The sequence below is a fragment of the Osmia lignaria genome, chromosome 12 (genome assembly GCF_051020975.1).
Source record: "Osmia lignaria lignaria isolate PbOS001 chromosome 12, iyOsmLign1, whole genome shotgun sequence".
Classification (NCBI taxonomy): domain Eukaryota; kingdom Metazoa; phylum Arthropoda; class Insecta; order Hymenoptera; family Megachilidae; genus Osmia; species Osmia lignaria.
The window spans coordinates 2,349,512-2,421,600 of record NC_135043.1 but is presented as its reverse complement, the minus strand read 5'-3'; the positions used below and the strand labels follow the sequence as shown (position 1 = coordinate 2,421,600).

Genomic DNA, 72,089 nt, shown 5'->3' with positions numbered 1-72,089 from the left:
AAATTACGTAATAAATAATATGCATGAGTATAATTTATACGAATTCGAAGCATACCTGTTGACATTAAATCGTTCTCGTAGTGTTCTTGTTTATGATCTTCGCTAAAGAAACGTAAAACTTGACCTAATGGCAGTGTCCCAGACATTAAATTTTCTTGTGATGTTATTATTTTCTTATCCTTTGCTTTATTCGTGCGTGTTCGTATACTCCTTATGTTTTCATTTTTTAATAATCTTTTATAATTTGTTTCCTGATCCGCAATTGGATTTGTTAAGTTATCTATATTTAAGAATGAAAAAAAAACACATTAAGTTTATGTAATTAAAATAATTAGAAAAATGAACATATTTGATTACAATCTAAAACTGTGGTTCGCACCGGTACATCGCGGCGCACCGGTACACTGCGAAATAATTAAAATTACATAAAAAATCAGTAAAATATGAAATACTATCCTCAATATAAATCATTAAATTAAAAACAATATATACATATACAGGGTGTCCCAGGTAAGTTTCCATCCCGTGGAGGGGTGATAGCTGGGGTGATTCTGAACAACATTTCCCTTTGCGAAAATGTTGTTTGAAGCTTCGTTTTTGAGTTATTAAAGAAAACCACTGGCCAATCAGAGCGCGCCTTTAGCGCGGGCCGAACCACGAGAGTGTTGGGTATGCTCTGCGTTCGAGCCGAGGTCGTGAACAAGTGTATCGGCACCACGCATCAAGTGCTCAAGTGCTCGAACGTAGAGCATACCCAACACTCTCGTGATTCGGCCCGCGCTAAAGGCGCGCTCTGATTGACCAGTGTTTTTCGTTAATAACTCAAAAACGAAGCTTCAAACAACATTTTCGCAAAGGAAAATGTTGTTCAGAATCACCCCAGGTATCACCCCTTCACGGGATGGAAATTCTTGTGGGACACCCTGTATATATATATATCTTAAGTTTTTATTTATGAGAGCGGGCGCCGCGACGGGGATGCTAGTAACAGATAGGCGAATTGGATTTAGACCGCCATTTTCCCTAGAGGACTCCGAGCGTAATCGAGGGTGTGCTGCTTTGTGTATTACAGATAATACCAGTGGATGTATACCTCTCTAAAATGTAATTATTCGTTACTGTTTAATAGATTGTTACATTGTTTAATCAATGCGTTTTATACCTAATTTTTAAAAAGAAAATATTACGGAATTGTACCAAAATTCGTAATTTAAAAAATAGATGCTTTTTCACCATAATGTTACGATTATGTCGGGCAACGACATCTGCTTAAATGGTGCTGTGATAACTATATAGCAATCAGTTAAATTTACATACATATACAGGGTGTCCCAGAACTGGGGTAGGAACGGAAGAGGGATGATTGGTGAGGTCATTCTAAACAACTTTTTCCTTTGCCACAATGTTGGTTAAGGCTTCGTTTTCGAGTTATTAACGAAGAACACTGGCCAATCAGAGCGCGCCGTTAGCGCGGGCCGAACCACGAGAGTGTTGGGTATGTTCCGCGCGGTCGTGATCAAGTGCCTCGGCACTACGTCGGTATGATGGGATTCGTTGAATAGAAGTTGCATCGGATAATGAATAAAAAAAAGAATAGAATAATTGTATCGAATTATTGATTACTCATGAACAACGAATCCTATTACACCGGCGTGGTGCTGATGCACTTGATCACGACCGCGCGGAACATACCCAACACTCTCGTGGTTCGGCCCGCGCTAACGGCGCGCTCTGATTGGCCAGTGTTTTTCGATAATAACTCGAAAACGAAGCCTTAACCAACATTTTGGCAAAGGAAAAAGTTGTTTAGAATGACCTCACCAATCATCCCTCTTCCGTTCCTACCCCAGTTCTGGGACACCCTGTATACCATTACCACGTATGGGAAGATGCTACGCACAACAGCGTTTATCGATGTACGTATTTGAAGCACCCGAAAATATTCATTTAAAGCCTACTCTTAGAATATTAACGATATAACCAACATACATAAGGATAATGATCGTAACATTAAATTATGAATCTGCTTATGGAATACATTTTTCATTAATCATGTTGAAAAAAAAAATTGTAATTGGAGTAAGAATGTCAGTCACCTATCAATAAACACAACAAAAAACGTAAGTTCTCCATTATAAATAATATACTTCTCTGTGATATTATATTAGAAAAGATATGAAAAACAAAATACAGAGCTCACTTATTGTAGTATAATACCTTTTGAAACATTTTATTCCTACAATATAACTTATGTTTCCACACAATTCATCTGTATTTTTTTCAACTTTGTCCTTACATTGTGTACTCATTCTATTACTTATGGTAAACATAAACTAACTACATAAATGATAATCATACTCATACCTATGAAAAACCAAAAATTTGGATGGACAGCCTTGAATTTTCTGATTATAGCACTGTGAAAGGATTCAACAATGTTGTTAGTCCTGACTGCTGAGCCATACACGCTGACCTTCGAAGAAATAGGTAGCCATAATTTAGATACGCCATAAACATAAGAACATTTGGATATGTGTCGGATAAACAATCAGCGACTAACTGAATTTGATGTAATGCTTCTGGAAACATATCGGATGGAGCTAAAGGCATTGTCATAGCCATTGACAGAATCTCTTTTGGTGCTCCTTGCAACCCCAAATTCTTCCACTTCCTTAATACAGCCTGAATAGTAAGAAAAGGATTATTCAATTCTGTATTGAGCACGTCAAGGAGGTAAGTTATGCAAAAAATACATGAATAATGCAAACAGTTATATTCTACCTGAGTAAAATGAAACCAGCATTCATGTATGGTAACCCTGGGGAATTGTGCTTGTACACTTTCCATAGCAGCTCTCTCGTAATCACACATGACAGTTTCTAAGTTGTCTTGCAATCGTGGAACAAGAGAAACTATTTCTCTCCATATTGCTGTGTACATTGCTTTAGTACGACATTCACATAAAACAAAAATGGTAGCGATTCCCTGTAAATTGGTATTATTTTTTAATCTGATAACGTGAGATAAGTGTAACAAGAATTATTAATAGTGATATACCGTGTCATTGTACCGTATGTGTACTGTGTACAGTTGATGAAAAGGAGGAATTCGTGGTACCACCTAATAAGAGATAAAAAATCATCAAAATGTAAAGACTTTCATTACTTGAAGAATATTAATCACATGAACGGTTTCTCTTAAATACTTACCGAAAAAGTACCATCCATATATATTTCTTTTGCATTGTCTAATGCACTTAGCAATATAGTATTAGAGAAAATTAATGCGCATTTGTTATCATTTGAGATTGCACATCCCTTGTAAATTTCATTCAGGACATCATAATTTTTTAATATTTCATGTGCACTCTGCACAGTTTTTGGCAAACATGGTCGAGATTTTCTCTTCTCTCTTGACATTATCGATTTCATACTGTTGTATGAAATATATGTTGCTGCATCAAGATTTGTACGACAAATATTGTCAAAGATGTCTTTATTATTTACTGAAGGATTTGTACTACATTCCTCCAGCATCGCTGATTTTAATTTTAATATTTCTGTACATTGCGGCTTGTTAGGATGGGTGTGTGGTTTTTGCACAAAATAACGTTCATTTTTTTGAATTAATGTTCCTGTACATTTGTTGGTTTGACGACTGGAACAACGGTAGATCTTCGGATTCTTAGAATCTTTATTATAAGAATACCCTTCATAAACGTATACAAAGGTATTATTTCTTTTACCTCTTAAAATCTCCATCTTTTGTGTTGCATTTCATATCTGTGAGAGATATATCACAATAATTTATAATATAAAATATTCAAAAAGATAAACAAAAATATATGGAAGAAATATTATACAAGGATATATTGTAAATACGTGTAAAACAATTGTTGAGTTTCATAATTTTAGAAATTGTAAAGTAGCTGTATACTGAGGATTAGAATGACAGTGAAATCTTAAGTTCGTGTCAACTATAAGTACTTACATAGGTATCACTTATGCAGATAACCTATTCTGTTAAACATAATTTCATACTACCGACGAACCATGCATGAGCAACGTAGAATGAACGCACCGTCGACGTCGACACACGTATCGTTGGCGTTTTGTTATTTTTTCCGACCTATTGTTTGTAGTATCCGGTTCCTGTTTGTCACGTCGATAGTATACATTGACCTTAATATGTTACAATTTTTTTTTTTTTTTCAGAAAAAATAGTATTTTCAAATATAAAATATTTGTCAGTCTCAAACAGATTCCAGAAACATAATCCGACTATCCAATGGTACGTTCTTTGATTAAGAAACAAAATACATGTATGTATGGTAATTGTTATTTGGCCGTTAAGACAATGGTTTTCTCTGGTTACCCTGGTTACCCCGGTCCAGATTAATCTAGATCTAAGAGATGCGATTATAATCTCAACGAAAAACGTGAGTATTATTTTAAATTAACGTTTTATACATACTTTTCTTCTATACTGGCTATTATTACTTATAATCTACAAAATATGCTAGAAGCATTTTATACCACTATTGATAATTTTTGTTATGCTAATCTCACATTATTAGATTAAAAAATGATTTCAATTTACAGGGAATTTCAGTTTACTGTTTTATGTGAATGTCGTACTAAGACCATGTACAAAGCAATATGGAGAAAACAGTTTTTCTTATTCCACGATTGCAAAACAACTCAGAAAGTGTCATGAGGTACGTTTTCATACCTTAACTATGTTACGTTCAACTTATGCTTCAAGTAAAATGAAGCTAAAATTTTTTTAATTCGTTTCTAGACTGCCATGAACATTATGTATATAATGAAACTCGAATGAATGTAACATTTGGTACATGTTCCTAATTACTCCAGTCTTCATTGTTTCATTATTTAACATGTCAATTATTATAGTATATAATCTTTTACAGATGACGTTACATCAACCTCAACGGATAACATTAATGTATGTATAGAAAGTCGAGGAGATAACAGAAAACAAGTGTTGTGTACATTTAGGAAACAGGAACAAGGAAGAAGCAATAGAGGGTAAATATCTAACCACCAACTCTACCTTATTAATGTTTAGATTATGTCTAAAAAATATAGTAAATTTTATTGATTTCATGTTTAATGTGTTCTTGTTTGTTTTAGGTGATATTTCATCACCATCTAATGACACTCCCAGTGATATTTGCACAAAGTCTTTACTGGAATTTCAATTAAGCGTCGATGATATGACAGATGGTATGTTTTAAACTTGAGTGACATTTTCAGACGATGTTCAAGTTTTTAAATACTATTTTATTAATTAAGTCCGTTTTTCAGATACTGACGTTTGTATAAGTGGTAGTCAATTAATTAGAAGAATGGCCTGGACGAAGGAGTTGCTGCTGCAAGTGAGACGTCTCCAGCATAGTACTACCACGTAATTCCATTTATTGCTACAAAACTATTTATTTGAAAATAGAAGAAAACCATGTGAAATGTAATTTAAATTCTATATTATGGAAATTAGAATAGAAAATTAAAGTTCAAGAGCTTCATCTACCCTTATTAAACTATTTACTTCTAATATGTTGGCGTTACATTGTTTTTAAGTAAACTTATGTAATATAATACCCGTCTTGCTTGAATAATTTCTTCAGTGTATCTATTTAATACTTTTACTCCATAATATTTTTGTTGCCATTTCTCCTTCTATGTCTGATCAAGCACTGAAAATAAAGAGAAAGACATGACATGTAATCATATATGTATAATCAACAACTGCATTTTGACATAGACAATATATTAGAGACAATAAGATTGAATGCTTTTTTACCTTAATCATATTTCCAGATATATCTTGCAAGAACGCAATTGCATTTCTGTTTTGAGAACATATTTCTGTTATTCGTCCTGGTATTTTATTGCATACTCAATATCTAAAGCAAGTACGTACATTGTTAGATTTTACAAAACTTTTTCGACAAATAGACAGAATTGTGGTCAAAACTATGATTTGAATTGAAGAAGCATAAAATAACTTTAAAAATTCACTAAATGCATGCTATAAACATGGATTAATGTACGAATTTGTTTCTTTTTAACTGACTTCGAAAAAGGAGGAGGTTACTCAATTCGTTCAGTATATTTATTTTTTTTTTTTCCTATGTCTGTTCACCGATTACTTCGAAATGGATGGACAGATCGGAACGAAACCTTTTGCATCTTGTAGAGTATGTCTCCCGATTGATACCGCTAAAAAAATATTTTGTATTTTTTCATTGCTAAGGATTATTATTGCAAAAAACAGAAAGTTTCTAATCTCAACATAGGATGATTTCAATATATATATATACAGTTAATACTGTTACTAAAATCTCATGAATTTTCTATTCCTTTTGCTACACTGTGAGATAATCACAATCAATCAAATTAACACTTTCTTTTTATTAAAAGTAGCACACTTTTTACTTTTGATTTTCTAATAGTATGCACTAATAAGAAAACACTGATTCAAATGAACATTTCTGCTAACAGATGTGCACATTAACCGCATTACTTATAAATTTGGCATATCACTCCAAGCTTAAAAAAGTGGTGTACATTTATTATTAATTTATAATATCAGATTGAACTAATTAATAAATATAGGATAGGTTAGGTACAGTATCCAACAGATTTAAGCATTATTTCTACTTAGTGTTATGTATCTCCTAATTTACTAAGCAACGTGTTATCTTTATTTTCATTTTTTAAACATGCATAAAGAATTTGAACTATCCGTAGTATGCTTTTATTAACATACTGCAACAAATGCATACATTGTCCAACAAGAGAACGCATTTACTAGGTATTGTAAACGTTTCAATACATAATGAATATTTTTATTAAAGTCTTAAGTAAATACATAAATTGATACTTATTATTGGTACATGTATACATGTACGATTTTTTACTTATTTTCATTATGACATATATACATTTACTTAACTTTACACATTTACTATGACATACAATATAAATTTTAAATTGTTTAAAGATTTAAAAGTTCAAATCTGTACCAAGGAAATATTTTTTTAACTGCTGTTTACATCTTTAAACCATTATTTATTGAATTTTGTTTTAAAATTAAATAAATATTTAATAATTGTTCATAACTAAATGCTCCTTCGTTCATATTTTTATAAAAACCATTTTTTTAGGTATTATTTGGTACCTAAATTTTTAAATAAAGGTAGCAACGTTGTTTTCGAAACAAAATATTAAATGTGCAGTAAGAAATAATTAAGGAACATTTCAAGAGATGCATCTCTAATTCAAAATGCAATTTTTCAATTCAATAGTTCTTAAGACATTATAGACTGAACAAAGAAATAGCTAATACAAAAATATGAAATAGAACTGCATATTTTTTACTAATGCAAATCAATTCCTTGGGATACTCCGCGTAGAAAACGCATCGCAATTCAGTCACCACTTTTTAGGTTATGAATTTGAATAAAACGTATTTCTAAAATTGGATCATATATATTTACTTATATGCACTTTATCATATGCTTGACACTATTTTAGAGTTATATATATAGATATATGTCATATATATGCTATATTTTTTATGCAGAAGCATTTATACAAATCAATGACTATTTGTTTATATGCAATGGCAGATTTCAGGACGTCCACCTTCTTCAACCAAGCACTTCATATATTACATAACTAAATGAAATAATAATAATAATTTTATATTAAAAAACAGATACATATTTGCTGATTGAAAATCCAAGAACAAATATGTCAATTTCCAGTTCTGAAAACATTATACATAAATACAATACTTTTATCTTTTGACAACTTTCAAAATTCCTAATCCAGAATAGAAAGCATTTATAAGGTACTTTATTAACGAGGACATGATTAATTACGAATAGTCTGACAATATATTACGATAATGACATTTCTTTTTATTGGCAATCTTTCGTACTTATCAATTTTTTGGCAACATACGGTGTATATGACGAAAGAAAACGCGTTATGCAGTAGACGCAATAAAACTGTATAAAATCGAAAAAATCGATAATTCGGTTATTATTGCATGAATTTTTGTAATCGACCTTTCTTTGTGCTGGAAATCGCAAAAACTTTTCAATTTTTGAACAAGGAAAAGTGCTTATCGTGGAAAATAAATTTTTCTAAAGATGACGCCGTAAAATATTAAAAGATTGAAAAAATCAATAATTTCGCTACTTCTCCACGTATTTTCATGATTCATGTCTTTTTTTCCAGAAATCGCAAATACTTTTCAGTTTTTGAACGAAGAAAGGTGCTTATCATGAAAAATAAGTTTTTAAATAGACGACGTAATAAAATTTGGAAAACCGGAAAAATCGACAATTCCTCTATTCCTCCATGCATTTCCACGATCGACTACTCTTTTTACTGGAAATCACTGTTATTTTTTATGATAAGCACCTTCCGTCGATCAAAAATTGTCGATACGTCAAAAATACAGTTTTATCGCATCAGCTGCATAACGCGTTACATTTTGTCATATGCTACGTGTTTCGCGAAAAGATTGTGAAGTATCGGAAATTACCAAAAAACAGAAATATAGTTGGCATAATATATTGTCAGACTACATGTAATTAATATCATGTACAACAATTGTTCAAGAAATTTAGTAAATTCCGTTGTAACGCTATCGCGAAATTTCATCGACACGCCACCTCGCAAAATAGCCCCGAATTATCCACGGCTCGCGATTCGAATATGTTAATGTTACGCGAACAAACATCGCGTAAACCTTATCCCGTTAGACTCTAATAAAACAATCCTAAACTATGTTAATTTCAAAGGAACTTTACCACCGTAAACGTTTATAACCTCCGTTTTTCGAACTCCAGGCCATCCGCGACGAGCGATAATTTAAATTCACGAACTTCCTTTCAAATCGCAGTTGTCCCCGTGTTTATTACGGATAATAGGTTGCTTTATTCACCGTCGCCCTAAGGTACGGTCGTTGCCGTCAACTTTATTGCTTTGCCGCGGCTAACGGTCCCGAACGGGAAACATCGACGCCGACCAGCCGAAGGTAGAAGACCCTTGGAAAACCCTCGGGGTTTTCCCCAAAAATCGCTACGTCACAAGCGGGCAGCCACCTCGAACTCCCCGCTACAAATTCAGCCAACCAAAACAACCACTCTTGTTACCGCCCTCCACCAATCATGTAAAACAACCCCCACGCTACGTCTCCGCGAAACTTACCTTGTAACGCGTTTTTGAAATATAGAGCAGAACAACTCTTGACTCCGTTCAATCTTGACGTTTTATTAAAACCTATCATTCGAAGTAAGAAGTTTTAGTTTTGGCGCGCACCAAGCAGAGTGTTTCTACACTCCAAACTAATTCACAATAACTTAATATCCTTTTTTATCTTTTCTCCATAAATCTTCTTTGAAAAAGACTGTTTCTAAGTGTTTCAATATTTTTTCTGATTGTTCCGAATAGTAAAATATTTCAGTTGGATTGTTTTAGTCGAATGACTTAAATTTGAGTTTTTGTAAACACAATACTGGCGATACAAAATAGATGAAAGTGAATAGAGTAGTAACTACCCTGATATTACAACTTTTTTCTTTTATTTATAAATTCTTATCCAACAAAGGTATTTATTTGCAATTAGAAGAAGAAAATGTGAATCGTAAATTAAACCCTATATTAAGGAAATTAAAACAGGAAATTACAATTTAAAAGACTCGTTTTCTCCTATTAATTTATTTACTTAAAATATGCTGGTGTTACATTGTTTTTGTAGTCCATGATTTGCAAGACAAACTTATTAAATAATTTTTACAATCTTCTTAAATATTAAAATAAATAAACGCCAATGAATAACCTAACTGAAAAATAGTAAAAAATAACGGAGCATAATTGGATGAAATAAAATAATTTGTTTATCTAATTTAATAATCCTCTTCTTTGGATAATTTGATCATTGTATCTATCAAATGTTTCTACTCCATCATTTCTTTGGTGTAATTTCCCCATCAATGTCTGAACAAATACTGAAAATAAAGAAAAGGAAATCATATTGTTATATATTGATACTTATACATGTGACGCATGCTAACCTATACCTGTCAAAATTTATAAATATTTCTCTGACTGTATCTGGGTCTTGAAATAAGCGACTCATCCTTCAGTTTGCTGTTACCAGGATGTGTATAGCTTTTTATATCCATTGGAGGTTGTTGAAACATGAAACACACTACAATTCAAAGCGATAATATCTACACTTATAATGCACCAAACTAATTACCATTAAATCAGATAATTTGTATAGTATTCACCGTATTACACATATTAGACATATACTTACATCATCAACATGGTAAACGAGTCTGATAATTTCCACAAAACAGTTTTTTCACTCTATAACCGTAAAGTAGGTAACTGTTCGACTCTGGTTAAGCCACTCCTGACAAATTCATTAAAGTTTCAAAGTAAAATGCTGATGTCTATTACACATATTCTTTTAATAGGTAGAAAATACTAACGTCAACTTCGTTTTTGGTTCTTATTTTCCAACAGATACAAGAACTATTATAAACACAGAATCACTTAAAAACTGTCACAAGAAACATTATTCTTCAGCACATAATATTTAAGGACATTTTTAGATTTTAAGTGTCGAATCTTTCACAGATACCTGCACAAATATTATATATAGATTCTACAGAATTCGGAAATAATGAACTATATTTCATTGTAATCATTCAATGACATAGTTCGATAAGACTTCCCGAACTTCATGACAAAATTTAAAAACAATCAACTTCACCACGTTACAATTATAATTTTAAACAATCATAATTAATGTAAACGCACCGAACACCATCTTTATGTATAGACATGGTTAATATGTGACGGCGCGGCGTCCAAACGGCACGACGTCCAAAAGGAATGCGTCCAATCGGCCCGGCGTCCAAACGGAACGCGTCCAATCGGCCCAGCGTCCAAACGGAACGCGTCCAATCGGCACGGCGTCCAAACGGAACGCGTCCAATCGGGACGCGTCCAATCGGTCGGCGTCCAAGTGGGCATCACTCCCGCGGTCGACCTCCCTCCGGTGCTGTGCACCGCCCCGGCCCGTGAACTGGATCCACCTGCCATCCAGGAAGGCCCCGACGATCCTCCGTAGATACGGGGAGACGTTGTGATGAACCAACGCCCCACGTATAGTCCCGTGGGGCAGGGTGTTGAACGCATTTGTGACGTCCAATGAGACGCCCAGTACCACCCCACCCCGGGACGTGGCCGACTCGTCGAAGGTGCGCACCCGCTGGATAGCGTCTATGGTGCTGCGACCCTCGCGAAACCCGAACTGTGTGTCGGCCAGATCAGGGCCCACGCTCGACAGGTGGTAGACGAGGCGGTTGGCGATGACACGCTCGAAGAGTTTGCCCACCTCGTCCAACAGCACGACGGGCCGGTACGCGGAGGGAGAATCTGCGGGTCGTCCGTCCTCAGGCAGGAGGACCAGCCGCCTCTCCCTCCATATCGCAGGGAATACGTCCTGCTCCAACGCCGCGCTGAAGAGGCGGCGCAGCCTCGGACCCAGGACGCCGGACGTGATCACCCAGGCGCGGCCGGGTATGGCGTTCGGGCCCGGGGCGGTGTTCTTGGCCCCGAGCCTTCTGACGACGTTGTCGAGCTCCTCCACCGTGTCCCCCAGGGCGGCGGACCAGACGACAGGCTCCGCCGGCCCTTGCTGGCCGCGCGGGTACGACGTTCCCCCGGAGGGGGGAAGAGAGTGTCTATTATCCGCGTCAGCAGTGGGGGTCCAGGCTCTCCGAGACCGGAGGCGCCGATGCACGGAGCTTACCCATGACCATCCGGTAAGGGCGCCCCCAAGGGTCCTCGTCCAGGGAGCCCTGGAGCTCCTGCCACGCCCGGGATTTCGCGTCCCTGATGGCCTGCTTCAGGGCTGTCACGAAGACCTGGTATGCGCCCCTCAGCAAATCCTCCCTCGCCGGATCGCGGACCCGAACCCTGCGGGCGCGTTGCCACTGGCGCCGGGCGCGCTGACACTCGGATCGAAGATCCGCAATGTCGCCCGACCACCAGTACACCGCCCTCCGGGGGGCGAGTGCCGGGCCCGGGGCATGGCAGTGTCGCATATAGCGGTCATCGCCTCCCGGAACTACTTTGCCTCTCCCTCAACGTCCGCGACCGGCCCGGCCCGCCGGTGGCCAGGCCACGGCGAGGGCTGCGGCCATTAGCATGTCCCTGTCCAGCCTGCTCAGCACCCAGCGACGCGGTGGCGGGCCGCGCGCCGGACGGCGGGGGGCGAAGGTGAGGTCATCGAACCTAATGTAGCGATGGTTGCACAGCGTCTCTTTTGCCATCACCCTCCAGTCCCGCACCCAGCGCTTAGCCACAGGGGATGCCCAGCTTAGATCCACGATGGACTCTCCCTGAGCCGGAACGCAGGTGTTGGCGGAGCCTCGGTTCAGAAGCCGGAGCCCCGTGTCCGCCGCCCAGAGCAGCGCCGCCCTGCCCCTCGCGTCGGTCCTCCGGGACCCCCAGGCTTCGGCCTTGGAGTTGAAATCCCCGAGGACCAACGCCGGCCGGGTGTGGGAGTTAACGACGACGCTCGCCACTCGGTCTAGGAACGCCTTGAACCGCTCCAGGGACCAGCTGGGCGGCGCGTACACGCCCACCACCGCGACGCCTCCCCAATCTACGGCCGCGAAGCCCTGCCCCCGTGCAAAGACATCGGCGGCCGTGGGGGGGGGGCGTGCAGGCGCTGGCTGGATGGTCGAGATCGTCGCAGTTAAAGCAGCGATCGACCCCACGGAGACACCGCTGCCTGACATGACCAGCCTCCAGGCAGCGGTAACACTGCAGGGTGCGAGCCGCCAGGGCCCCGACCCGTGGTGAGGACCAGCCGACCCTCAGTCTCCCACCGCCGACCAACTTGTTGGCCGCGGGGAGGGGTGCGAATCTTACCCACTTTTGTGTTCGCCGCGGTGCAACCGAGGCTACTCCACCTAATCTAACCAGTCCTAACTTCATCATTCCTTCCTTGAGCCTTGGTGGGTTAGCAACTCGCTTTTGCGTTAAAGGCCGCAATTGCTCTAAATAAATTCACTCCCGACTAGCCGGCCACCCTCCAAGTGGCAACTGACCCGTTGTCGGCGTAAGGAATGTTGAGTTAGTGACGAAACAGCTACCCTGAGTGGGTTAGTGACTACACCCACCAGGCGCCTTACGCCTAACCTATACCTAACCTAACCTAACCTAACCCTAACGCTCTTTTTTTTCGTGGGGGAAATCTTCCAAAGACGTCCCCAGTCCCCCTGGGGAGAGGCCGGATGTAGTGCCGGGTTTTCCGGCTAAAACCCCCACGGTGACCCGCACAGGGGGTAAGGAAGGGCTGCGGGACCACTAAGGAACAACACCGGGACCCAACCACCCTTGGCGCATAGCGCCCCGTCACGGGGGAGGGTCTAACCTTTGACACTCCCCGTTAGTGTCAACTCCGCAGACGCCGGGGGCCACACCTGACGCCGGCTACTCCTCGGGCCGCGTGGAATGGTGACCGGGGTCCCAGCACTGGCCACTTGCGGCCCAGCGACTCCGAAAAGGAGCCGCTAGATCTACGATGGGGGGAGGGTCAGGCCCCTCCCCCCTGTCCGATCCCACTACATCTGCCTTGGGTAGGAGCCAAAGCTCTTCCCCATCCTATCACCCGGGGGAGGCCGAAGCCTTCCCCTACTACATCTACCTTGGTGGGGAAGCCGAAGCTCCCCCCCCTCATTCTGTTGGGGGCGGTGGGCAGAATTATCAAGGCCCACCGCCCCGTCCTCCCCAGCTAACTGTGCCTTCGGGGAGCCTACCCTTCATCTTCCAGTACCCCCAGTATCGTCCCGTGGGGCAGGGTGTTAAAGGCGTTCACTATCTCTAACGAAACGCCGATTGCCACCCCGCCCCGGGACGTGGCCGAGTCGCATTGGGAGCGCAGCGAATCGCTCGCATCAATGGTGCTGCGCCCCCGTCTAAAGCCGTACTGCGACTCAGCTAGATCAAGGCCTACCCGGGATAGGTGCTCGGCGAGGCAGTCAGCTATAACGCTTTCTAAAAGCTCCACGACCGTGTCGAGCAAAACTATGGGCCGGTACGCGGAGGGCCTCTCTCCGGGCCGTCCTTCCTTTCTAAGCAGGACCAGTCGTCCAAGCTTCCACACCGAGAGGTATACCCCCTCCTTGACACAGGCGCTGAAGAGGCGTCTCAATCGCGGTCCAAGGACGCGCAGGGCCAATACCCAGGCTCGACCGGGGACGCCGTCGGGGCCCGGAGCGATGTTCCGAGCCCCCATGCGTTTAATTGCCCCGGCCAGCTCCCCCTCTGTGACCCCCATGTCGTCGGTCCATTCGACAGGCCCAAGAACTGGAGGTCGAGACTCTCCGTCACAGGGGGCGGCGGGGCCTTAGTTTGCCCATCGCTCACATATAAGGGCGCCCTCACGGATCGGCATCCAGAGAGCCGAGGAGCTCCTGCCATGTCCGGGACTTAGCCTCCCTGATGGCCAGCTGCAGGGCTACCACCAATACAAGGTAGCACCCGTTCAACTCTTCCTCCCTCGCTGGGTTGCGGTTCCTTCCCCGACGGGCCCTTTGCCACTGGCGTCGGGCGACGTTGCACTTCTGCCGAATGTCGGCAATTTCGCCCGACCACCAGTAGGTCTGAGGAGGCATTTGGTCCGGGGCATGGCGACGTCACAGATCGCCTTCATCGTACCCCGGAACCATATAACCTCCTCCCCTATATCCGCGACCGGACCGACCGGTTGCTCCGGCCAGGTTACAGCGAGGGCTGCGGCCATCAGCGCGTCCCTGTCAAGCCTCTTCAGCGCCCATCTCCGCGGCGGTGGGCCGCTCGGTGGGCGACGGTCGGGGGTGGAAAATCCGAGGCGGATGTGGCGATGATCGCTAAGCATCTCCGCCTCCTCCACCACCCTCCAACTCTGCAACATGCGTGCGGTCGAGAGAGTCGCGAACGATAGATCTGCTATCGACCCCCCACGAACGCGCACGCAGGTGCTGACCGAGCCCCGGTTCAACAGCCGGAGCTGGAATTCCGCCGCCCACTCGAGTACCGCCTCACCCCTCGCGTCAGTCCTCGGGGATCCCCACGATTGGGCATGGGAGTTGAAATCCCCGAGGACGAGTGCCGGCCGGGGGTGGCAACGGGAAACCACGTCTCCCACCCGGTCTAAACACTCTTCGAACGCCGCGAGGGGCCAACTGGGTGGGCAATAGACGCCCACCGCCGCGGTATCGCACCACAGCACCGCCATAAATCCCCGCCCCCGTTCTATAAGCGTAGGGGGCGGGGCAAGGGCGGTGACAATCACTGTCACGGAGCCGTCGGCGTCCCCGAACCAGTCGTGTCTGTCGGGGACCCTGTACGGCTCCGCGGCCACAGCCAACCCAATTTTCCACTCGGCCAGGTGATGCAGAAGAAGATCTTGCGCCCTGGCAGAGTGGTTCAGGTTGCCCTGAATTATGGGCCCAATGGACTGCATTACTGCTTGGAGGTAGCCGCCTCCGCAGCTTTTCCTCCGTTCCTCTTTTCCTCTTTTCCGCTTTTCCTCTTCTTATAGGGCGCAGCAGCCTTGGCTGGCTGCTGCTGCGCCTGTTGGGGGCTGCTACAACCCCCTGGACGGCGCCCTTTTTGCTATTCGGCCTCCGGGACTAGGGGGCGCACGACTTCGCCCCCAACTGGTGCCCCGCAGGTCGCCCCAAGTCGGTGCACAAGGGGCACGCGGGGAGGCGCTGCATGTGGCGGCCTTATGGCCCGACTCGCCGCAAACGTAGCAGCGGTCGGACCAGTCCACCTCGCAGATGCACCGCTGCCTCACATGGCCTTTTTCGAGGCAGTGGAAACACTGCAAAGGCCGCGCCGGCAGCGCCTCGACCCTGGCGTACGACCAGCCCACCAGGATCCTTTCGGAGGTGGCTATCTTACTCAGCGCCGTGAGGGGGCATTTGGCCCAAACAGTGCCCAACCTAGCCGGGGAGATTCTGATCCCCGCCTCATCCCTTGTCGCCGCGAGGAGCTTTTCCCTGGCCTTCCGCGACCCCCCCCCCCCCCCCCCCTCCTTGACGAGCGGTCCAGTGAGGCAGCGGATACAAAGGACTCATCTGAGTCCTCCCCACTGTCAACCGGACTCGGAGCTCTCTTCCCCGAAACAGAGGAGCTCCTGCCTCCGCAGGGTCGCAAGGCCCCTCTTCTAGCCCTCTGGGGGCGGGGAGCAGCGAACAAGTTCGCGTTCCCCTCGGTGCTGGTCAGTACCGCCATATCCTGTTGCATGTCCCAGTCCGTCGCTGTTGCCGTCGTCGAATTATCCCGTTCTGTGTTTTTTAGAGTGTTCAAGTCAGCCATAGTGTTCCGACGAGTGGGTCGGTCCGTGGGTCCACCCGGGCGGAGCCGCCTTACCCGGGTAAGGCTACACCCGGGGGGTCGCCAGGTACCCCGGGGTTGGCCACTAGAGACTGATGCACCCAGCAGCCATGTCCGGCGCTTACTCCGAGCACGCCCTCCTCACCGCGCACCGTAGCTTGGGGCTAGGGATTTTGATAGAGGTTGTCATCCTCGCGGGCGAGCCGATGAAGGCAAGCCCCCCGTTCCAGCGAGACGTGACCACTGGGTTACGGTATAATTGCTAGGGCATTCCGGGTTCGCTACCCGCACCAGACCGCCACGCAGCCTGGCCTCTGGAGAACTCAACGACGCCGTAGCCACCTTTTCGCCTCTCCGAGCCAGGCCTTACCGGCAAGGGAGGCCCTGCCAGGATCCGTAGATCCCACCGGCATCGCCCCGGGTCATCTGCGAGGCTACTTCGACAGCAGCAAGCGCCCCCCTTTTAGTCGCCTTGTACGACAGGCAGGGGTTACCGTGTCTGTATTCTATCCCCCAGTCACAGGGGAGGTTTTGATGGCTTTTCCTTTCCTTGGTGTTTGGTCCGCGGGAGCTATTTTATTTCACTCCTACCCTCCATCGACTCCGAAAAGTGCATGGCGAGCCATCCCCTATCCGCCACCTGGGGACGCGCCACGTTGGGGTATCACCTACCCGCCCAACCAGTACACTTGGCCAGGTCCGTGGAACCCTAACGCTAACCTAACCTAACCCTAACCTGCAAGGTTAAGTTCAAGGTCACTACAAGATAATACTTTACGACCCCTACAACTTTTGTTTTAGAAATTTTCCGTGGAAATGCATTCTTATTGAGATAACAAGGGGATCGCACACTTTTAGAATACCCTGTATATCTCGAGAACGGTTTATTTGTCAGTTCTGAAAATGGTCTCATTCGATTTCTCGTCCCTCAGTTACTATAAATCCGAAGGTTGGTTGTCCTGGGGTATGGGGGGGGGGGGGCCTTTCGGAAGTTTCCCCTCAAAATTTTATGGCGAAACACGGAAATAGGTTTTGTCATGCTCCTGTCAAAACAGAGAGTGTTTACTCGGGCCAACGACCCGATGATGTCGTCTCTGTCAGTCATAGACTGGCGACGTCATCAGGGCAACAATCGGATCACCTCGCCAGGTGATCGACAACTTAGTAACGACAATTTTCGAAAGAGTCGACTTTCGAGAACTTTAAAACATCTAGTAACTGGAATCTGTAAATATTGCAGAGATGTCACATTACAAAATACTAGTTGTGTTTTATAGTTTGATACATGTTAGGTTTGTAACGTGAAATGTTATCACGTGAATATGTTTAGAGTGGTGTGACGACACTGCCATGGGAATATTTATCGATAGTCTATCGTATCGATATGTCTTGAATGTTCTTCGAGGACCTTTGTATCGATGGTCATAAATTAAGAGCGAAATTCGAACATCGTCTGTGCGTACGTTTATATAAATAGACAAAGAGTAAATTGTAAACCCCTCGACGTGGGTGATCGAGCTGAGAGAAGGCCGGAAATCCAGAGAATGGAATAGTTTCACTTCGAAAGTTCTTAAAAGACTAATTTATGATAGACCATAGCCAATTCGTTGTTTTCGACCAAGTCACGAACGGTCCTTAAAAGCTACGAAGTCTTTTCCGATATCCTGTCTATTCATGCACTCTGAGAGGATCGTAAATTTCCTCGAGAGTTGCTTTGATAAGTACAAGGTCTTGTCGTTTCCTAATTTCTTTGGGTCCCACGCTTTCTCGTAGCACATGTGCGCTGCAACGTTCTAGCGTCTTGGCGGAGCGCCTCCACTTCCACGCGCCTGAGGATGGACCACAGCCAGGAGAAGGGGCCCACACGAGACGGGGTGGACTCCTCCACCATTGGACGAGGGGTGATCCTGATGGAGGATCTAGGATCCACCAAGGAAGGGGCATCGACCGACAACGCGCGAAGATCTCCTCCGCCAAGCGTAGAACGTTCAGAATGATTTTGTCGCTTGATCGTTCTCGCACAGCAAATTCTTAAAGCTCATAAGATCTGTTTAAAGTTGAACTTTGAAATATTAAAGACCAGATAAACTGAATTATTAATAGTTTTATTAATTTGCACATCCGCGCTTTGAGAGCGAAGCGCTTCCGCGCTCCACGGGTTGTTACACCTGCTCCTAATCCTAAAATATCCCTATCTTTTTTTTTTTTTTTTTTTTTATAACGAGGGGGAAAAATGCTTTACGCAGACCGTATTAGGTGTCATGATACCGGTACTATGGGACTCCCATATGATTTACCCATTAAAAAACCCACCTCGATTTCCCTTGCCTGGTAGCCCGTACAAACCCCCCGGCACCGCTATCAAGCATTTCATCAGGGAGCTCTCCGGATTGGCTCTCCTCTTTCCCGGGAAACATTTGCTTCTTTTTTTTCCCAAAAGCGATTTACAGCCCTAAAATCTTGTAGATCATTACTCACCCGAAGAAGGTACTAGAAACTGGGACTGTACACTAAAATTTTTTGGCTACTTTCGTCAGTATTTATAACAAATAACAGAAATCAAATAAAACTAAATCCAAAGTAAAGAAATAAAACTTCAGAAACGGAAATTAAGTTCCATATAGTCAGAGAAGAAAGTAAAACTGAAATAAGGAGCTACTTTTAACCAGAGCAATATTTTCTCATATATTTTCCTCAGACGTCGCTACGCCAGGTTACTTACATTTACAGGTCCTCTCAAGGTGTGTTACTCGATTTTACTTAATATTAAGTATTTTTAAACCATTGACATCCAGATTCCGCTCTGTGTTTTGTTCCTTGGCAACAGTATCCATATTTTCAAAAATTTTCTAGATGCGACATTAGAGTAGTAAATAATCCACTTCTTGTATAGTAGCTGAAAACACTTATTTTCCATTCTCAGATTTGTTCCAAGTCAATTAGGTTGTGGGAATATGGAGAAAACACACCGGTATGACCACTTAACCGATATTATTTAGAGATACACTTATAAGCCTATCTATGTTGTGTTCTACTACGGGTTCTTTCATAATTTTCTTTCTCTTTCAGGCATTTTGTCACAAAATCTACTACTAGGGTTTGCTTTGCGGGATTTTTTAATAATAACATAAAGTTGTCTGTGCTAAAGGGGCTCTCAATCTGAGCCCTAAGTGCCTCTCTATTCGCTGCCCAGCGTTCGCAGTAAAAGAGGAAATGCCTGGGGTCATCCACTTCTTCAGGGCAAAACCAGCATATACTGTTATTTTGTTTCTTGAATCGCTCCAGATAGGAGCCAAAACATCCGTGTCCAGTCAATACTTGCGTCATATGGTAACTCAGTATCTTTGGGCCCCATGAGAGCCATTCTTTAATATCCGGTATAAGGGTATACGTCCACCTACCCTTTGTTGCCGTGTTCCATTCATTTTGCCACTGAGTTAAAGATTTTTCTCTCTCATCGGTCGCTCCTGGTACATCTATATTTTCCATCTGATCTACTTGTTTACGTTTTTTATATATGCTTTCCCTTTCCAGGGCCAGGTAGTCAAGTGGCAGCTGTCCGGCTAATACGCATAGGGCTTCAAACGAAGCTGTCCTATAAGATCTTGTCAGGCGTATTAAGGCAGTCCTCTGTGTACTGCACAACAATCTTACATTTAGCTTGAAATTTAGGGTTTTAGCCCAGGTAGGGGCAGCATACATAATTACCGATTCAATCACTCTATAATAAAGTGTTCTTGTCACGGTACCAGCGCCCGCGATATTTGGCATTAATTGCGATAACGAGTTTATGTACTTGTATGCCTTATCAGTAACATTTCTCAGATGGGCCTTAAAAGTAGAGTTCGATTCAAAAGTTACTCCTAGGTATTTTACCTCCTTTTTAGTCTGGATCTGTGTTTGTTCGCATACAATCGTCAACCCACCCTGGACCTTTCTACCAGTTAATAAGATCGCTTCTGTTTTATGGTGAACGAGCAATAGGCTCTGCTTAGTGTACCACTCTGTCAAATCCCGGATAGTGACTCTAGCCAGCTCCGTCATTTTGTTTAAGTCCTTTTCTATTATAACAATAGCTACGTCATCTGCATAGGCAATCAGATAGACGTCTCTTCTGAGTCTGATACGTAACAAACCATCATATACCATATTCCATAAAAGAGGACCAATAACTGATCCTTGTGGGACCCCTCCGAATACTTGGAATTTAATCATACCTTCCGCAGCATCGTACAAAATCCACCGATCATCGAGGTAGCTATTTAGAAAGGCCATAAGTTTTGGCGGGAAATTTCTTCGTTTCATGTCCTGTGATATGCTCTCCCAGGTAACAGAATTGAATGCATTTTGCACATCCAAAAGGACCAATAGGCAGTGCCTTCTCTTTCTTCGGGCTCTGTCCCATAAGGTTTGCAGCTGTGAAAGGGCATCTAAGGTGGAAAGGCCTTTACGAAAATCAAATTGGTTTTTCTCGAAATTGCATTTCTGCAGAGCGCATAGTAACTTATTCTTGATGATATACTCAAGCATTTTCGCCACACAGGAGATGACGGAGAGCGGTCTATAGGCTTTTTCAGATGTGCTAGCATCCCCTTTAACTTTCGGTATCAATACCAATCTTCCGGTCTTCCATCTGGTCGGCCAGTAGCCAGTTTTAAAACATGTATTGAAAACCATAGCAAGGTATCTAGATGCACAAATTCCTATCTTTTTAGTGGCCTCTGATGGAATACCATCCGGTCCCGCAGCCTTTTTAGGTTTAAGGCGCCTAGCAGCTAGGATCACTTCAGTTTCTGTGATACATTCCTCTTCCTCCGGATCTGCTGTGTCCTGGTTTAAATCGTCCTGTGACTTACTATCATGTTCAGGACCACCACTTACATCTTCGTGCAACGGACTTCTGTCATTATTGGTAATAAACAATTTATCTACAATTTTCTGTATATTATCTCTATCTAATTTTTCAGGAGGAGACTTCTTTTTCAGAGCCCGGATCACCATGGTATAGGGTTTACCCCAAATATCTTTATCCACGGTGTTGAGTAAGTCGTTCCAACTCTTTCTTTTAGCCGCCCTAATGGCAGCACACATTTCTTTTTTAACCTTCTTGTATTCATCCAGCCTTATCCTTAGGCCCTCAGCATCACCTTTCCTTTTACTGCGGGTAAACTTCCTACGTGCACTATGAGCCTCTATGCGTTTTGATGCAATATCCTCGTTCCACCAAGGGACTGACATTTTCATCTTAGAGGGGTGTATTGGTTTATCTGTACATCTATCTGCTAAGATTTCACAAGTTTCGAGAAAGTGGTCTACATCCTCTGGTGTATTTACCGCTGGTAGGCCTCTAAACTTTTCATTTGAGAATTTGTCCAAAAAACGGTCCACAAACTTCTCTCCGTTAATTTTACCCATTCTAAGGTCAAACGGGGATTCCACTTGTTCACTTCTTTGTTTTTTATTTAATCGAAAAGTGTGCTTTAAATAACGATGATCCGAAGCCGTATACATGGATAGCACCTCACTGTCTTCCATATTTTCCAGAGCCGCCCTGTTGCAAAGCATAATGTCTATTTTAGAGCCAGCACCCCTATCGCAAGTATTACCCCCTTTTGTTAAGGTGGGTATTAGTCCTACATCTACATAGAATTGCTGAAGAATTCTACCTCTATCCGTCCATCTATCCGAACCCCACATTGGGGACTTTGCATTAAAGTCTCCCGTAATAATCAGTTTTTTATTTTTCAGGGTCGTCAATGAAGTAGCCAGTGCGGCCAGGAAGTCTTCAAAGTCTTTTATAGGGGAATTTGGTGAAGCATAACAGCTTCCTATATAAAAATTTCCTACACGTACAATGACGAAACCATTTCCGGTTACGATTGGTATTATACACCGATTACTGTATAGTCCACGCAGAGTTACCCAAATTGCAGCTCTTTTAGACACATCAGTAAACCAGTGGTCCGGTACAAGGTAAGGTTCCGTAACCACCACAATATCCACTTCCAGCTCGTCCACTGTCTTTTTTAATAGGTCATTTGCAGACCTACAGTGATTCAAATTTATCTGCAAAATATTAATTTTGCCTTTTTTGCCTTAAAACCTCTTTGTACCTCTGGCATCTCACAGAGGCCGCCACGTGCGCTAACCTTTCCTCAGGTAATTTATCCTCTAGGCACAGCCTGCATCTAGGAGCTGTAGCCGTGCATTGTCTCATCTGATGTTCTGTACTACCACACCTCCTACAGAAACCTATACCATTTTTGGCTGCTTTGCAGTTTATCGCCACGTGTCCAAAGTCGTGGCAACGGAAACACCTCAAAAGTCTCGGTATTTCTTTGACAAACACCACCGTCCAGCCAATCTTAATTTTGGCCTTCTTAACTAATTTTAGCATGTGGTATGCAGGTCCCTCCACAATAGCAATCTTATTTTGCCTCGGATCCGTTCTTAAGACCTTTATCCTTATTTCCGCAGCGTCTTTTCCTGTCTCTTGTTTAATAGCATCAAGGATCTCTTCTCTGTCTACAGAGGGATCGATACCTTTAAGCTCCACATCAATCCTCTGCTGCAACCGCGCTACCTCTATATCGGGTCCAAGTTTCCCATCAATAGTCCTCTTAAAACCTTCTAGGTCAGCATTAGGAGTAAACTCTAGCAAGAGATTTCCTGCCCGAGTTTGCCTAACCGATTTTACGCCCTCAGGGGTAGGACCGACAGCGTTCTTAACCTGTTTCAGCACGTCCGCAAACGAGGCGTCTTTACTAAATCGAACTGCTATTGCTTGCGGCCTTACAGGTTTCCGGTTAGGTGTTTTACGTATCCCGTCCTTTATTATGGTTTCTCTACTCTCTCCTCGAGGGCTATTTTCAGTGGCTATACTACGAAACCTTTCTACGACCGTCTTTTTCCTTCTGGGTTGCACGGTCTCCCAGTCAGAGTTCGTAGCCTCTGTCGTTGCTTCGAACCTAGGGGTACCTGTCTCAGGTTTTGCTTTTCTATTAGCCCTCTTAGGTGGTTCACGAGCGCCAACTACTATTTTAGTCCTTTTACCCACCTTCTCCGTAGGTGGGGTAATATCTTTCCTTTTTTGTCTTGTCACAGGCAGAGGTGGAAAGGAAGCATCACCTTCTGTGGTTGTCTGGGTCGATACGTCTGTGTAAGCCTTACTCCTGTCAGCAACATCCTCTATGTTCTGCATATGTACAGCAGATTTCGGAGATGTCTGCTCAGTTTGTATACCCATAATTTTTTTACTTGTATCATTATCCTCCTTCACCATTTTCACCTTATATTCGGTATGTACGATCCTCATATGGTCGATTGTATCCGCTACTTTCTTTAAGTAACATTCCATTGTAATGGAAGTATCCCGAATCGTGGGGGTAGCGTCCCTACTTTTAAGCATGAAACTCTTAATGGCCGAGTTATGGTCCATTATCGCTTCAACTATTTTAGCCATGGATTCCAGGCAAAAATCCATTTTCTTCTCTAGTGTAATTTTATTGTCCTTATGATCTTTTTCCTCTGGCTTTGCGCCTGCTAACAGAGTGTCTTCGTTCCCTTCATCCCCAGTGAGGTACATTGAGCCGATTTTTTCCTTCTCCTTTGCGCCTGTGTCCCGTTTTACCGGGGGAGTCCTCTCCACCCTGGGTTTCTCCTGAAACACTTCTTCCCCTCTAAGGGTACTGCATCCGGTATCATCTTCTACGCCAGTAGCCATTTCCATCGCATCCATATTTTTATTTTTTAGAATTGTCCAGAAAGATAAGCTAAGGTTGTCATACAAGGGGCCGTCCAGTATATCACAATAAGAAGAAAAAATAACACAGAAGGGCACAGGATTACATAGAAAGAAAATTAATCCTAAGCTTAAAACACGCCTCATCAGGGACCATAATAGTAAGTATACTAGAGATACATTATTATCCGGTCTGGATCATGCAGGTATACTTTAGCTGCTTCCATGCCCCCTTTTAGTCGCCTCCTACGACAGGCAGGGGATACCGTGGCTGTATTCTGAGCCCCCCAGCCACAGAGGGAAAAATATCCCTATCTACCGCGACGGACACGCAACAGGTTATATGTATATAAATTACGAATTTTCCAACCGAATATTATCAAAGTGTCAACAGAAGCAGTGGATTCCAAAGCATAAAATTAGTATTTTTGGAATTTACGTGTTAAATGCTGTTGATGAGATCGGGTCGTGGAATAAATATATATGGATGTGTATTTAGAATAGATTTAATATCATAATAGCCTAATAATGGCATACAATCGATATTTTTGGATTCTACACATCAGATATTACTGAAGTGTCAAAAAAGGTTAAATGAAATTCAACCGATGCCCGTAAAAAGGTGCCTGATTTGTTATGTCTATAATGTCAATAATGTTATTACAATAATAATAGTGTGTCCAATATAAAAAAGAAACATTCTTGAAAATGCGTGTTTTTTTTCGGTTTTTATTATTCCATTATGTAATCTGTGTAGCAACTTATCCACCATGATAAGCACCTTTCCTTGTTCAATAAATGGAAAGTACTCCACATTATCAGTAAAATAAAATGTTGTTAACATACTACATTGTTGGACTACCATTAATTAATATTATCTAGTATAATTGTTCAAGATAATTTCGTGAATGACATTGTAGAAGATCTCAGGTTATATTTACCAATAACGATATGACTGACTCTCTTTTCCAACGTTCTGTCCATAAGTCTTCTTTTACAAGATTCTTTCCAAATGTTTTAATATTATTTCAGATTCGACTTAGCAATGGAATATTTCAATACAACTGTTCTAGTTGTTTGAGACAAATTCAAGATTTGTAAACACAATACAAGCGCTATAAAATAGATAAAAGTGAATAGTGAAATAGAAACTCTGTTACAAATTATTTTTTTATAAATTGTTACTTGGTAAAACTATTTATTTGAAAGTAGAAGAAAACAATGTGAATTGTAACTTAAATTCTATATTAAGGAAATTAGAATAGGAAATTAAAGTATAAGGGATTCATCTACTTCTATTAAACTATTTATTTGAAATATGCTGGTATTACATTGTTTTTAAAGTCTGTAACGTGCAAGACAAACTTATCTAATTTAATATTGCTCTTGCTTGAATAATTGCTCCACTATATCTATTTAATACTTCTACTCCATAATATCTCTGTTGTAATTTTCCCCTCCGTGTCTGATCAAATGCTGAAAATAAAGGAAACGAAATCATATTATTATATATTGATACATTGTACTCAACAACATTACTTTGAAATAAAGGATGTATTGAAGAAAATAAAGTTTCATATTTCTTTTACCTTAAACATATTTCTAGATACATCATGCGAGAAAGTAATTGCATCTACTTTCAGTGTACGTTTTTGTTATTTAGCCTAATATTTCATTCCACGCTGATTAATTTCTTTAATGCAACTATTCAACTTTTCTACTCCATCATTTTTTGATCGTAATTTCCCCATCAATGTCAGAACAGATACTGAAAATATAGAAAAAGAAATCATATTATATGTTGATACATTGTACTCAACAACATTAATTTGAAATAAAGGATGTACATATTGAACAAAATAAGGTTTAATATTTCTTTTACCTTAACGATATTTCCAGATATATCTTGCAAGAAAGTAGTTGCATCTATTTCCAGAATATGTCTTTGTTATTTGTCCTAGTATTTCATTCCACGCTGGAAAATATCTTTAATGTGTCTATTCAACTTTTCTACTCCACAATATTTTGGTTGTAATGTCCGCATCAGTGTCTGAATAGATACTGAAAATATAGAAAAAGAAATCATATTATTATTTATTGATACATTGTACTCAACGACATTAATTTGGAATAAAGAATGTATTGAAGAAAATAAGGTGTAATATTTCTTTTATCTTAAACATATTTCCAGATATATCTTGTAAGAAAGTAACTGCATTCAATTTCCACATATTTTTCAATATAACCTATACCTGTCAAACGTTACACATAACTATTTGATCTTAGTTATTTTAGGAAACACGTGTAATGGACTTCCGTTTCATCCAATTAAGGTGATGAGAGCCGCTCAAATCAATTACAGGTTGTGGAAATGGTAGATGTGAATAGAATTCACAGCGATAGTACTATACCTCTAATGCACAAAACTACTCACCAAATAATGTTAAATATATTCAACATTTGATTTTGGCTGCAACTTAAGGGCACAGACTACTTCGAGGCCTCCTCCGAATCGATGTAAGCGCCACTGGAAAGAATCGGACAATCGTGAAAACACATAATTGAGAAATTCGACATTTGACGGTGGACATCTAACTTCATTATGCAGAATAAGAAACGAAAGTGAGGTGGCATAGTTGCCAAATTACATGATTTGAGAGTTCTATCGCGGTGTTGTCTGGATTGCGGTGTTGTCAAAATGAATTTGCTCGAGCCGAGCGAGATTTTGATTCCTGGCGGATATAGAAAAGGACAGCGCGAGAGAAAGAGAAGGAGTATCATGAATGAAACAACGTAGAGCCGATTGGCGGAAATATAGTCACACGCTACGACAGATTCGATGAGACTCTGTAATACACATAATGTACGCGACTATAAAATTTATAGGAATAAAAACTATATGGCATTAATAATTTCAGGAGAGGAATGAAAAATAAAGACATGTAAATTGATCTATAATATATAATATTTATTGATTGAAATATAATCAATAAATATAAACAATGCTTCTTCCTTCTCCGCGACGTCTACATCGTCGGTTACCATGACAGCCACTCCAGCCACGTGTTATTGAAATTTTTTTCATCTGAAATATAATAATGAATTTTAATATAATTGTACCTGCATATACAGGGTGTTCCAGTCTAAGTATAACAGAATTATATTAAAATTCATTATTATATTTCAGATGAAAAAAGTAATCAAAAAAATGTTATACGACGGTCGCCGAGAAGGTAGAAGAGGAGAGAGAGACGGTAGGAGGTGGCGGTGGTGGGCGGCCTATTATTGTTAACATATACTAAAAATATATATATGTATAAATAAACATCATAAATCATTACATTACTTTATTTCTTATTCCCTTCTTGGAATTATTATGTCATGTAGTTTTCATTCCTATCAGTTTTATGGTCGCGTACTTACGTTATGTGTATTATTTCATTCATTCTACCCCTACCAGCACCACGAATCCGTCATTCTTTGATGTTTCCGAACACAGAAAAGCATAACGCAAGAAGGATAAACAAAGAAAGAAAGACTCGCAAGCACAACATTTAACCCAATATTATGCTACTAAATGTTGACTGATTTATATTGTGTTTAGCTTTATTTTGATCAGAAAAATCTTCTCCACATGATAGTGAAATTTTTATTAACAATAAGAACAAAATAAAAAATTTTATTCTGTGCATTAGTATTGTCACATTGACACGGGACATTTAAATGAAGGCAATAAATCCCGGTTTCAGTCCCTCTTTCGTATTTAGCTACTGACTCTTTCTAATCAGTGTGTACTGACTAGGCAATCAAATTCGAAAAATGATTCTCCTATTCCATAACAGTTGCGGAGTGGACCGGCAATAGTTATGTACATTTATCGACTGTTCACTGTATATGATGCAAATTTTATAATTCATTTTTTTGGTATACCATTTCAAGTATTCTATCTGTAATTTCATTGATAAAAAAACATGATTATAAATATGAATAAAAAAGTTTTATGGTTGCACACATTAGTACATGTATTGTTTCATTCTCGGATCTCTTTCTCTCTCGAGCGCCCTATTCTTTTCTGTGTCTGGCAGGAATCAAAATCGGTTCGAGCCTGTTGCAATTGTAACAGATGTGGCAACAGCGTGACAGAAGTCTTAATACGTTGCGGCAACTATGCCGTACTTGTGACTATATTCGCGTAGCCGTTTGTGATGTCAAATTAGAATTTACATTTATCGACTGATTTGTGTTTTTATCGACTCCGATGATAACGTGGTCAAATATACCATCAATGCCTCCGACGGAGAATCAGTGAACTATTCTTAAGTCTATTTTACGTCTGGTGCGTGCAAATCGTAAATTTCAGTGATATTGTGCTAGTTCAAGGAAGGGTGGTCTGGTGTGCTATGGGTGAAAAAACCATTAAATCGTCCAATATTTGCTAAAATTCAGCCGAACGCAGCATTCGGCAGCCATGTTGTTTGCTTACAACAGGGGTCTGTCTCAATCTTACAGTGTCGAAAATACCATTTTTCTCAACGTATGGTGTTTATTAGTGTTCAAACGGACCAGACCACCCTGTAGTGGTCTACCCGTCGGTGCCGTACCCGCGAAAATTTCATTACTGCAATTATCGGGACGAAAAACGAAATCTACGAAATCGAGTGTCTCTCTCACGCATGGCGTATACGTGTATGCTTTCCGTTGATTGTGTGAGTGCACGCATACAGACCATGGCACAAAGAATCTGTGCCCTTAATTATTTACTGATAAGCCTCTTTATATGCTCCTCTTACTGCTGTAAATAGATACATATTGCTTTGCACTGAGAATGCTACGCACCATGTCATGCCGCATTGTCAAATACTTATACACTATTAATGAAACAAACCAAATTAGTACATTTGAATAACTATTCAATATTATTGTATCTTTTGCCCTGTTTCATGCAATACGTGGATGAATGTTCCTCTGGTATCTTAATAACGACCTTGTAAATATTCCTCTACTCTAACCTATACCTGTCAAACGATGTACATAATTTACTAACCTTAGTTGTTTTATGAAACAAGCATTGCTACACACCGTGCTAAGTCGGATTGTCAAAAACTGGACATCTCATTTCTTACACCACTCTGATAAAATATATAAGAATGTTTCGCACAAGCCTCAATATAAAATGCACATACAAATTAAATTCACTTCCAAATTTATTATCTTTGACCATATATGTAATCATATACTTCAGCATACATACGCATTCAAATAGCATAGGAATTTGAATCGATGAACAATACCACCATCTACCGACTCCCAAAAGTAATGATTTTAAAATATATGGCGTCCAAATGGCACGAATCCAAATGGCACGACGTCAAAACGGCACGGCGTCCAAAAGGAACGCGTCCAATCGGCACGGCATTCCAAAAGAAACGCGTCCAATCGGGACCGTCCAATCGGGACGCGTCCAACTGGTCGGCGTCCAAGTGAACAGCACACGTAATAATGATATTGTTATGAAATGTACATTTATCTGTAGGAAGGAATCAGTATATTACAATATATCTAATGTAGATATAGTGATAACGACATTGTCATTGAATGTACATTGATCCGTGGGAACGGATCAGTATATTACATTACATAAAAATGTGGATATAGTAATAATGCTATTGGTATTAAATGTACATTGATCTGTGGGAATGGATCAGTATATTTCACTACATGCAGTGTAGATATAATAATAACGATACTGTTATTATGTGTATATTTGACTGTAGTAAGGAATCGGTATATTACGTTACATCAAATGTCGATATAGTAATAATGATATTGTTCTCAAATGTATATTACATATTTAATGTAGGTGTAGTAATAATGGGGGTGCCCCAATTGGACGTCGTCCGATTGGGACGCTGTGCCATTTGGACACGGGCCGTTTGCGCGCCCAATTGGTGGGCGTCCAGATATTATGGAAAATACTGATTCCTTCCTACAGATCAATGTACATTTAATAACAATCACATTATTACTATATCTAGATTAGATATGTAGTATACATTTAATAACAATATTATTATTACTACATCTACACTTTTATGTAATGTAATATACTGATCCGTTCCCACAGATCAATGTATATTTAATGACATTATCATTATTACTATATCTACATTAGATATACTGTAATATACTGATTCCTTCCCACAGATCGATGTAGATTTAATAGTAATATTGGACGTAATGTAATATACTCATCCCATCCCACATATCAATGTGGATTTAATATCAATATCATTCATACTCTATCTTCTTTAGATGTAATGTAATATACTGATCCCTTCCCACACATCGATGTAGATTTAATAACAATATCGTTATCACTGTATCTACTTTGGATATAATGTAATATACTGATCCATTAGCACAGATCAATGAACATTTAATAACAATATCATTTGTGACCCTTTCGGGGGGTTACTCTATACTTTATTGAGCACAAAATTTATAATCGTTACAATCGCAAGTAGTCGTTTCGATTGCTCGTTGGGCACCAGCCACGTTTCGTGGCAGCTAAAGAATAAGAACGTCGATTGGGAGTATACAGTTGCGGATTTCGTGGCACTTTCTGGACGTCCGTACAATACTTCGCGGGGGGACGGGAGGAATATTGTCGGGGGAAGGGAGATCTCAGGGTTGGGAAGGGTTCTCTGGAAGTTCGTTACGTTACGCGTAGGAGGATGATTGTAGACGGGAATGATAGGGGTCGGACAAGGGGTTTCGCAAATGGGTGACGGTGGTTGGCCGCCGCGCTAAAGCTGCAGAGAAGAAGGCGGTAGCGGCTAAGGCCCCTCCTTCCCAGGGCTCCAAGGGGGTTGCCCAGATGGGGCAGAAGAGAGGAGCGGCACCGCCTGTTAAGGGGCAGGGCGCCCAGCCTGCCAGGCAGAAGGTCCCCTGCCCCCCTCGTACAGCGATGGTCACCATTAACCTAACTCCTGAGGCTAAGGTCTCGTACGCCGAGGTCATGCTCATGGCCCGGAAGCGGGTGAAGTTGGAGGAGCTGGGCATCACGGCGTTGATGCCCAGACGAGCTCGGACCGGTGGCTTGGTCCTCGAGATACCTGGGGAGGACAGGACGGAGAAAGCGGCAAAGTTGGCTGACTGCCTCCGCCAGGTGTTCAGTGGCACTGAGGTGACAGTTGCTCGCCCTATAAAAATGGGCGAGGTTAGGGTGACCGGTCTCGACGACTCGGTCATCCCGGCGGAGGTGGCGGCCGCGTTGGTCGCTGCGGCGGGTTGCTCCACTGAAGAAGTCAAAATGGTGGAGATTGGCACCTCCCCCCAAAGGATGGGGACTGTCTGAGCGGGATGCCCTCTAGCGGCACTCGCGAAGTTAACTGCCTCCGGGAGGGTTCTAGTCGGGTGGTCCTCGGCCAGAATACAGGCGCTGCCACCGCGGCCATTACAGTGCTATCGCTGCCTGGAAAGAGGGCATGTTAGGCAGCGATGCACTTGCGAAGCTGATCGGTCCGACCGCTGCTATGCGTGCCACGTGGCCAGCAAGTGTAGCGCCACCCCGCGGTGCCCCCTCTGTGCGAAAAAGGTTGTGCCCTCTCCTCCTCCCAGAGGAAGAAGAAGGGTGCCGTTGAAGGGGTAGGGACAGCCCCCTCCCAGGCACCAAGGGCCAAGCCTGCGGAGTTAAAGAAGGGGGGGAAGAGAAATCCCCCTGCCAACTCGGTGAGCGAAAATGCCGCGGCGGCGGCTCGTAAGGCCTAGGTATAGGGCCCAAGGGCCCAATACTTCAGGCCAACTTGAACCACTCGGCCAGGGCTCAGGACATGTTGTTCCAAACCCTGGCCGAGTGGAAGGCTGGGTTGGCGGTGGCCGCGGAGCCGTACCGAGTCCTCGACAGACCAGATTCGTTCGAGGACGAGGACGGCTCCGTGGCGATTATTGGCACCGCAGTACCGCCACACCCCGCCCCACTGGAACGGGGCCGTGGGTTCGTCGGCGTAATGTGGGGTGAGATAGCGGTGGTGGGGCTCTATGCCCTGCCCAGATGGCCTCTCGCGCAATATGAAGAGTATCTGGACCGGGTGGGGGACTTTGTCTCCCGTTGTTCTCCCCGGCCAGTGCTAGTTCTCGGGGACTTTAATGCCCATGCGTCGCTCTGGGGCTCCCCGAGGACAGACGCGAGAGGCAGGGCGGTCGTAAATTGGGCGGCGGGACTAGGACTCCACCTGCTCAATGTGCGGTCCGTTAGCACCTGCGTGCGTGCCCAGGGGGAGTCTGTAGTCGATCTGTCTTTCGCGCTCCCCTGGCCGCGCGTATGGTGCAGAGATGGAGGGAGGTGGAGGAAGCGATCACACTTAGTGACCATCTAAACATCCGCCTCGACCTCTCCACCACCGCCCGCCGCTCCTGTGGACCACCACCGCTACGGTGGGCGCTGAAGAGGATGGACGACGACGTGCTGATGGCTGCAGCGCTCGCTCTGGCCTGGCTGCCAACACCTGCTGGGCCGGTCGCGGACATTGGGGAGGAGGTAGAATGGTTCCGGGGAGCCATGAAGGCGGTGTGCGACGCCGCCATGCCCCGGGCCAAGAACCTCCCCAGGCGGGCCGCCTACTGGTGGACGGGCGAAATTGGTGTTCTGAGACGAGATTGTCTCGCAGCCCGTCGCCAGTGGCAAAGGGCCCGCAGAAGAAGGACGTTCCGCGACCCAGCGAGGGAGGAGGATCTGTATGGGCAGTACCGAGTTTTGGAAACTGCCCTGCAGATGCCCATCAAGAAGTCTAAATCCGGGGCATGGCACGAGCTCCTAGGCTCTCTCCAGAATGACCCATGGGGTCGCCCATACAAAATGGTGATGGGCAAGCTTAGGCCCCCGATCACGGAGAGCCTCGACCCCCAGTTTTTGGGGCGGGTAGTCGACACTTTGCTCCCATGAGAGAGGGAACACCCCCCCCCCCCCCCCCCCCGGACCACGCGGAGGTGGTTTGGTCCGACGAACTGGGGGTCACGGAGGAGGAGCTGGCCGGGGCGATTAAACGGATGGGGGCTCGAAACACTGCTCCGGGCCCCGACGGCGTCCCTGGCCGTGCCTGGGTGAAGGCTCTCGCGTCCTCGGTCCGAGACTGAGATGCCTCTTCAGCGCCTGCATTAAAGAAGGAGTGTTTCCACAACAGCGGAAGACAGGGCGGCTAGTCCTCATCCGGAAGGATGGGCGACCCGCCGACAGTCCCTCGGCCTACGGGCCTATCGTGCTGTTGGACGAGGTGGGGAAGTTGTTCGAGCGGATCCTGGTATCCCGCCTCGTCCAGCACCTGTCCCAGGAGGGTCCCGACTTGGCCGAGTCGCAATATGGCTTTAGGCGGGGGCGCAGCACAATCGACGCAATCCAGTCGATGCGCTCCCGCTGCGACTCGGCCACGTCCCGGGACAGGGTGGCGTTGGGCGTTAGTTTATATATCGTCAACGCCTTCAACACCCTGCCTCACGGGACGATAAGGGGGGCGCTGATACGCCACAAGGCACCCCCCTACATGAGGAGGATCGTCGGCGACTACCTCCGGGACAGGAAGATAGTGTACAGGGGCCGGAACGGCCAGCTGCACGAGAGGGACGTGGACTGTGGCGTGCCCCAGGGTTCTGCGAAAGGTCCCACACTTTGGGACCTGGGATACGACCCGGTCTTGCGGGTCGAGCTCCCGACCGGTGTGAGCCTCACGTGCTTCCCAGACGACACGCACGTGTTGGCCGTCGGTCGGGGGTGGAAGAGGACTCTAGCCGCCTCGCCGAGATTGGAGTGGCTGCCGTTGCCGCGGGGATCCGGCGGCTGGGGCTTCAGCTAGCTCCCCACAAAACCGAGGCGACGTGGTTTTACTCGCTTCGGCGTGGGGTTGCGCCACCGCCCCAGTCGGTGGTCCGTGTGAGTGGAGTCGACGTCCAGGTGGGGAAGGGCCACTGGTACTTGGGCCTCCACCTGATCAGCCACTGGCGCTTCGAGGAGCACTTCGGTCGTCTGCCCCCCCGACTAGACAGGGCAAGCAACGCTCTTGCCAGTCTGTTGCCCAATATCGGGGCGCCCAACGAGAAGGTTCGCCGTCTCTACGTGGGGATCGTGAGGAGCATCGCTCTTTATGGTGCACCCATATGGGCGAACGCCCTGATGGATTCCCGGCGCAGCCAACAACTGCTGCGCCGGGCTGAGAGGAGGATAGCCATTAGGGTGATCAGAGGTTACCGCACGGTCCGCTATGAGGCGACGATGACCCTGGCGGGAGTTGTCCCCTTCAAGTTACAGGGGAATGGTGACGGCAAAGTCCTCTGGCGTCTGCGTGCTCTTCGTCTGGACGGTACCCAGAAGAGATGATCAAAGCAGTCGCTAGGATTAGGCGCCAGGCCCAGCGCGTAGCCGGGGCGGTCCTGCCAGTGCTCAAGAAATGGTGGGACCGCGGCCACGGGGGGCTCACATTTAGGACCACACAGGTGCTCACCGGACACGGCTGTTTCGGTGAGTTCCTGCACCGGATCCAGAAGGAGAAAATGGCAGCGTGCCATCACTGCGGGGCGGGGCGGGACACCGCGCAACATATCCTGGAGCACTATCCAGCGTTTGCGCGGGCCCGTCACGCCCTGCGGTGTGAAGTTGGGCGTGATCTCTCGCCGGCGGCACTTGTCAAAGAGATGCTAGCCGGCGAGAATCAGTGGAGGGCGGTGACCGATTACTGCGAAGGATGAGAGCCGACCCCGCCCGCAGAAGTAGGAGGGGACCCCCTGACGGCGTCACCTGAGGGAGGTGGAGTGGTGGGCCGTGAAGATATTACATGCCAGGCCCACCGCCCCCAACGGGGAGAAAAGGATGGGGGGAGCACCCGCTCCCCCTGAAGATGATTTTAGGGGGGACACCCGTCATCCCCCCGGAAGAGGAGAACCGGGGAGGGGCACCCGCCCCTCCCCCAACACCGATCGCGCGGCCCCGCGAATCTTATGCGGGGCTGCAGTGCTGCAGGGCGGCAGGGGGCTGGGGCCACGGTCCTTATTGCACGCTGCCCGAGGAGTGCCGTCATCGGGTGTGGCCCCCGATGGCCAAAGCTAGACCCTTCCCCGAGCAAGGGGCGCCAACGCGCCATGGGTAGGAGGGTCCCGGTGTGTTCGCAAGAGATCCCGGAGCCCCCTCTAACGCCCAGTGCAGGTCACCGTGGGGGTTTTAGCGGGTAAGAATCCGGCACTACCCTCGGCACTTCCCCAGGGGGGCCGGGGGCGTCTTTCGAAGATTTCCCCCACGTAAAAAAAAAAAAAAAGGGTTTCGCAAAAGCGTAGAAATACCGAATAACTGGCGCAATACGCGGATGCGGACGCGAATGCGAACGCGAAGGTACGCGGTCGAGAAAGGTGCCGTTATTGCCTTAAGATTTTACAGCATTACTGCGAAAAGGGCTTACCACACTGCAATGCTCTATTCGCCATTCACACGTTCCACACACTTCGCAGAATCGCGTTATGCAACGATCGCTCCACAAAATCGCTACTTCGGACGCTCCTCAAAACTCTACTCAAAACTCTACTCAAAAGTCGCTGTCGTATCTGTTGCCTAAGGTTCATTAACGGCTTGTTGCCGCGGCAGCGATGACGAGCCCGTCCCGGGAATTTTTTGGGGAGGAGATGGGGTAGAATGGGCGCCTCTTCCGGGCCTAGGATAGATCGATTATCGGTTTATCCATTGGCAGGTAACCGGGATCGATGAGGCTGACGGATCCTGGCTGATGACGGGTGTGGGCTGAGGTCTTCGGGCTCGGCGACACATGGCTTCAGGCATTACTTTTGGCTGTTTTCTGTGCTGGTGGACCTCGGTCTGTTTTCCGGGTTGCTCCTTTTCTGAGGAGGGGTGATGGTGCCGTCGCTGGCCTCGAAGCTCCTTTGGCTGCCTGCTGGGGTCTTTGCCGTCGCCTCCACCGGCCCGTTACCGGCGGGTGGGAAAAGAGGTTAGGTGAGGGAAGAGTTATCGTTGCGTTTTAAGATTAAAGTGGGTTACACGTGACACCACGTTACACATTATGACTATATTGACATTGGATGTAATGTAATGCACTGATCCGTTCCCACAGATCAATGTGCATTTAATAACAACATCATTATTGTTATATCTACATTGGATATAATGTAACATAATGATCCATTCCCACAGATCAATATACATTTTGTTCGGACGCGGTTGAGAACCTTTGTCGATCGAGGGAGGTTTATGATCTCAAGAGGCCCAGCGCGTTCGTCGCCGGGAATAGCCCTTTGATTCGAAGGACGAGTCAAGGCAGGGCCTTTGTCTATCGGTTTTCGCTCGGTTCGGTCCCACGAAAACACGTGCAAGTAATAAACGACCTAACGGTTTCTCTGTCCCTCGTGCGTCATCGATAGAAGGAAGAAAGAAAGAAAGGACATTTTCAAATGCCACCCCTCTTATGCTAGAGTTTTCAGGCGATTTCCGGGTATTTTTTGCTTGCCTTTTTTAGTCGGCTTGAAGACTTTGTACAGTTCGGATCGCGGTCGTGACTTGGTTAGTTCGCGAGTGCAAGAGCCGAACCTCTTTCGAACAATCGGATGTCGTTCGGATGTCGACTATTGCAGTCACACCGACGACCCGTAGAGTTGGTTACATCACGTAACCACCCTGAATACACATATTACAATTACATACAAGACACCCGTGGTCGTGACGACGACCCGGTAGAGTGGTTACTTCATGTAATCACTCTGACTCGATATTATTGTTCAATACGGAACGACACGACAGGGTTGGTTACTCCACGTAACCACCCTAATTACACAGTACAAAATACACGCAATCGCACTTATGAGCCGGAGAGCAATGGCTTCATGTGTGATTATTCTGATTTAAATACGACATAAGATAATATGACACGCGATCGCTCGTACCTCGCTTCAATTCGCTTTTTTTCTTAAATATATTTTAAGAATCAGGGGTTTTTATGCCGTATGGCTTTTCCCCTTCGTTTTTTGAGAGCCAATAAAATCAAACGTTTTTGGCTCAATTATTATTAAATTTATTTATGAACCTACCTCATTCCTTGTCATAATCTGAAATACGGGACTTCTCCATGTTGGAGAGGTTTCGACGCTACACATTTGATAACATTTGATATTGTTGAGGCAGATCACCGCGTTTTTGAATTCTCGACAACAGCTAGTTTCCCCCTTCCTGGCCGGCGTACGGTGACGTCGGCGGATTCACGACACCTATATATAGAGGTGTGCGGGAGACAGCGGCATTCGTTAATTGCGACAAGGCGTAATATACTGATTCCTTCATACAGATCAATGTACAATTATTAACAATATCATTATTACTATATCTACATTAGATATAATGTAATATACTGATTCCTTCATACAGATCAATGTACAATTATTAACAATATTATTATTACCATATCTACATTAGATATAATGTAATATATATTGATTGCTTCCCACAGATCAATGTACATTTAAGAACAATACCATTATTACTATACCTGCATTTGATATAATGTAATATACTGATCCCTCCCCACAGATCAATGTACGTTGAATAACAATATCATTATTACTCTATCTACATTAAATATAATGCAATGTACTGGTTCCTTCCTAAGGAACGCCGAGCTAACCGCCGAAGACACACAACAGATCCTCGAACAACTAACTCAAATAGAACGTAGGATACGAGAACAGGAACAACGAATTGAACATGAACGCCAGGCTTTTGAGAAAAGTGTGCAAGGGCAAGAGCTTAGGCTAGAACAGGAAAGAGAAGACTTCATTTAATAACGTGCAGAAATGATAAAAGACCACGAAAGGTTAAGAGACATGGTCCAGGATCTGATCTCAGGAGTAAAAGAGTTACGGACCTGCCCGGAAGACTCCGACCGAATTGGTTATTGTCCTATACCTAACGAGAGACCTGTCCACTTGGAAGATGTTATAAAATAATTTAAAAAAAAAAAATCCGTCTTCGAAATGGACTAAGAGGTGTAAAATAATTTCTATTTCATTTATACCAATATTCCATAGCTATTAATAGTATCTACTTAATCGTTAAATAGTATACCAAATACATTTCAAAGTTTTCGGAGGCGGCGGAAAATTAAAAACTTTTCCTCTATTAGCTAGATCCTAACTCGGGCGTCGGCGACCTATGATAAATGACCCATTTGATAATTTCAAGTAAACAATACTCAACGGGAATCAAAAAACGCATTGAGAATTAACTATACTGCAGTTCACGAGTGACCGCACTTAACTCGCACAGCTGGTGACCTAGTGAGATCTAGGGAGATTTTTAATAGCGCGTGTGATTCCCCTTTACAGCTTGCTTCTTACTTTCCGTTCACATCATTTTTTTTTGCGAAAAATAATAGGAATTTCATTGTATCGTGAAACTTTACAATATCATCACCGGTTATCAGTTATCGTACGTCACATATTTCTGCCCACCATTTATATGATCACAAAGTATAATAAGAAGCAAAATGTAGATGGGAATAACATACGTTATTAAAAATCTCTCTAGACCTAGTGAGCTGCGCGAGTTAAGTATGGTCTCTCGTGAACTGCAGTATAGTGCATGTACATCAGGAGTGCTGCCAATGTCTGATACAGGGTGATCCTCTCGCTACGCTACCCAAAGGAAGTGCCGCCACAATAGAATGTAGAAGTCGACATCCCATTTCTGTCATCGCTTACTTGACCGAGGTGTCCCTGCAGCGAAGACAACTATGTGCGTGAAAATGTGTTAAGAAAATATTCTGTTTTCCGCAGTGCTTAAATGGGAGTTTTCTGTTCATTACACACATATTCACGCATACAGCCTTCTTCGCTGCAGGGGCCACCTCGGTCAAGTAAGCGATGACAGAAATGGGATGTCGACTTCTACATTCTATTGTGGCGGCACTTCCTTTGGGTAGCGTAGCGAGAGGATCACCCTGTATAATCGTTACAATTACAAATGTCTTCAGCCGGACCAATAACGTTCCGCTTTTTCTCTTACGTCTTATTAATTGCCAAGTTTGCCATACCGCAATCAGATCGTTATTGGCAGCATCGTTTGCTCGGGTATTTTTAATTTTGCGAGGCCTTCGAAAACTTTGAAATGTATTTGGTATCCTATTTAACGATTAAGTAGATATTATTAATAGCTATGGAATATTGGTATAAATAAAACAGAAATTATTTTACACTTTTTAGTGCATTTCGAAGACGGATTTGTTTTTTGTTAAAAATTATTTTATTTCACACTTTTTAGTGGAACCAATAGTATTTGTAGGATAGTGTAAAGTGATTTTGGGTTTCTGCTGCTTAGCTAATAACCATGAACTGAAAAAAAATTGACCGAATTTAAATGGTTAATAAACAACAAATTTCATAAATTGTTGCGACTGGGATCATCGCGGATATACCTCCTACTAAATGTGAAAGGTTTCATCGCAATCGGTACATTCCCTGCAGCATAAACGCCGAAAGATATAAATGAAGTATTACGTTTTTTGAGATAAAAGTCGTTGGGAATGAAAAAATGCAAAAATTTTTTGGCGGGACCAATCGGGGCATATACTTTAGAAGATGCAAAAGGTTTCGTTCCGATTGGTCCATCTGTCTCGGCGTAATCGGTGAACATACATAAAAAAAATATTTTTAAAAATACATACACATCGAATTGAGTATCCTCCTTCTTTTCGAAGTCGGATAAAAAAAGAAGCAACACCAGGCCCCTCACGCCTTGCCGCAATTGGGGAACCAAACAACGCTGGAATACATAAACGAGTTAAGGAAGCCGCGGATGGAATACAGACATTCGACGGTGCCAGACGTGATACCGTTCTGCGAATCGTGTTTCAGGGCCCGTGACTACCGGTTGCCTAGTGACGAGCCCCTTTTAGTGCGCACGATTCTTAATAAATTGCGGGGTCCCGCGTATAGTGTAATCGGTCGTTCCCAATTTAAGACAGTGAATGAACTCTGCGACAAAATACGCCAGCTCTTTTCCCCGTTCAGAAGCGCGAACTAGTATAGGGGAGAACTGAGCAGAACTTTCCAAGCACAAACTCAGTCAGTGTTAGATTTCGCTAACAACGGTATGGTGTACTAGATGCTAGGGCCAAATCGGAGATGCAGAAGGCAGCCCTGGACGCCTTCGTGCAAGGACTACTTCCCGAGATCGTTACTCGTTTAAGGATTGAAAGATTCGAGTCGTTGAACGACGCAATCGAGAAGGCCATTCGACTGCATACGAACATCCAGGACGAGCAGTCACGTTTCCGACGAGGATACTCCGGAAACAACGACAAAGGCCCGAGATTCAAGAATTACGGAAATCCTGACCGAAACCAGGATTCGAGATCACCCCCCTGAGCCGGGAGGATACCGATCAGAAAAACCAAAGTTCAATGACCAGTACAACAACAACGGCAGGAACAATTATAGGAATGGCGACAACTATAAGCTGAATGAAAGGTACAGCAACGATCAAAGGTACAGCCTCGACACAAGTGTTATAACTAAAAATGTTCAACCAGTTCAATTTTTTTATTGTACTATGCCAACGGGGTGACGAGCCGTTCGTTCGCGACCTACGTCAAGCCCCGCTTTCGTAGCCGACGCTGCCGTCTCTGAGCCCGCGCGCTATACGCGCTCGGATTGGTCAGTGTTTTTGCTTAATAATTCAAGAGGAATTAAGCAAAGGAAAAAGTTGTTCAGAATCACCCCACCTACCACCATCTCAGAGGGTGAAAATACGTTACGGAACACCCTGTATATGTACTACGTACTTACTCATCACTTATTTCCAAATAAGCATCGCTATTATTAATTATATTTACAAAGCGACATATATATATTTGGAAATAAGCATCTCGTTAGTAATTATGTAAAACTAAACAATCAAAGGAAAACCACTGTAGACCGGGAACCACTGGCATAACCGTTGGTCCGGTCCCACGCACCGTCAGCAACTTAAGAAATAACCGTTGGCCCGGTCACACGCACCGTCAGCGATACGAAAGACTTTTCCCCGAACGCTGACCCAGCGTCAGCAAAGATTAGGCGCTATCGCGAAAGACGACCGAAAAGGTAGCCAACGTACGTGACGATAACGCTTTTCAACTTGTACAAATAGAGGCCTTGAGTTCCCATTCGAATCAGTCTACCGGGATCCTTCAACACGCGAACTACTCAGCTCTAAGTCTACCAGCAACCATCAAGTTGTTCTACGAGTGCCCATTGGGATATAGTGTTCTCCGTTGATTCCACAGGAATAAAGTGTTCTCCGCTATTCCTATTGGAATACTTATACGTGCCGCACCCGGAACGGTGTTACTATAAGAGTACAAATCTCTACATTTATAATTGTGTTTCAAGTGTTATATTTTTGTGAGTTAAATATATTAATGGTTAAAGTTTTGATCCTTCGATTTTATTCCAATCCTTTACAAGTTCTCCGCTATGACTTTTGCTTAGATTATTCTCTGATTCCAAGAGTTTCGGAATCTGAAAGAGCCCCCGTAACCTGATTGACGATCGCTCATCCCTGAGCGAGCAGGTTTCCTTTGGGAAGCTTAAGGATCATTTAGATCGATTCTTGTCTCAAGCCTTTGCTCATTCGCCTGGGAACCTGCACCTTAGCTGCATTCGGCAATGGGATACTCAAAGGCATGAGCCAAGAATATTTTGACAGCTAGTTAGGATGGATATTAAACCAACACCCTTTCACAGTTTGGAGACGAACGTAAATAATATAATCCGCTTATCGGCACTCCTTCCCACGACGTCTATAAGGCCGTGTATTTGTCCATTGGACCTCTCGCTGGAAAGACGATTCCACGTAATAACATTTCAATTAAATTTAAAAATTTCCTATCGTGTATTTCCCTTTCACATACAATCGTGTCGCGACTCTGCCGCTCGAGACGTGAAACAGCCCAGAATCGTGCAGAACTGGGCTGATAGGTGCATTTCTATCTTGGAATAGCGCAAAACAGCCCAGAATCGTGGAGAACTGGGCTGAAAAGTGCATTTCTATCTACTTATAGCGCAAAACAGCTCAGAATCGCACAGAACTGGGCTGATAGGTGCATTTCTATCTCAGAACAGCGCAAAACTGCCCAGAATAGTGTAGAATTCAGCTGAAAAATGCCTTTCTATACGTGTAATCAAATATCGTTTTAGTCGGTTTTGATAATTACTGGGGGCATAATGGAGGCGATAAGCGCGTAAAAATTCTCCGTAATTTGACCAGGTTCGGGCTTGTCCCAGCACCCACGCTCGCGCCAAACCGGTGAGGATAAAGGGAAGGGCTCGGAGCATCTCTGATTCGGGGAGGTTTTGGGTCACGACGAAATCGGACAAAGTCTCAAGGAACTCTTACCCGTCCTCCTCGGGGGCTCCCGAAAAGGAAATCCGCCACTTTCGGAAGAGTTCCGCAGCGCGACCCTCGCCAGAGGCGGGAAGATGGGAAAATTGGGACATGTTGACTAAGGGATAGTAAGGGTTGGTTCGGGAAAGGGAGGCTTCGGCAAATTGCGGTGACAGTGGGGACGACTGGGGGAAAGCAGTGGGACCATAGGGACGTTGGGGTAGGTTTGGAAGAGGGTACGTGTAATCTAGCCGGTTCGGGATTCGTGCCGAAGCGGGAACCGGCCATTGTGGGAGGAGAGGATATTGAGGTTCAGGGGCGCAGAAAGGAACGTGGGTACTGCTAAAAGGGGGCGGAACTACTCCTTGACTATCGCAATACGGATTGTGTGTCTGAAAAATGGGGGAGAGGATCCTGGGGCGGAAGTTGGGGGGAAGGTTAAGGGGAGGTTACGGTGACTGTGGTGGTGGTTAGGGTAGCGGTAGAGGTTATTGCAACAGGATCGGGGACGTAGGACGAATGCGGTAGTTCTGGGAACGATTCGTGGGAAGTTTCAAGTTCTGGAGGATCAAGTTCATGCTAGGGTTCACCGGGTGGACGGGGAGGAAGATTTGCGGGTTGTTCAGGAGGGGAATCGTCCGCGGAGGGTGTTACCCACGCCGAGAAAAGGGTGAATGGGAGTCGATCACCAGCGGTATCATTTGTCATATCCCATGGCGCGGCATCCGCGCCGAGAACGCGACGTACTTCTGTACGAAGGTAACGGTCGCGAAGGTCGTCAACCGTACCACGGATATTCAAGCGCGCGTGGTCCATTAATTGAATGAGCACGATAACCTCGAGTTCGCCGCGGTGCGCTCGCATCTGGCGGGCCGCGGCGAAATCCATTTTCACGAAATACGAAAAAACGGGGTCTTTCACGGAAGCCAAAAAAAAGTGGGGAAGGGGGAGTAAGAAGGGGCGAAAAAAGGTTTTGGGGGGTCCTGAAAGAAAAAAACACAACGGGAGAGAGGAACAACTCGAATCCGGGCACAAGAACTTCAAAATCAAATGCAACAACGATAAAATCAAAACGCGGTATTCTGCAATCAAGAACTGGAAAAAAAGAAAGGGGAACAAAAAATTTTGAATCGAAAAAGGCTCGATAGAGTGCCCACGACCGGCAAAAGGCATGGCCAGGGCCCACAATATCGGCAAAACGCGAGTAACGTTTAAATCAGAGGCGCACGGAATAAAAAATGTATATTCGACACAGATAATAATTCGATTTTACAAATATCAATAACAGCGGTTCGGTCGAAAACGGCGGACGTGTCGGTTTAGAAAGATGTTTCGTCCTCTGCGACGTTCGGGTATCAAATTTCCAAACACTACGCCGCATTCGACCGGCGGCAGTTAGAAAAAAAACGATATCAAGAAGCTCAACGATAACGGGCGCCTTCTGCGTCGTAGTTTAAAAATTCTAACGGCGGAATGGAAAATAGACATTCCTCGAACGCGAGAGTTCTAGAACTTTATTAATTTCCAGGCCCCACGTTGGGCGCCAAATTTGTGAACCAATTTACGTGGGTGCACTCTATATTTTCTGTAAATGATAAAATCTAATCACGATTACAAACTCGTTGGGCGCCAGCCACTCGCTATGGCAAGTAAAGGATGGGAAAGAAATCAAGGGTTTTACACACATTCTCGCACAATCGCCCTTTACTCTACAAAAAGCGCTCTGTACCAAAAATAATTATTCTGAAACACTTTATGCACTCTCTATCGTAGCCTCAGGCTCATTACCGGTTCGTCGTCGCAGCAGCGGCAACGAGCCCGTCGCAGGGAATTTTTGGGGAGGGGATGGCGTTGGATTGGGACCTCTTCCGGGACTAGGAATGATCTACTATCGATCTGTCGGTAATCGGGATCGATGGAGCGGACGGAAATTCGGTGATGACGGCTGAGGGCTATGTTCTTCGGGCTCGGCGACAGATGGCTTCATGGGTTGCTTTTGCTGCTTTTATCGGGCTGGTGGACCTCAGCTATTTGTTCCGGGTTGCTCACTTTCTAGGGAGGGGTGCTCGTGTTGTCGCCAGCCTCGAAGTTCCGTTGGTAGCTTGATGGGGTCTTCTTTGTCGCCTCCATCGGCCCGTTACCAGGGGGTGGGAAAAGGGGTTAGGTGAGGGAAGGGTTATGGATGGATTTAATCTCGGAACGGGAAATGACAGAAGCGCAGCGATTGTAACGGGGGGGGGGGGGGGGGGGTGCACACGTGGCACCACGTTATAGTAGGTATAGTAATAATGATATTGTTAGTGAATGTACATTGATCTGTAGGAAGCAATCAATATATGACATTATATATAATGTGGATATGGTAATAATGATATTGTTATTAAATATACATTGATCTGTGGGAAGGGATCAGTATATTACATTACATCCAATGTGGATATAGCAGTAATGATATTGTTATTAAATGTACATTGATCTGTGGGAATGGATCAGTATATTATATTATATCAAATTTAGAAATAGTAATAATGATATTGTTATTAAATGTACATTGATCTGTGGGAATGGATCAGTATATTACATTACATCCAACGTAGAAATAGTAATAATGGTGCTGTTATTAAATGTACAACGATCTGTGGGAACGGAACAGTATATTACATTATAACCAATGTAGATATAGTAATAATGATATTGTTATTAAATATATATTTCACAGCTAATGGAGGTATAGTAATAATGATATTGATATTAAATGTACATTGATCTGTATTACTACTATATGTACGTTGGATATAATGTAATACATTGATCCTTCCCCACAGATCATTGTACATTTAACAACATGTTCCGTCAAATTTCGTCGCGGCGTATTTTCCACAGTTGGAAATCTGTAGGAAATGAGCGAGTTGCCGGATCACGTTTACCGCATAAGCTCGCTGCGAGGCGTCACAAAAACCGTTTGGGTGGACGGCTCTGATGAAGCAAACGTCCAGCGTGGGATCTTCAGGGTATCCAGTTGCGGCAAGGAGCCTCTGAAAGCGCTGCCGCGTAGTGCAGACGTTCTCTGGCAATTGCTGGTCCCAATCTGCTCCAAGGATCCAGAGGTCCTGCATTAGAACTTTGGCCACCACTAGGATCGGCGCCGCCCAGCCCAGCGGGTCGAAGAGGCCTGCGATTTCAGAGAGGATGGACCTCTTGGTGGTACGTTCTCTCACCACCTCAGCAGCTGCGACTCGAAGGGAGAAGGCATCATCCCTAGGATTCCAGTTCACGCCTAGTGTACTGATGCCGGACCATTCCTGAAACAGGCGCGTATCAGAGGAGTCGGTTTCTTGAATCTCCGGTATGTTAGATGCCCATTTGCTTAATTCAAAACCGCCAACTTTGAAAATTGCCACCACTTCTTTTTTCAAAGCCAGGGTCTCGTCGACATCATCCGCCCCGGTGAGAATATCGTCGACGTACGTTTGTCGACGGACCACCGATGCTCCTCGGGGAAACCGGCTGTGTTCGTCGTTCGCCAGCTGAGCAAGTACCCGTAAAGCTAGGAAAGGCGCGCACGCCGTGCCATACGTCACCGTCGTAAGCCGGAAATCCTGCACTCGATCGTCGGGAGTGGCGCGCCAGAGTATGCTTTGCCACCTAGTATCCTCAGGATGGACTCGGGTCTGTCTGAACATCTTGACAATGTCCGTGGTGAATACGATCCGAAAAAGTCGCCAGCGGGTCAATACCATCCACAGGTCAGCGTGGAAAAAGAGGCATTAAAAACGACCCGTAGCTTGGCAGAAGGATCGTGGCGCTTGCATACGGCGTGGTGCGGCAGGTAATACGCAGGCCCCTTATCCGCTCCTTCGGATGCATCCTGCATGTGCTGCAAAGTCAGGTACTCCATTATAAAATTTCGGTACTGCTCTTTCAGCGTGGCATCCGAGGATAGGCGTCGTTCACAATTGAAGAGGAGTTTCACGCCGTCGTCCTGTTGAACTTCTGCGCAGTCAGCGGTCCTTGACGAAGGGAAGGCGCACCACGTAGCGTCCCGATGGGTCTCGAGCATGAGTGTCGAGGAAGTGACGCTCACACTTTTCCTCTTCTTCTGACATCGGAACCCGTTCTCGAATTTCGTCCAGCTCCCAAAACCACTGGAGGAGTTGGCTTGTGGAGTCCTCGCTGTGGCAGTGAAGAACCCGGGCGGCCGTCTCCGCCTTGGGTTTGTCGTAGGAGGCTGGTCCCATGAGCACCCAGCCAAAGGGGGTGAGTTTCGCCGTTGGAGTACCCTCTGGCCCTCTGCGCTAGTCATCACCAAAGAGCGTTCCGCAAACATCCACAGCTAAAAGTAAACCTACCCGAGCCGGAACTCCGTACTCGGGGTCAGCAAGCGTGAGACCGGTAATATGCGGCCAAGACTTTGCCACGATGCGTTTACTCGGGAGCAGCGACGTTAGTTTGCGGAGTACTAACGCACGAACAGGTAATCGGAAGTTCGAAGTGTGTCGGGGTCGAACCACAAGGGATACCTCTCCGGTTGCGAATCCAACCTCATTGTCCTTGACGCGTGAGATGGCCACTCGCACCGCCCGCCGTGGAAGACGTAGCGCCTGAGCGACCCACGATGAGACGAGGGAGGTATCGGAGCTGGTGTCCAGAAGGGCTCGGACCTCTACGGTTTCTCCTGATGGCGCCTACAATCTCACCTTGGCGGTTGCGAGTAGGGCCACGGCTTTTGAACCGACCGATAGAGAGAGGGTGGTCACCTGCTGAGTTGCTTCGTCAGACGTCGAGGCAGCGTCTTCTCATGCTGGCTGTCCGCCTTCACGGCCTAGTGCGCTTGTCGGTGGAGCCGTCAGCGCCTCGTGAAGTAGCGTATGATGTCGCTTGTTACAAGCTAAACAGACTTGTTTAGACGGGCACCTACCCACTTCGTGTCCTACATTCAAACAGCTCAAGCAGGCCTTCAGCTGTTGCACGCGCTCCTTGCGTTTTGCTGGCGACAGAGCCTTGAATTTATAGCAAAATCCTAGACCGTGGGTGCCCGAACACCCCGGACATTTCCGGGCTGGGGGCGACTTTGACGCTGCGGCTAAGACGGTAGAGTTGACGCCTTTTGCTGATCCTCCTCCCTTTGTTTTAGGTTTGACTTCCTTAGAGCTTGCCGGCGACGCAGCATGGAGCGATGGGTCAGTCATACCGGCAGCGCCTAGAGCTTGGATCCGGTTCTCCAAGAACTGCGATAATTGCTGAAACCGCGGGATTTCCCTGCTATCCGCCAAAGAGGTCTCCCAAGCAAGGTGAGTAGTTTTATCAAGCTTTTGGCTTAGTAAGTATACAAATCACTCATCCCATGAAGTAACGGGTTTCCTTAGTGTAACGTACGGCCTGATCGCCTGGCGGAAAGTGTCCAATAGCCGCTTCAATTCGCTAGCTGACTGCTGCAGGGCTGGTGGGCACGAGAGGAGCGCACGATGATGTGAAAACGATAACAGACGAATGTTACCGTACCGGGCTTCCAGATCCTCCCATGCTCCCCTGAAGCCGGAGTCTGTTGTCGGCATATTCCGAATGACCTCGGCGGCCTCACCTGTCAAACTAGACTTCAAATAGAGTAGCTTTTGCACATCAGGTAAATGGCTGACGTCATGGACAAGAATTTTAAAAAGGTTACGAAAGCTCTCCCGTTGTAACGGATCACCCGAAAATTTCGGCAATTCGATTTTAGGCAGTTGCGGGTGGGGCGGAGGCGCAATATTGGACGGTTGGCTTTGCGAGGAGCCAGGGGACGGCAGCTCCTTCAGGTGATGGGAAATCATGGAGGCTGCGTCGAGGTAAGCTTCTTCTGTGACCGAAAAGGCGTCCTCTTTGACATATGGACTAGAACTCACCTCCTTGCATCGCATCAATTTACGGTGACCTCTAAGGAACGTGTCCCAGTACCGGTTGAGCAAACCCTGTGTCTGCTCTAAAACCGCTCCCGTCAGCTTGTCCTTTCCTAACTTGCATACGTTAGCCCAGAATCTTAGAATCCACCCCGCTACTTCCTCTTGTTCACGCAGAAGATCCGTAAAGGATGTAGACATGATTGCAAATCAAGGCGAAATTTAATTTAATATTTCGATAGAGAACCACTGAGACCGTACTTCTAAGCCTTTCAACGCGTACCGTGATGTTGGTAAATATTACTTGCACTGACTTACCCAAAGTCGTTAGGCTCGCGGCGTGACGTCACAAAGCGTGGTCGTTGCCGTTGAAGTAAAGGATGGTTACGTAACCGGCTTTCAATCGGCTCTTCTTTCCAGATTCCTGGTTGGAGATTTTCGCTGATCTGGATCGCCGAAGAAGTTCTCCACAGGTGAAGAAGAAAAACCAGATGTACTTGAAGCACGGAGTTCACTTGCGCGTTTTTCACGAAGCACCGTTGTTCGTTTAACGAGATCCGGCTCGAAGGACCAGAGTGTTCCGTCAAATTTCGTCGCCGCGTATTTTCGACGGTTGGAAATCTTTAGAAAATGAGCGAGGTGCCGGATCGCGTTTACCGAAGCGCGGGATTATTGAAAAGGCGGAGGCAATGAGCTCCACAACAACGTGTTGCGTAATCTTAGTGAAAACTCGTTGTATTTAATAAATGAACACGTAGTCTTAGAAGTAAAATAAACGAAAAGTTTATATCTTAATCCTCGATTCACTTAAACTAATCCGCGTTATTGCGGTTCGCCGAAGCACCCGGTTCGTGCGAAGCGCCAAAAAAAAGGATTTGCTGATTTGAATTCTCCGAAAACTGCTCGCAAGAATTTCCTTGAAACGAGTGAGTATCGTCGTAGCGCGACAAAAGGTTCGTACCTCTCCCTCTCGCCCCCGGCGTCCACGCCCCACACCGCTGGCCAACGGAGTAAGAGAGACGGACGCCGAGGAGAGAGGAATAGCAATATAATAGAAGTTAGTCACGAGAGGTATTCTTGAAATAGTTCGCTTGTCACGACCGTTCGCTCGAACACAACAATATCAGTATTATTATATCTACATTAGGTATGTAGTATACATTTAATAAGAATATCATTATTACTGTATCTACATTACTTATCGAATATACATTTAACAACAATATCATTGTTACTATATATTCATTGGATATAATGTAATATCCTGATCCATTACCACAGATTAATGTACATTTAATAACGATATCACTATTACTATACCTACATTAGATAAGTAATATACATTGAATAAGAATATCATTGTTACTATTTCTAGATTTGATATAATGTGATATACTGATCCCTTCCCACAGATCTGTGTACATATAATAACTATATCATTATTACTTTATCTTCATTGGATATAATGTAATATCCCGGTTCCTTCCCACAGACAAACGTACATTTAATAACAATATCATTATTACTATATTTACTGTAACGTGGTGTCATGTGTGCCCCCCCCCCCCCCGTTACAATCACTGCGCTTCTGTCATTTCCCGTTCCGAGATTAAATCCATCCATAACCCTTCCCTCACCTAACCCCTTTTCCCACCCCCTGGTAACGGGCCGATGGAGGCGACAAAGAAGACCCCATCAAGCTACCAACGGAACTTCGAGGCTGGCGACAGCACAAGCACCCCTCCCTAGAAAGTGAGCAACCCGGAACAAATAGCTGAGGTCCACCAGCCCGATAAAAGCAGCAAAAGCAACCCATGAAGCCATCTGTCGCCGAGCCCGAAGAACACAGCCGTCAGCCGTCATCACCGAATTTCCGTCCGCTCCATCGATCCCGATTACCGACAGATCGATAGTAGATCATTCCTAGTCCCGGAAGAGGTCCCATCCAACGCCATCCCCTCCCCAAAAATTCCCTGCGACGGGCTCGTTGCCGCTGCTGCGACGACGAGCTGGTAATGAGCCCGAGGCTACGATAGAGAGTGCATAAAGAGTTTCGGAATAATTATTTTTGGTATAGAGCGATTTTTGGAGAGTAAAGGGCGATTGTGCGAGAGTTTGTGCGGAGAGCTAGGCGTTTTGGTAAGGCCAGTTCGTATAAAAATTTGTAAGGCTTTGTGTCCCGATAACGGCATCTTTCCGCGTCCGGTATTACGAGCGTTTGTGATAATCCTTTCCCTACCCTTACAGTTCCCTTCTGCATTTATCCTCCAACGAGTAACGTAACGAACTTTTCAGATAACCTTTCCCGACGTTTGAGAGTTCCCTCCCACGATAATCCTCCTCGCGTACTCCCCTTCGTAGTCATTGTTACAGCAATCTAAGAAAAGCTGCGTAACCCGTCCCCTGTAAAAGCCCTGATTTCTTTCCCATCCTTTATTTGCCACAGCGAGTGGCTGGCACCCAACGAGTTTGTAATCGTGATTACATTTTATCATTGTACAGAAAATATAGAGTGCACCCACGTAAATTGGGTCACAAATTCCAACGTGGGGCCTGGAAATTAATAAAGTTCTAAAACTCTCGCGTTCGTGGAATGTCTATTTTCCATTCCGCCGTTAGAATTTTGAAACTACGACGCAGAAGGTGCCCGTTATCGTTGAACTTCTTGTTGCCGTTTTTTTTTCTAACTGCCGCCGGTCGAACGCGGCGTAGTGTTTGGAAACTTGATACCCGAACGTCGCAGAGGACGAAACATCTTTCTAAACCGACACGTCCGCCGTTTTCGACCGAACCGCTATTATTGATATTTGTGAAATCGAATTATTATCTGTGCCGAATATATATATTTTTTTGTGTGCCCTCCCGATTTAAACATTGCTCGCGTTTTGCCGATATTGAGGGTCCTGGCCTTGCCTTTTGCCGGTCGTGGGCACTCTATCGAGCCTTTTTCGATTCAAAATTTTTTGTTCCCCTTTCTTTTTTTCCAGTTCTTGATTGCAGAATACCGCGTGTCACATAGACAGACCGTTTTTATCAAACGTGTCTCCTTTCAAATAAGCTTAAACATCTGGAAAGGAAAACTCTCGGGCAAACCGACCATTTACTCTCGTAATAAACAGAAGGCCCACCGATAGCAGAACCAAACACTTGGGAAAGCAATGGGTCCGCCGTAATCAAATAGCAGATGCAACCACTCTAAACTGTCGCAGAGGCAGGTGGACCCAGCCTGATCACTCGAATAGTAACCAGACCACCCTTCTTAATTAGTATATAAACCCGTTCGTACCAACGATCGGGGGCAGTACCAGAGTTCATCTCGTGTCGAGCACGTCGTGTACGGTAGTGAGTTGGTTACTATTAGTGAGATCGGGTTGAAGTCCCCTTCGAGCAACATTCACCTTATAGAATCCGCGAGTCGTGTTTCTATTTGGCATTACAATCAACCACACACAACACCCCCGCATTGCCAGTGCGTGAACACCGAGCATAGTGGAAATAGGTAATATATCACATTATACACCTATATTCGCGACAACAACATCTGTAATAGACCAAGATTGTAGAATATATACATTGCTGTGTCAAACCCACATTAGCATTCTCCTTTAAACCCAGTGAAACCTTGTGACAGTTCCTACCACAATACAATCTTACCGCTCGGGTTGTATTGATAATAAAATAAGTTACGCGGCCGCCAGTCAGAAAGCCTCTGATAGCCACGCGCGCTGCCAAGCCGTCGGCCACGTAACACGCGTTTTGATTTTATCGTTGTTGCATTTGATTTTGAAGTTCTTGTGCCCGGATTCGAGTTGTTCCTCTCTCCCGTTGTTTTTTTCTTTCAGGACCCCCCAAAACCTTTTTTCGCCCCTTCTTACTCCCCCTTCCCCACTTTTTTTTGGCTTCCGTGAAAGATTTGGCCCCGTTTTTTCGTATTTCGTGAAAATAGATTTCGCCGCGGCCCGCCAGATGCGAGCGCACCGCGGCGAACTCGAGGTTATCGTGCTCATTCAGTTGATGGACCACGCGCGCTTGAATATCCGTGGTACGATTGACAACCTTCGCGACCATTACCTTCGCGCGGAAATACGTCGCGTTCTCGGCCCGGATGCCGCACCATGGGATATGACAAATGATACCGCCGGTGATCGACTCTCATTCACCCTCTTCTCAGCGTGGGTAACACCCTCCGCGAACGATTCCCCTCCTGAACAACCCGCAAATCTTCCTCCCCGTCGATCCGGTGAACCCGAAGATAAACTTGATCCTCCAGAACTTGAAACTTCCCACGAATCCTTCCCGGAACTACCGCATACGTCCTACGTCCCCGATCCTGTTACAATGACCTGTACCGCTACCCTAACGATCACCACAGTCACCGTAACGTCCTTCCAACCTTCACCCTGTTACGCCCCGGCGGAAATTTGAAATTTATCCGCCTTGCGGAATTTGCGAAATTTGAAATTTATTTACCTGCTCTACCCTGGAATCGTGTATCTTGTCAAGCCTTTCGGGGTTGCGAGGATTTTTCATGCGAGGTACACGAGGAAATGTCGTTTCTATTTCCTTCTTTACAATAGTTTACGTGACCCTCCGTGAAACTATCGTCGCTCAACCATAGTAATAGAAATACAGTATATGACACCGCACAAAAACTCGAGTCTAGCTCGAGAGAGAGAGAGCCGTTAGCATAACACCAGCGCTACGCAGTTAGCCAGTGCTTCGCATTTCTTATAGTCTTCAATAACTTCTCTTGTGGAGCGCTCTTTCTCTCTCTTTTGCACAAAGCGTCAGCCGGTCCAACAAGGATCATTATTGTATGCACGAAATGATGATATGAAAAAGTGGACGAATGAAAATGTATTTACACAACGAGAATAAGGAATGAGAACCCTTATGAAAGCGAACGCCGCGAACGTTCGAAATCAAGGGTCGTTCAAAGCAATAAACACCATTGTATCGAAATTTCCAAGAAACTGCCTGGCAACAAGATCTAACGGCAAATCTGAACAAAGGAACGTTCTCGAAGGAATGTTCGTTAGATTGTAATTGTTTAAATTCATTAGAAAGCGAATGTTGAATCCATCCGAACAAATATGCATATAGATTTAACAAATGTATAGGTTGCCACGGCATTGTAATTACCGCAAGCGCATCGTCCGCTGTTAAACTATTATAATTAATAATCTTCGTTGCAAATCGGAGAAACGAATAATTTTGATCTTTGTTAAGGTAAAATTATACGGATAACGGCCTCATTCTTGAAAGACTATATGTTTCATCCTATATTTCATGTTACAAGTTCCAACCTGATTAATAGTTGCAATTTTACCGCAATACAACAATTATAAATTCAAATAGAAATGCTGCGTTAGTGTGTCTCTCGTCGACGTTCTTGTCCGATAGTTCGTTTTCGCCGCGACAAGTGCGTGATCGGAAATCTTATCGTTCTTTGGTGTTCCAGATCATCGAGTGAACACACAGTGAAATTAGCAAGCGAATATATTATCTTGTATTGTATAAAACAGAGCATCGGTAAGTCGATCTTATTACATTTCCGAAACACGACGTGTTGCGGCAAATCACCGCGCCTTTGGAGTCTAACAGCTGGTTTCCCCCTTCCTTGTCGGCGTTTGATGACGTCGGCGAGCTCACGACACCTATATATAGAGGTGTGCAGGAGACAGCGGTATTCGATAATTGCGATAAGGCGCATATCATTAAAATAAAGAACTCGTAAAATCAGTACACTGTTACATGCGTTTAATCGTTGCGTTTATCTGTTATACAATCGTCGGCGTATTTGTACATTTATTAACAATTTTCGTGTGTTGATCGTCCTAGTTAACTGTTTTGTAATAAAACATATTGTGTGAACTTTGACTGTGTTAACACGTGGTTTTTTTTCTATCGACCTTTATCCGCGATCCTTCCCGTGCATAATCACGTAGACATTCTGGTCCTTCGAGCCGGATATTTCCGGTATTATACGGGAGTGGACGCCGCTTTTACAAAAGTGTCGAATTAATCGTTGAACCGCGTCCCGTTACAAGCCATAGTTCAAACGCGCGTGCACGACCTTGCGTGAATATCAGTGGCGATCAACACAACGGACAATATTTAAATTCGTGATCATCGGTTAGCCGCTTTTTATAATGTGTACAATCTACGGTATCATCGAACGACAAGAACTGTTCAACTCCATCAGTTTCATCGTTATTAATTTGATGAAAAAGGGCGAAGCCAATATCACCGAAACTTACGTCAAGGCACGTCGTTCCATTCTGACGGATCAGAAGACTGAGGCCACGAAGAAGCTGAGCTATTTCGTCGACGATCTTCGAACTCAGTGCGATGAAATGGTCATTGAAAATCAATTAATTCTCAGTCAATTCTGGCTCGCTTCAGACCGGCCAACGTCTATCAGCGCAGATTCTCATCTCCTCGCACCCGGTGAACGGTCAGTAAACCAATCACGTTTTTTAGCAAAACTTGAATTACCTCACTTCTCCGGGATTTACAAGGAATGGACGCCGTTTCGCGACCTATTTCATTCCATCGTTATTGCAAACTCGTCCATTTCCGAAGTGGAAAAATTTGATTATTTAAAAATGAGCGTCACGGGTGAAGCGGCCCAGTTAATCAACATGTCCGTTACCGTCGAGAATTTTAAACTCGCTTGGCAAGTCCTCTCTGACCGCTATGATAACCGTTGCATCATAGTCAACACGCAGCTCGAGTTGTTGTTTTCTATCAAACGTATACAGCGCGAATCCGCAAACGAGCTCAAACGGTTACACGGCACAACAAACGAAGTCCTTGGCGCGCTCAACGGTCTTAAATGTGATACTAAAAACTTGGACCCCCTAATAGTATACTGGGTGACGCGTAAATTCGACCGTAACACATTGGGGGAATGGGAGTTGCATACCGGCAATTCCACCGAGACTCTTACACTCACGCAATTAATTGAGATTTTAGTCAAGCACATTCGCGCCACAGAGGCCATAGAACGGGTCTCAATTCATATCACGGAACCGAGATGGAAAGGTCCAAGTCCATCAAGCATCGATCGCCGCGACGGTTTGCCAAGCCTGCCAGGCTTCACGCTTCTTACAATCGTGTCCTACATATCTTACTAAGACTTTGGAACAGCGCAAAGCATTTGTCAGTCAACAACGGCTCTGCTTTAATTGTTTGGGTGCCCACCATCGCAAGTCTTGCCGTTCTACTGAACGCTGCGTCACTTGTAAGGCCCGTCACCACTCCACCCTTCATGAGACGTCAAAGCCTGTCATCACGGCGACCTCGTCCACTCCGTCAAAACCGATGTAACGGGGCGACCGCGTCGGTGCGCACGGCGTTGCGCACCGCGGTCGGTTTCCCCGTGCCAGGGTTCGCAAGGGAACAGGTCCGGTAAATAACGAGACAGTGTGTATGGAAAAATATAGATATGTTTATTGAAAGAACTATGGTGGCTGACTACGTAGGGGTACAGTGGTACTCAGTCCCGCCTGGCTAGTCGGGCGGCGGTAGTCTCCTGCCTCGCGAGCTATAACATAGAATCGTCTGGTGTTAGACGCGTGGAGCCATTTCGCACTTAGCCTAATTTACAGGACTTACTTGCTACGGTCGGAAGCCGGTCACTACGGGGTCTTACAAGCTAACGGCGCGATGTCGGAGCGCGGGGTGAGAGCGCAGAGCGGAGCGCGAATGAACGGAGCGCAAACGCAAGAGTCGGGAAAGAATTGACCCGATTGGGTCGACGGTGTTTTATTCAAACGCGCTGCGGTGTTTCGCGCTGCGGTGGAGTTGCTGCCCGCTTGCCTCACGCGGCTCGTCTTCTCATAAGGCCGAGGTAGAACCGAACAGCGAACGAGACGACGACCGATCCTGGCCAGCCTGGGTAACGCCACAAAGCTGGACGGAATCCGCTGCCAAAGGCAGAATGTGGTGCCGAGTAGGCTAGCGTTCGGAATCCCCGCGGAAGCACCGGCAGAGATTATGAACACACACTAGCTTGGTCACCCCGGGTCAACCACGGAGATGACGAGGCTAAGCGCCTACGACTGCCAGGTCGTGACGTAGTGCAATGCCACGGCCCGACGGCCAGAGATCTCTTTGCCAGGTCAGCCATGGCGTCGAGAGCTCTGGTGCTCCGGTCCGGACCTCGTAGGAGGTCTTCTCGGGGCCGAAGCCCCGAGGCAACTAATCGATCAATTCTTTTTTTTTTTTTAATTTTTGGCAGTAAGTAGAGAAATGGTTGGTAGCATCGTCCCGCAGATTCAAACCATTTTCTGATTTGTCGTACCTGAGAGCGAAGGCCCTCTCACCGACAGGACACATAGTTACAAGGTGTTACCGGCATAAGGTGATTTTACGGCGAGGAGGAGTGCGCGGAAAAATTTTCAAAAAAACCGCGAAACAGAAACTAAACAGAACATGATTGGATAGAAAATAAAGGTGAGGTTAAGAACACTATTTACAGGAGGGTGCATGGACGAATGCACCATGTACTGCGGAGCTACGCATGTGAACTAAAGGCCAAGTGCGAGAGTCCGTAAGAAGTTTCAAACGAGTTTAAAACAGACATGGATATTAGACGCCGCCAAGGCTACATTCTCATCATAGGGAACGGAACCTTAATTTTGAAGGGTATGGCATCTCTGTGAAAAGAATGAGTGGATCTAACCAGGGGGTTTGGATGATCATCAACATTATAGTTGGTGATCATATTAGAAACGTAGTCACCAAGAGTTGGCATGGAAGCCAGTTCGTGCAGGGCTAGGGTGGAGAAGCGCCGCGGTTTATTTCATACCATCTTTAAGATTTTGTTTTGAACAGTCTGGCATTTTTTCTGAGTACTCTTGGATATGAGGTTCCACCACATCTGCGCACCGTAGGTTAAAACCGGCCTAATGCACATCTTATAAATATTAAGCCTGATTGACACTTGGAGGGGGGATTTATGACAGATGTGAGGGGTTAAGAAGCCAGCCACTTTGATCGTTTTAATGATGTGATCATTAACCGCTGCCAACCAATTTAGTCTTTGGTCAAGGACAACCCCCAAGTAGTGGACTTCGGATGACCATGGAATAATATGATTTTCAACAGAAAACGCGGTGTTTTGTTTGCAAGCACTCAGCTTGAAGCGCCGAGTGAACAGAATGGCCTCCGTTTTATCTAGATTTATGATTAGCTTCCAATCCTTAAAAAAGTTCAAAATAGAGTTTAGAAAATTTTGCAGCCATGTAACGAGAGTAGATACCTGTGAGGAGGAGGAAAGGATAGCAGTGTCATCAGCAAACAACGCGAGAAGGCAGTTAAAGGCAGACGGTATGTCATTGATGTAGAGAATGAAGAGTAAAGGACCCAGAATTGAGCCCTGGGGGACCCCAGTGGGTACATGGTACGAGCGTAAGCCAGAGCCTCGATAATAGACCGACATAAGTCTGAAACTCAGGTACGCCTGAATAAGACGTATAAAGCCATGATCAAAGCCCATCCGATGCAACTTGTAAAGCAGCGCGTCATGCCAAACCGTATCAAACGCCTTGGCCAAATCAAGTAAGATCATTCCGCTACAACGCCGAACATTAAGATTGCAAGTAATGGATTGTGCTATTCGAATGACCTGTTGTATAATGGAGTGATCCCTTCTAAAGCCGAACTGCTGATCAATGATCGTGCCCATGTCATTCAGGCGTTTTAAAAGCTTCTCAAAAATACACCTCTCAAAGACCTTGCCCAGAATGGAGAGGAGGCTGATTGGTCTAAAGCTGGAGACTAAATTTCGAGGCTTACCCGGTTTGTAAATGGGGACAACCTTGGCCACTTTCCACGCCGAGGGAAAGTAACCTAGGATAACAGATTTGCGAAATATATAGTAGATCTGGCAAAAAACTTTTTTAGAGGCGTACTTCTTCAGTGATGCGATCCGGTCCCGGAGATTTTTTGTTCTTCAAGCCAACTATTATTTTAGCAATGGAGGCTGGAGAGAAGCCGCCCTGCCAGATAGGACCCCCCTGGTCGAGACCCAGTTCGTGAATGAAATCATCAACCCTCTGAGCATTGGGAGACGGCAACTGAAACGCCTTGGTGTGGACATCCATGAAGTTCTTAGCCAATGCTTCAACTTTATCCCTGTCCGAGCAGACAGTGGTCGAGCCGACGCTAAGAGGAGGGAGAATATTAGCTTTTTTGTCGGAATTGACGGCTCGGAAAGTCGCCCAGAAGGTAGGATCGGTTTTTTTGAAGGATGCCAATATGTTCACCCAATCAAGGTGAAGAAGGACAGAAATTTTCTTTTTAATTACCGCTGTTAAGTCTTTGATTTGGCCAGAGAATTGAGCTCCGCCATATCTTTGAGCAAGCCGTCTCAAGCGACGTCTCTGTCTGATCAACGACAGTAGTTCATTGTCAACCACCAAGTGTAGGTGTCTTGTAACGGAATTGTCAAACCGTGAAGACGCTCTGCGGTGACAGGCATGCAGAAACGAGGTTAAGTTTCGGACAGAATCATCAATGTCGTCAGTCGAATGAAGATGTGACTTAATTTGAAATCTGTCAGTCAGTTGGGAAAAAGAATCCCAGTTGGTGATTCTGTCCAGGCCAACAGGGCCAGGCTCATCGGCAAGGGTTAATAATACAGGTAGATGATCTGAGTTGAAACGATCATTCGTACTGCATTTAAGGTTATAATGATAATTAGTAAGGAAAAAGTCAATGGTAGATGGTATGCAATTTGGTTTAACGTGAGTGAAGGAGTCAGGATGAACTATACGATAGGAGCCTCTCAGCATATGATCAAACACCGTCCTGCCAGCCAAGTTAGAACTATAGTTATTCCATTATGTGTGTTTAGCATTCCAGTCACCGCCAACAATGAAGGGTTCAGGCCGATCCTCTCAATCAGGTCCAGCTCAGAACTGTGCAGGTGTTGATGAGCGGGGGCATAAATGACCCCAATGAATAGGCGAGGATTCTCGACTTTGATGGAGCAGGCCTCAATATTGTGGTTTTTACTCAGTGGGTTGTTCAGAGTAGAGAAATGAAGTGAGTTATTAATGATAATCGCAACACCCCCTCCATTCCGGGGCCCAAGCCTGTCTTGACGAATTACGGTAAATCCCGGTATAGAAAAGTGAACATCGGCAGATAACCAAGTTTCAGTGATCAAAATAATTTCAGCCTGTAGGTCAGCTATGGCCAGCAGTAATTCGTTGCGTTTAGGTATTAGAGAACAGGCATTCCAAAGCAAAATCCTAGGGAACATGAAGGTTTAGCCAAGAGTCAGAATAACGGACCAGAAGGCCTGGAATTTTTCGGCCTGAGTCCGGCAAGCGCGGAGTTTAACAATTAAGGAGCGGGTCAGCTCCAACATAAGATCTATGTCGACTAAGGAGTTTAGTTCTTTCATAGCACTCATTAGCTCAATCATGGGTCCAGCGCCCCCGCCGAATGAGGGCATAAAGGTAGGAATATCAGGGATATCCGTGGTAAATCCCTGCGGTCGTTTACCTGCCACAACACTGGCGTATGTAACACGAGAAGAGTCCGGGAGCAAGGATCCGGGAGTAGGCCCCCCCGTATTTCCAGTCCTGTTTTTCAGAATAATACCCCGGGGAGGATTGGCATTGGATTGCCGTGCTTGTAAATACGTTGCCAAGGAGGGGCATCCCGAATAATTGGCTGTGTGGGCACCGCCACAATTAATACATTTGGGCGGAGTGTCAAGTGGTTTAGTGCACTCCGAAGAGTGATGACTGCCCGCACATTTAACACATTGGGAGGGAAAGTTGCAATTAGTGGCCGAGTGTCCGAAGGATTGACATCTAAAACACTGTGTGTGTTTTTTGTTAGATAGGAATTTATCCCAATACACTCTGGTACTGAAAAGATAATTTAATTTACTAACTTGGTTTACGGTGGTACCAGGCTGAAAGTTAACTCGGTAAACTGCAAAATTGCTGTTGGTTTTTGAGTTTGGACGCTTCAGAGAAATGCAAGAGGATGGATTCAACCCTTGAGACTTGATTTCAGCTATTATATCCTCCGTCGGAGTGTCTGGCAAACCCTTGAGGACCATGCTCAGAGCTTTCTCAGAGTTGAGCGTAAAGGTGAAAAACGGAATGTTTTTTTCACGTAGGGCGGACTGGAACTGCTTGAAGGAGTCAATTTTATCGAACTGTAAACGAATTTTATGCCCAAGATACTTGATTTTAAAAGTTTTACCAAAGGATTCTGCCAATCCACGTTCGAATTTTGCGATACTATAATTAAAATTAAAAATGTAAAGTGGGGGAGGCTTGACAGTAATTTTATAGTTAACATTTTCAGTGTTTACGATACGTGGCAAGGCCCCACGAGCTTTAGATGGATCGAGTGTACTATTTGTACGTGAGGTCGATGGTGCTTTGTTTACTAATATAGGATCGGCCGATTGGAATGCCGCTAACACCGAAAATCTATTGGACACACGTGCAGAAGGAACAACGTCAACTTCCATATTGTTGTCAATGGTTGAATTTTCCACGTTAACAAGTGATGTGGAAGTTCCAGAAGGACTCCCCACATTAGAAATTTTATTGGATGGGGCTGGAGGAGGCAAGATATTACTCTTTCGCTTGAACGTGCCACGCAATGATTTTCTACCAACTCTACCCTTAGATTTAGGAGTGGAGGCAACCGCTGCAGCAGAAGAATTGGAATCATCGGACTCCACATGTTGTTCCTACAGAGCCGGATTCAAGTCAAGCTGCTTGGAAGACATTACCCTTGACAATGAATTTATTTTGTCGATAACGTTAGAGCTTATCTTCTCATAGGTGATAGCAGACTTCAGTTGCAGATCGAGTTCCGGAGGATCGTCCGGCTTATCAATGGTCTTGGACCGAACCGAAACTAAATCACTGACCGTTACATCGGCAAGGCGACGGATGCTGTCCGCAGTAAGTGCGGGTCTAGACCTTAAACAGGTCGGACTTGGGGCGGCCAACCGGTGGAACCAGACTGTTATATAACGCACTTAAGAAAAATAAAAAAGAAAAGAAAAGAACTACAAATATAAGAAACTGAGAAAACACAAGTTATACACAGCACTATATTAAGCAATATACTAGAATTCAATTGAACGCAAAAGACGGAAAGTAAACACAGAGCGAAGCAGCAACACGTCTGCTCATGACCGCTGCTCAAAGCAAACTGAGGCAACTAATCGATCAACGCATCGATCGGTTCTACTTATAGTCTAATCGCACGTGAGTGGGGATGCCGCCGCAGTGGGGGCCCGCGATGCGCGACGCTGATCCGCGGCTGTCGTCGTACCGGAGCAGCCGTCTTCCACGGAGCCGGTCTCCACACCAACGACGTCTCACCTGGCTGCGCACCACGGACGGATACTGCTGGCAACTGCACTAGTTAAAGTCGCGTCTCCCTGTGGCGAAGTCTGCGTCTTCCGCGCCCTGCTTGACCAGGGCTCAGAAGTTTCTTTCGCCACGGAGTCGCTCGTCCAGCAGCTCAGCCTCCCACGTCGTCAGGCAAACGTGCCTGTGTCCGGTATTGGTGCAGGAAGGACAGTGGTCACCCGGGGATCCTCCACGTTTAAGATCTCCTCGCTCAATAATCCCATGTTCAATCTCGAGGTAACCGCCCTTATCCTGCCCAAACTAACCGATTACGGTGTAGATCGCCTCCTCAACGTCGCCGATCTGCCCCACCTCCACGGGATTCAACTGGCAGGTCCGGACCTTTCGCATGCCAGGCGCATCGATTTGATTCTCGGCGTCGAGGTGTACAATGCTGTGTTACTTCCGGAGGTCATACGAGGCCCTCCACGCACACCCATTGCTCAGCGAACGCACCTGGGGTGGATCGTGTCCGGTCCCACGTCGCATCAGCCTGGTGAAGCGTCGCTTGCAGCACCATCAAGTCTTCAATGCAGCGTGGATCGCGACCTGGTTGATCTGCTGCAGCGTTTTTGGACTCAAGAAGAATATTCTACAAACTGTAAGTCACAACTGTCTGACGCTGATCTGCAATGCGAACAACATTTTGTAAATACACATATGCGCGACGAGACCGGACGGCTCATTGTTCGCTTACCTTTATCTCGTGACGTTTCTCTCCGCGGCGATTCTCGTAGTTCTGCGTATCGAATATGGGTGAATTCCGAACATCGTCTCTCTAAAAATCAAGCTTTGTGCAACGTGTATAATCAATTTTTAGACGAGTATGAGCGACTCGGTCATATGCGCCGCATTTCCTCCCTCGAGAGCTTAACCAGCGCTTCTTATTACTTACTGCATCACGGGGTTTTTCGTGACAGCAGCTCCACTAAAATTCGCGTTGTATTTAACGGATCGCACAAAACTTCGTCAGGTTACTCTGTACGCGTGCGACGGCGCAACGTAAAAAGGAAAGAGAAGATATATTGGTTAAGGGCACAGACTCCTTGTGCCATGACTTGTATGCGTGCGCTCACACAATCAACGGAAAGCATGCACGTATATGCCATGCGTGAGAGAGACACTCGATTTCGTAGATTTCGTTTTTCGTCTCGATAATTGCACAAATGAAATTTTTGCGGGTACAGCACCCACGGGTAGACTTCACCACAGGGTGGTCTGGTCCGTTTTAACGCTAATAAACACCATACGTTGAGAAAAATGGTATTTTCGACACTGTAAGATTGAGACAGACGCTGTTGTAAGCAAACAACATGGCTGCCGAATGCTGCGCTCGGCTGCATTTTAGGAAATATTGGACGATTTAATGGTTTTTTCACCCATAGCACACCAGACCACCCTTTCTTGAACTAGTACAATGTCACTGAAATTCGATTTTTCACAATTTATCACTTCTGGAAGACGTAAAACGAAATTTACGATTTGCACGCATCAGACGTCAAATAGACGGAAGAATAGTTCACTGATTTTCCGTTAGAGGCATTGATGGTATATTTGAACACGTTAACATCAGGGTCGATAAAAACAGAAATCAGTCGATAAATGTAAATTCCAATTTGACATCATAAATGGCTACGTGAATATAGCCACAAGTAAGGCATAGTTGCCGCAACGTATTAGATTTTTGTCACGCTGTTGACACCTGTTACAATTTTAACCATCAGCACAATGAATCGGCTCGAGCCGAGAAAGAAGTCCGAGAATAAAACAATACATATATTAATGTGTGCAACCATAAATCTTTTTTATTCATATCTATAATCATGTTTTTTTATCAATGAAATTACAGAGATATGTCAGATAAATGAATTATAAAACTTGCACATTTTGTAATATTTCGCATATTCTATATGCAAAAAGACATAGAAGGCGATATAAATGTGCTGTTTGTATTTCTATTTATGTATCTATCATTTACTGACGAGATTTTTATTCCTGCCGGGCATACAAAAGGACAGCGCGAACGAAAGAGAGGCAGCAAGAACGAAATAATACACATAACGTACGCGACCATAAAACTTATAGGAATCAAAACTACAGGACATTAATAATGTCAACAGTTTCACTTCAAACTAATTTATTGACTAACTCTTACACTACACTTATACATTACAGTTACACCAATCCCAAACGCGTCTATAAATACAAAACAAAGAAGCAGCGGCCGATGCTCGCCGGTGACAGCTAATCGCGCGGACGGCGTAATGCGTGCAAGTGCGAGTGAGAAAGCAAGCTGACGATACCGATGGCTTGGCGAGACGGACTGTGTTTTGTCGCACGGAACATCGCTTTTGACTTTCGCGAATATTCTCGCCCGCGGGTTCGTCGCGATCATTCGCTGAAGATTCGGTACAAAGGGAATAAGAAATAAACAGATATGTAATAATTTAGATTCTTTATTACAATAATCAATTTAAAAATTAAAAATATAAAATATTTATCGGAAAAGAAACTTATTAAAAAATATTAAAAATTACAGGCCGCCCGCCGCCTCTTCTGCCGCCCCGGCGTCCTCTTCCTCAGTGGCGGCCGCCGTGACGTCCTCCGTACATAATTTTTTTTACAATTTTTTTTACCTGAAATATAATAATAAATTTTATTAGAATTGTGACATTATTAAGAAACAAAAAATATTCGTGGAAATTCATTTGCTACTATTGTAGAAATGATTTCCGTTTCACGTGAATTTAATTGTGCGACATTTATTACATAGAAAAATTACGTTTTTACTTACTTGTGAAATCGATAATTTTTCCTCCTCTGTCTTTGGAACTTCTTCTTTCTTTGTGCCTTCTTCTTGCTTTTCTACTTCTTCTTTCTTTTCTATTTCCTCTTTTGTTTCTACTCCTTGTTTCTTTTCTTCTACTTCTTTATCTACATCCATCTGTAATGAAAGTAATTTATGTGTAAAGAACGTAATATTAATGAAACATTCTGCTTGCCGATTATACGCACCTTGTCTTCAGCCATGTTGAAGCTTGACTGTCTTTTGTCATGGATGCTGAAAGCACTCGCATGGCATGGTGGTGGGGATCAGGACCGTGGTCACTGACTTATAACATAGACCCTTTCCTAATTTCTAATTTCTAATTTTACAGATTGAATTTTTATTTTCATGTTATATTTTTTTCTTACAATCTCAAATTATAATATTATAAATGAATACAACTTCAAAACTTTTTTTTTATAATAAATATCGACGTCATTGTTCTTTTTTTTTCGTAGTCCTTAGAAACACTCCCCACCACGGTACCCTCTGTTTCTCGGTACTGTGTTTTACGTCTTCCCGACAGTTTTCACGACAGTTGCATTCGAAGCAAGGAATAGATTACATCATTGAATTTATTTCAAAGCTTTGAAAGTGTGAAGTGAAGTGAGAGGTGAATATTGTTGTGGGATAGTGACAATGAGTGATACTGAAAATATTGTCATGGTTGAAGATATGAGAAATCAGTATGAAGATCAGTGTTTGATAAAAAATAAAAGTCGTCGGCCAAAATTACCAATTAGTACGAAAAGATATTCAAAAAAAAGAGCATGTCGCGAAAAAAGACGGCGTTTAGCCCTTCAAAATATTTCCGAGTCGTCAACATCCGATGGACAAAAATACACTCCCGAGTAAATTTACTTGCCATTGGATGAAGAAACAGAACCGACAAATTCTACAGAAATGTTAGAAGAAACGACGGAAGAATTGTTTGAAATTGAAGAAACGGACAATACAGAAGATGGATTAAATATAGAAGGTACAACTTCCGAAAATGAAGAATTGATCATAGAGAAAACTGTAACGAACGAGCCTGAAGAACAATTCTGTCTACCAAGTGGCTTGAGTATCGTGGACATGCAGCACATCTTTGCCGAATTTCAAAAAATGGGTGACCATGCTAAAAACAGGGAAGACTGTGGAATTAGACACCTGAAAATAACCGGCATGAAACGGTCCGGTCTAAGGACCACCCTCAGTGTAATATGCGATATGTGCAAATATACAGGTGAAATCCACAGTGAACCTGACGAAAGCAATCACATGGAAACAAACCAGTGTGCCGTTGCTGGAACAATTGTGAATGGAGGCAGTTATGCCCAAATGGAAGAGTTCCTTGCAGCGATGAACACCCTCCATGTCGAAGGAGGAATTTAGAAAACATCATAAAATAGTGAAAGCGTTAATTGTTGCTGCAGAAGAAGAGATGGTAACAGCGGCAAAGGAAGAAAAACGCTTGGCCATTGAAAGAGGCGATATTGTTTCCGGATGTGGAATCCCTCACATCCCCGTTGTGGCCGATGAAAGCTGGATGAAACGATCATACCGGACTGGAACGTACGATTCCGCGTCTGGAGTCGGCGTTATAATTGGATATCACACGAAGAAAGTTTTATTTATCGGTGTGAGAAACAAGGTGTGCAGGATTTGTCGATGTGCTGCGAAAAAGAAAGAAGAGCCACGAAAGCACACCTGTTTTAAAAATTGGAGCGCAAGCCAAGCATCAACGGCTATGGAAAGTGACACTATAGTCGAAGGCTTCAAGACCAGCGTAGAAAAACGTGGGCTGATTTATTCAACACTGATTGCTGATGGGGACAGCAGCGTTTATAAAAAAATTATAGATGCAGATCCATATAAAGCACAGATTCGTGTAAAAAAATTGAATGCACGAATCATTTATTGCGAAACTTTTGCAGAAAAATGAAAGAAGTTGTAAAGATGACAACACCTGGTCCATTCAGAAGAATCGTTGAAAGCAGCATTCGGCAGCATGCGTGCGGACATAATAAAAGCCGCAGTGTACAGATACAGTCAGCAAGTAACAACCGCTGAAAAAATTAAGAATTTGTATGCCGACATACACAATGTTCCTAGCCATGTTTTTGGTGAACACGCAGATTGTTCAAAATTACAATACTTCTGCGATGGAACGAGTAAAAAAGATGAAAAGAACATTGTTCCCGAATTTATGAAGATGGGAGTGTACGAACAAATCAAAGAAATACTTCGACCTCTGTTGGCGCATGCTGAGAGTTTGCTGTATAACAGCAACAATAATGCCGTCGAAAGTTTCAACGGAATCATCGCAAAATATACAGGAGGAAAAAGATTGAATTTCGGCGAGAGGGGATCTTAGACGGGAAGATGTGCTGCTGCTGTCCTACAGTATAACACAAAACAAGTGTTGTCGCGTCTGAATACGGCGATGAACAAGAAACCGCCCGTTATTTTACGCAAAATAGAAAATGGAAAGAAGAAAGAAAATGAGAAATACAGTGAAAAGAGAAAGGAAAAAAAAATTACAAAGCACGTGCGGAAACAATTCCGTTCTGAAAAGGATTCCAATTACAGACCAAACGCTGAAAAGCCGGATATGGCTAACAATATTTATGAATTAGAGCAAAAAAAACATATGGAAATGTTACAGAATTGGCAAAATAGAAGAGATGCCATTGAAGAAGAAACCATCGGTTAAGCGAAAAATCCGAGATGGTTGAATTACAAATCTAAATTATTGACGGCCTCTAATTTCGGACGAATATGCCGTCGTCGAATTGGCACGCTCCGTGGAAATTCAGTGAAGTCGTTTGTGTATCTACGACTAATTAGTGTACCTGCAGTACAATATGCACAGGAATGCGAAAAATTCGCACGTGAAGAACTAAGTGTGTGCATTGATGTTGAAATTAAAGAATGTGGATTATTTATTGATAGTGCCATCCCGTTCTTAGGAGCTTCGCCAGATGGACTTATAGACGAAGAGGGCATTGTGGAAATCAAATGTCCGAAAACGGCGGAGAATTTACTGCCAGATGAGGCAATCAAAAGTGTTGCAATTATTCGACGCATATTTGCAGATGCAGAAGGAAATGCACTGAACAAGAACCACTATTATTACTACCAGGTACAAGGACAATTACTTGTTACAGGTAGAAAATATTGCTTATTTTGTATCTGGACCCGAAAAGGGTTAAAGTACATTAGAGTCGATCGAGACGATAACTTTTGGCAAAACAATATTGAGCCAAAATTAATTCAATTTTATTTATTGTGCATGTTACCGGAATTAATAGATAGCCGGTATAATAGAGGAATGCCCATTCGGGAGCCTCAATTTATAACAGAGGAAAGAGCAAGCTTAGAAAAGCGCAAAAGGTCTCTCTCAGAAAGTAGCACGAATACTGTTACTGTCCGGCGTCGCACTGCACTGTAAAGTGCAGTACCACTGGCTCTGTTGGTGGTTCACAATTGTACTAAATAGCAATTGTACTCGCGGATCATACGATCTCGTGAGTTACGCGACGCCATATTATATTTCTTTGTTTTGTTTAAAAAATTTGTTATAGATTTTCGAAGAAAGGATTCCCGAGAAGAGGTTTTTTGGAGCGAAGCGAGCGTAGAACTCAAAATTTATTTTTTCACATGAAATAATTTTTTTCTTATTCTATTCTTGAAATTATTCATATCCTGTAGTTTTCATTCCTATAATTATAAAAGATATTCCAAAGTACCTTCGACTTATTCGAGATACGTTTATATATCAGTAAAAACTACAACATATATAAATTTGAGCAAAATCCGACAAAAAACGTTAAAAGGAATTTATTTAATCATCTATTTGCATTAACTTTTCCTTTTTTTCAATATTTATCTTCATTTATCTTCGTTCATCTTTGCATGAACATTTTTATCGTTGAGAAATTAAACACAGCATTTTCCTCTTCTCGAAAAAAATTAAAAAATTATATATAGGTATATTGAAGACAGCGTTACCAGGACAAATGGACTGCAAATATGCTGCCTGATCACGTATAATCGGCAAGTATAATCTTACATAATTAATATTACGTTATCTATACATAAATTATTTTCTTCACAGATGGACAAGGAAGAAAAGGAAGAAAAGAAAGAGGAAATGAAAAAGAAAGAGGATAGAAGAAATAGGAGAAAGAGGTCTAAGGAAAAGAAAAGAGAAAGGAGAATTCGAGGCCGTCGACGTCGGAAGTAAGTAAAAGTGTTGATTCTTCTATGTAATAAATGTGGCGGAATTAGATTTTTCGTGAAATGGAAATTATGTCTACAACAGTAGCCACTGAATTCCTACGATTGTTTTTTCTTCTTATAAAACATTCATTATTGTATTTCAGATAAAAACAATTTCCGATGATGCAGACGCCGCGGAGAAGGAAGAGGCCGAAGCGGACGGCGGGCGATGGGTGGCCAATCATTGTTTATATTTATTGATTATATTTGAATGAATAAATATTGTATATATAGATTAATTTACATGTCTTTATTTTTCTGTCCTATTCTGAAATTATTATATTTGAATGAATAAATATTGTATATGTAGATCAATTTACATGTCTTTATTGTTCATTCCTTTTCTGAAATTATTAATGCCATGTAGTTTTTATTCGTGTAAGTTTTATAGTATGTTATGTGTATTACAGAGTCTCATCGAATCTGTCGTGGCGTGAGACTTGAACATATACATTTCCGCCGATCGGCCCTACGTTGTTTCATTCATGATACTCTTTCTCTTTCTATCACGCTGTCCTTTTCTATGTCCGCCTGGAATTAAAATCTCGCTCGGCTCGAGCGAATTCATTTTGCTAGATGGTCAGGATTGTCACAGATGTGGCAACACCGCGAAAGAATCTCTAAAATGATGTGATTCGACAACTACGCCACCTCACTTTCCTTTCTTATTCTGCATAATGACGTTAGATGTCGCACCGTCAAATGTCGAATTTCTCAATTATGTGTTTCCACGATTGCCCGATTCTTTCTAATGGCGCTTACATCGATTCGGAGGAGGCCTCGAAGGAGTCTGTGCCCTTAAAGGAATGAATTTCAGTTAGTTAGTTGGAATTCAATCCCCTATTCTTTCTTCCCTATTCTGGCGCGATGGTTGGTATTCGCTGCCACCAGTCTTGAGCGGGTTGGCGCTCTCGACAATTAAAAGACGAAAGACAAAATTAATAAGGTATTAGATTAGAAATTGAAATTATTAGCCTTTCGTTGGGTTCGTTCAACGCTTAGGTCCCGTACGGGTCCCTCCTTGAATCTGTATGTGATGGTAGGCGTGTTTTAACTGAAAAGTGTGAGGTGTGTTTGAAATAAATTTTGAAACTGTTCGAAGTAAATGAAACTGGTTTAATTGTGAATGAGAAAGTCCAATGAATAACAAAATACAAGAAATGCCAAAATTAAGATTTGAATAAATTTGGAAAATTCGTTAATATTGAAAATACCAGTTCACGCAAAATAATAACAAGGGTAAAGATGCTTAGAATTAATTAACAAAAATATAATAATATGAAAACGCTCTGATATCACAGTTGAAACTATTGAGTAATATACCGGTCGCGTGAGATGATTATCACTATTTCGCTTTCCTTCAAATTTGATTAGACGTGAAATCGGCGGTTTCCGCCCGTGAAGGTATACCCCAGCCTGAGGTACTCTCAAAACCCTCGAAAGGGCTGAACTAAGGTGCCCCTTTGATAATAGGAAATTGGAATGGCGAAATTGTAATAATCGAAAAATTATAGAATCAGTCGATACCTCGTGTGATGGAACGATCTGACCTGAGATACTCTCGTAACCCTGAAGGACTGGACCAGATCACCCGTTTTGCCAGTTGAAATAAACGTCGTGTTTGAAAAATGGTAATAGGATCGACTTACCGTTACACTGTATAAAAAAAATACAAGATTTCTAAATTCGCTTGTAAATTGCTCTGTATTCGCTTGATGATCTGGAACACCAAAGAACGATAATATTTTCGATCACTGCACTTGTCGCGGCGGAAAACGAATTATTCGGACGAGTACGTCGACGAGAGACAAACCAATTTACGAAAAATAATTAATATATATAATTACGCGAAATGAAGTTAATACGAAAATATACGCGAGCAAACGATTTAAAAACAGAAAGAAAAGATAGAAAGGGTATAGCCGGATAAAATGGTCAAAAGTGCCCCCAAACCAAATTCGACTTGCTATGAACCATTCGATAGGTGATAAAAAAAAACCAGTCTGTGCCAAGTTTCAACCCTGTATCTCATCTGGGAGGGTAGTTACGGGTGAAAATGTAATTGCGAGATTTTTGGTCAATTTCTCCCATTTAATGACATTCGAAAATTCTGAAAAAAATCAGAGACATTTCATTTGTGAGGCACATATTACAGAATTTTTTTAGATTTGTAGATTGAAAACTGAAGCCGTGAAAAATCAAAAACGTCAAAAAATGCTGGAAAAAGGCGATTTTATATTGAAGGAGATGAGGTCCTACGATCATATTTTTTTTATAAGTGTATATTATTGATACTATGATCCTCAATTTTTTTCAGATTTTTTGGAGAGGTGCGCCGCAGTTAAAAAAATTAAAAACCGATTTTTTCGCTGTTTTTTGCGTGTTAGAGTTACTTATTCGACGAATTTTCGTCTGTCATTTATCAAATACATGGTATATACACTGGTCAATGTTTTTATATGCAATGGAATAGAATAGGAATTAAGCTAAATAAACCTAATTGATAAAAGTACGTTACGTTCGTTATACTTCAAAAGATTAAAGGTATTTTCAACGGTGTCGGTGGTCCAGCGGTAAAGCGGCTGACTGCTAAACCGCTAGAAGCTTCTTTTCGTAGGTTCGAGTCCACTCAGAAAATCAATCTTTTTTTTTTTGTTAATACATTTTTTCAAACTACTTATCCAGAATTGTTAAAGATAATGAAAAATATTAAACAATACTGTAACTGACAAAATATATGACAAGAGAAACGGTAGAATAGAAAGTACTTCAAAATGGTATATGTATATTACAGATAAAAATATTTAAAAAATATTATTAAAACATTTGTAAACAAGTATATTAACGATTATCATGTAGGTAGAAGTTTGAAAAAATGTATTTCCAAAAAAAAAAGATTGAGTCTGAGTGGACTCGAACCTACGAAAAGAAGTTTCTAGCGGTTTAGCAGTCAGACGCTTTTTTTTTTTAAATCGTTTTATTGTTTTTGTTAACAGTGGTACATATATCAGTCCTAAGGCTATGAGAATACAAAAACTAAACGAAAAAAAGAATTCAGTACAATCTTTGGGGAATCACAGCCAGCTTGCCCGTTACAGGACGGGACTCGGAGGCTAACT

General features: G+C 44.1%; 4 protein-coding genes and 3 long non-coding RNA genes across 8 annotated transcripts; 2 read left to right on the top strand and 5 right to left on the bottom strand.

Annotated features, from left to right (window-relative positions):
• Window positions 1-2,130: 2,130 nt before the first annotated feature.
• LOC143305932 (uncharacterized) lies at window positions 2,131-2,803 on the bottom strand. Its single transcript, XR_013063170.1, has 3 exons — window positions 2,782-2,803; window positions 2,561-2,682; window positions 2,131-2,473 (listed from the first exon to the last, which is right to left on the bottom strand). It is a non-coding gene; the product is annotated as an uncharacterized LOC143305932 (long non-coding RNA).
• A 20-nt stretch (window positions 2,804-2,823) lies between these two features.
• Window positions 2,824-3,282, bottom strand: LOC143305947 (uncharacterized; the record flags this gene model as incomplete). Its single annotated transcript, XM_076691281.1, has 3 exons — window positions 3,210-3,282; window positions 3,058-3,120; window positions 2,824-2,985 (listed from the first exon to the last, which is right to left on the bottom strand). Coding segments are annotated over exons 1-3 (243 nt in total), but the record flags the coding sequence as incomplete, so codon positions are not given.
• A 593-nt stretch (window positions 3,283-3,875) lies between these two features.
• LOC143305931 (uncharacterized) lies at window positions 3,876-5,238 on the top strand. Of its 2 annotated transcripts, none has more exons than XR_013063169.1 (5): window positions 3,876-3,994; window positions 4,215-4,438; window positions 4,602-4,717; window positions 4,931-5,048; window positions 5,154-5,238. It is a non-coding gene; the product is annotated as an uncharacterized LOC143305931 (long non-coding RNA). The 2 variants fall into 2 exon arrangements; XR_013063168.1 differs by lacking the exon at window positions 3,876-3,994 and adding an exon at window positions 4,088-4,133.
• A 442-nt stretch (window positions 5,239-5,680) lies between these two features.
• LOC143305924 (uncharacterized) lies at window positions 5,681-7,626 on the bottom strand. Its single transcript, XR_013063151.1, has 4 exons — window positions 7,523-7,626; window positions 6,097-6,242; window positions 5,824-5,926; window positions 5,681-5,716 (listed from the first exon to the last, which is right to left on the bottom strand). It is a non-coding gene; the product is annotated as an uncharacterized LOC143305924 (long non-coding RNA).
• Window positions 7,627-14,613: 6,987 nt separating this feature from the next.
• Window positions 14,614-15,573, bottom strand: LOC143305946 (uncharacterized). The gene has a single exon (XM_076691280.1). It carries the CDS (start codon window positions 15,571-15,573, stop codon window positions 14,614-14,616), a length of 960 nt encoding a protein of 319 aa, XP_076547395.1.
• A 29,859-nt stretch (window positions 15,574-45,432) lies between these two features.
• LOC143305945 (uncharacterized) lies at window positions 45,433-46,278 on the bottom strand. Its single transcript, XM_076691279.1, has one exon. The coding sequence runs from the start codon at window positions 46,276-46,278 to the stop codon at window positions 45,433-45,435; it is 846 nt and encodes a 281-aa protein (XP_076547394.1).
• An 8,345-nt stretch (window positions 46,279-54,623) lies between these two features.
• On the top strand, window positions 54,624-55,610 carry LOC143305944 (uncharacterized). Its single transcript, XM_076691278.1, has one exon. It carries the CDS (start codon window positions 54,624-54,626, stop codon window positions 55,608-55,610), a length of 987 nt encoding a protein of 328 aa, XP_076547393.1.
• The last annotated feature ends 16,479 nt before the right edge of the window (window positions 55,611-72,089 follow it).

Bases quoted from the DNA above. Each gene is read 5' to 3' on its own strand.
- LOC143305946 (XM_076691280.1), bottom strand. From the start codon at position 15,573: ATGCAGTCCATTGGGCCCATAATTCAGGGCAACCTGAACCACTCTGCC.
- LOC143305945 (XM_076691279.1), bottom strand. From the start codon at position 46,278: ATGTTCAGACAGACCCGAGTCCATCCTGAGGATACTAGGTGGCAAAGC.
- LOC143305944 (XM_076691278.1), top strand. From the start codon at position 54,624: ATGTGTACAATCTACGGTATCATCGAACGACAAGAACTGTTCAACTCC.